Source organism: Columba livia, chromosome 10 (genome assembly GCF_036013475.1).
Source record: "Columba livia isolate bColLiv1 breed racing homer chromosome 10, bColLiv1.pat.W.v2, whole genome shotgun sequence".
Classification (NCBI taxonomy): domain Eukaryota; kingdom Metazoa; phylum Chordata; class Aves; order Columbiformes; family Columbidae; genus Columba; species Columba livia.
The window spans coordinates 20,592,162-20,663,111 of NC_088611.1; the positions used below are offsets into that span (position 1 = coordinate 20,592,162).

Sequence of the window (70,950 nt, forward strand, 5' to 3'; positions counted from 1 at the left end):
GGAAAGCGATGCTGTGAATAGAGCTATTATTGCCATTATCACATTGTTTAGACTGGTGGGCCGAGGCACAGGCACTTCATATTTATTTAACCGCTTCGCCGCGCTGTAGAATTGTCCTGTCCCTCGGGCCGTGGGCTGCCCATGGCGTCAAAAGGCGGACGGGCGCTTTCTGGGTGGTGGGGGGGGGGGGGGGGGGTGATGTGACAGCCCGAGGGGCCATTTGGGGTCGGACAGGAGAGATTTGGGCAGAACGGGGTGGATTTGGCGCTCCCTGCCCGGCAGTAGCCGCGCGGGGCCGATAGGGGGCAGCAGCCTCCTGCCTGCGGCGCGCGGGCAGCGCTTTTCCCGCCCAAAAAGGTTCCCCCCCCGCCTCGTCCCCTCACAGGGAACCGCGGTCCCGCTTCTCTGTCATTTTTCTGGGGACAAACCGCTGCAATAAGGGAGGTTTTTTTTTGGGGGGGGGTGTTTATTTTGATTTGCAGGTGTCGAGCGGGAAGGCTTCTGGTGCGGTTTCCTCAAGAACTTACCCCAAAATTTCAAGAAAAAGAACCCCAAAAGCTTCGAAACACTCTTGTGTCACTTGTGCAAAATACCCCGTGGAGAACCTCAGTAAACGTCTACTCAGCTCACACAGGTCCCTGTAAAAGCAGCTTTTTAGTTGTGCACGGGTGCGTATGAAACCTAAGACGATCTGTCGTGTTGTGCTTAGATCTTTGTTTGAAGATATCGCTCTGGGTGGATGACGTGACGGATCGTCTTTTAGTTGTTATTTCAGCACTTCTTACTCTCCAATTTTCAGCACACGCGCATTCAGTATGAGTAGCCCGTGATTATTACTTTTTCCAACTCTCTTTTCGCCTGTTAACGAGATCCTTTAAAGAAAAAACAAAGCAAAACAAGAATGAGCGAGCGGTTGCAAACAGGCGCTTGGTCCGCGATTTTCTGTTCATCTCGAGCACACTTTATTGCACCTTTTCCTGCTGTTCGCTCTGAGGACAGACACACTAATAACCCTGATCTGACACACAGGGATCCCCCTCCCGGCTCGCATTCTGGCATTCTGCTGCTCTGATTTGTTGACTTAAATATTTTTTAGTTATTATTCCCTATTAGCTCTTGTTGGAGTTGCCGGTGCAGCTCGACCGCAATCTGAGACTGAGGGACAGTTGCAATAACGTAACCTCTGCCTTTTTCATCGCTGTGTTTTCAGGGCTTGTGTGATTTCAGCAGAATATCTGTCTTGTCATTCCAACGGGGCTCAAACTGTGCGACAGCCGGGAATTCACAGTGAGGAATCCGTGAGAGGCTGTGTGTTAGGTACGGACAGGCTCTTTAATACACTGAAAACATTCTTTTCGATCGTTGGTGCTCAGGAAGCTTTCTGTGCTGTTTTTTGCTGATGGTTTGAACTATTCCCCAAACTCAAAGTAGTTGCTTTTCCCCTCTTTTGACAGCCCTTCCCTCTATTTAGAAAATCAAAGTATTAAATATGTGCTGGGTAGCAAGTGTGATTATTTTTGAAGTTGTTCTGTATGAAGTGTTAATGTTTTATATGTTAAAAACAACTCCTCATGACTACTGTGTTCGCTTTAAACAATGAAGTCTTTGCTCAGGAACGGTCCTGTGTTCATTAGGGAATAAGTGCAGCACTGGCCCAAATCAATAAATGAAGTTTGCTTGTGGCACGCCATTGTATAACAGTGGATCCCATGTAAGTATTTTGATGATTTTTCTGGGGTTTTTATTTGCTTATTTTCAGGCAAAATATTGGCATTGAAAGCAAGTAGTTAATTTTTTTTTTTCTTAAAAAAACATATATATACAACTGTGCAAATGATACTGAAAACTTAGCACTGAACCTTGATCTTATAGGATTAGCTCCCATCAACTTCACTGACTTGGTTCACAAGACTAAAGGCCACAGGAGAAATCTCACACAGGAAAACATATTATTTGCCCAGGAAACCTCGTTATCGTGTGTGATCCAGGTACAAACACTTGGTTCATTCCTCGTGCACGGAGGGTGAACTCCTGCCTTTCCCGCTCCAGCGGGGTTTTGCCAGGACACTTTTACTCCTGGTTTACACCTTCTGTAACCTCAGCGCGAGCAAAATTCAGCCCTGTAGCTCTAATGGGAGCCTATTTGATCTCATCCTTTATTGCCAAGCGGTATCGGGAAGGGAGCTGAGCACAGAAACATGACTACCACCGAGCTGCTATTTGTTGCACTGCATTATCTGTCGTATCCTGGTTATTCTAGAAACGTTTGGGTTTTTTTGTTTGGTTTTTTTTTTTCCTGCCTGGAACATTTTGCTGCAGCAAATGAAGAAGGGGAAAAAAAATTGAAGAGACCTTCATTTGGTGGCGTAGAAAATTTGCATAAAATATCGCTCTAAGCATTGAAGGATCTTATTACATAGGGTTTTGATGATAATCTTTGTTGAAATAATATTTAACACATGCTGCACTTTTAATTAAGTATCTGAATAATCTCAAATTAATACCAGAGGTTTAAAAATAAGTTTTCATTTTAGTGAACTGTAACATAATAGCAAGCTGCATGGCAACCCCCTCCTTTACCCTTTGATTTAATTAAATGCCCTTCTCTGAGCGGCTTCTCACTTCAGAAATGCATAGAAAAAAATCAGACCTGGACATTTCTCTTTGGATTTTGCCCCATTTTTATCCCCTATGTCTTTACCTGTTTGTTTGCCCTGCTTCCTCCAGGGCTTTGATTAAGATGTTTCTTGGAGGGAATCGGCTCATGTGGGGCTTTGCAAACCGGACCTGCATGTGTCAATGCTCCTGGAGTTCGATTGTAAGGTAAAAAGGGGCTTTAACAGCGTAATAGTTTCAGAGAAGAGCAATCAAACCATTGCAAATAAATTCATGTTTATTCTGTTTATTTTTTCAAATTAAAAAGGCCTGATCTGGCCAATTTGTTTGCCTTCCAGTTAGGCGTGTTTGACAATCACCGCTTCATTATTCCATCTTAAGAAATTCCATTAACCAAAGGAGGGGAAAATAAAAAAGACCTCGCGGAGATCCATGTCAGCGAAATTGTTTTGCCGAAGCCGGCTCACCCGGCGAGCGCCGGCGCGGGCTGGGGGGAGGCTGTTTATCGCCTTTATGAAAACATATTCACAATTTGGGAGCGCGAGGATGTGAAACAGGCTGGCTTTGAAGGCTTTCTGTTAGATTTCCCCCCTTTATCCCTTACCATCTATCATTGTAAAGGAGACATATATAACCGCCGCACTTTGTATATTAAGGGGAGCTGCCTGCTTTTTCCCTTTGCTGAGATAATGACGCTGAGGGTTGTTGACTGCTGTTATCTCTGATGACAGCCTTATCTGCATGGCTCTGATTCCTGCTCCCGGAGTCGGAGATATCCAGTCCTTCGGAGACTGACCACTGCTCACATTACGGCTGGGCAGGCTGGAAAGCAAATATTCAGGGGCAACAGAGTTCTTAACCACTTGTGCTGTTTGCTGTGTTCCCCATACTCCACCAATGCAAAGTACTGAAGGGAGTTCTGGGGATAAGGAGAAATGAGCGCCTCAAAATAAGGTCAGATAAAAGGCAAATGCCCCCAGCCCTCCCCAAACAGGTAGGGACGAAAAAAAGCAATAACCAGTTGTTGAATGGTGGTGGTGCATGGCTCACCTTCTCCGTGCCACAAGGGCCTCTTGCTAATGGACCTAGCAATGCTATTTACACAGCAGATAGACTGTTACACCCTCCTGGCTGCACCAAGTAAGAATCCGTGAGTCTATTTTAATAAAAGCAATAATCCGCAGTTAGTTGGCGAACATTCACCATGCCGCCAAGGTGCGCAGCGCTGCTGTGGTTTGGCATGCTGCGTTCCCGTCCTTTGGAGATCTCAAAGAGTGAATTTCAAATATTTATGAATCTGGCCTCTTAACGCTCTTTGGGAAACAGCCTTGTTTTCCTGCTGCAGTAAGTGAGATGCAGAGATAGTGTGTGCACTCGGATGGGATTCCCCTGCACCGGGAGAGAATTCCAGCTCTCCCAGTACCTCGCTGGGACCCTGTGCATCAAACCCATCCAGTTTGCCCAAGTTTTGGTCGTTATGATCCTTAAAAACAGGCAACTGAACGTATTTTTCCACAGCGTGGGTTTTTTGCTGTATTAAAAGCACCTCTCAGGGTGGGAAAACTCCCAGGTAATTCCAGCTTGAAGCGGCACGAAGCAGGAGCGAACCGCGGCAGAGGCAGGAGCTGCCCGCATCAGGCAGCCCTGCCCGCGTTCTGCCCCGTCCTCCCTGCCAGACCGTCTGCGCTTTCTCAAAATATAGGGCACTATTAGGAGCTTTTTTTTCCTCCTTGTCATATCTGATAACGTATGTTCCAATCTGAGCACTCAGACCAATTTTATTGATATATGATCCAGGCTGCATTTACCGAGTTGCAGCTCTTCTGTTGGTTCTCTGCAGGCCGGGCTTGTCTAAGCTGTGGTTCAAGGCTAGCAAGGTTAGCTACAAAGTGTTTTCCTGGAAACACGCATCACTGAAGTATGCTGATGCTCTTTTTCCCCATTTAAAAAATATGTTGTACTGGAAACGGCAGCAGTGGGGGGAGATACTGAGTTTGCCCTAGAACTTTAAAGGGCTGTGTGTTTTTCCAGTGCTTCATAAGAAGGAAAAAATAGACTTATTTTAGTTCTGAAGAACAACTATTGATTAAAAAATAGAATTTGTAGTAAAAAGATCACTCTGAATTTCATTTTTAATTTTTTTGTTGTTGTTGAAAAGGCAGCAATATATAACTGAAAAGTTTCTGTTTGAAAAGAGTTTTTGTTAGAAAAGCCATTTTTTTTCATGTAAGAAGCTTTTCCCCCATTCCTAGTAGGGGTTTGTGCAGTGTAATACGTGGCCACCAAGGGCTCCTTTGGCACTTTTTTTCTGGCCAACTTGTGGGTCTGTTTTCCTGAGACATGTAAACAGTACTGATCTGCTATGAATGTTTAATTAGAATGGTAGGAAATCTGCTTGGGATATTATTAAATCATCAGAAAATTCAGTTGCAGGCCACAGTGTGGAATATTTTTACACACACTGTTTGAAGAGGAGTTTGGGTATTAATAACTCATCTGATTTCTCCCCTCCAGTGCTGGTCTAGTAAAAGTTAATACCTGTGGATCTTGCTTTGTCATCCCTGGAGGGCTGGACAGACGGAGATTGGGTTCTCAGGGACATGGGTCAGTGCCGGGGTGGGTTATGGTTGGACTCGATGATCTTGAGGGTCTCTTCCAACCAAAATGATTCTGTGATTCTATAATGCTTATTTTCCAAAGCGCTGAAGGACTGAAAGGGGTTAGGATGGGATGCATTGCCCTGTCTTGCTGTGGCAAAACTTGAGATTACAAGCTCAGATATAACATTTCCTTTTGTCTGGGTCTGTCTAGTCCACCAGGGTCTGGGCTGTTGTCTCCTTGCTCATGTCACCACCGGTGCATCCTTCCCCATGGGAGTCCCATCAGGTGTGCCCACGTCACCCAGAGCTCAGCTACCCTGTGCGTAGCACAAAACCCCGTGCTAAAGCGAGACACCCTCTCTGCTGGGATTTTAACCCAAGCTCACAGACAGAACAGCAATTTGATCGTTCAAGCGCGCCGTTACGCAGCCCTGGTGTTGATAAGGGTGGATCAATTCCGGCATTTGCAGGATGGAAACTTTTTCCCTGATGGTTTCTCTGCTGTGATTCCCCCACCCAGCACACACCATCCTCAACCGTGAGTGTGGTTGTTTTTCTGTATTGTTTTCAGCCCCAGAGCCTGGCACCATTGTGACACCACGGGCTCCTTTTCCATGCCGCAGAGATGGGAGGACGTTTCCCTGTGTGTTCAGGATGATGGTGGGAGCAGGTTTTGTATGTTGGTGAGACTTGGGACGAGAGCAAACGGCCTCAAGTTGCACCAGAGGTGGTTTAGATTGGATATTAGGAACCATTTCGTGCTGTAAAGGGCTGTGGGGCATTGGAACAGGCTGCCCAGGGCAATAGTGGAGTCACCATCCCTGGAGGGGTTGAACAAATGTGGAGATGAGGTTCTCAGGGGCATGGGTTAGTGCCAGGAGTGGGGGAACGATTGGACTTGGTTATCTTGAGGGTCTCTTCCAACCAAAATGATTCTATGACTTATCTGCGGCTGTGGGAACGTGTTCTGCCAGGAGCCCATAACTCCCCAGCATTAGTTACACAGCCCTGTGGGTTCCTCAGCTCCCAGCTGTAAAACGGAGATACCCTTTGTAACTCCTGCCGCAGCTTTAATTCACCACAGCTCATCAAGTGCTGCTGGATCCACAGATGGGAGGCACTGCAGAAGTGACAAAGATGATTAATAAGGAGGTTATTAACAAGTGCCACAGGTCACATTCTGCACCGGTTCCCAAGTTAGCGCTTGACATGGGGGTCAGTGTCAGGAACAACTTCCCATGTGGCCGGGAGCTGGATTTGACTCTCGGATGTGAAGCCAGGACAGGCAAAAATTAGGTTAAACAGATTTGACCTCCACCTGTTAAGAATGTTTCTGAGAGAATGAGGTGTTTTCTGCAGTATTACAAAAGTATCAAACTCACCGCAGGTGAGTTATACGTGGTCCCACAGACCAGTGTCTGTAGTTGTTTTGCAAGCTGGTTTGTCTAAACTTCTGTGATTTAAGGGGCTGTTGACGCACTTGAACAAGATCTTGGAATCTCTGATGGCCTTGGACAAGCAGCAAAGTGTGTACTTGCCGTGAGGGAAAAGCACCGCTCTCCTGGAGCATGGTTTCCATTTAAACTTTCGGAGGGCTCCTCGCTCTGGCCTGCCTGTGTTTATCTCTGCCGAGTGTGAATGGGAATTGGAAAAGAGGGAAGAGAGAATGGCTGCTCTTTAAAAAGCTAATTTAAAAGCAGGCGCAGTCTTCTGTGAAGATGATTCTGATTGTCCAGAGCTCTTTTAAAGGGACAAGGTTAAATGCGTTTTTATTGAGAATGTGGGATTAGACACATGCACAAAATGAACAACATCTTCTTTATTTATTTCATACTTAAATGGCCAAGAGTGTAAGTCAGTCCATTCCTGATGATTTGGGCATGCAAGGGGATTTTCTGTATTGTTTTTTTTTTTTATTTTGTAAAGCTCTTTATCTCTGGCTTTCTATACCAGCTATTTCTGCACTGCCACCAACCTTCGTCTGACCAGTATCCTTGTCTAACCAAAGGGGGAAGATATGTGTCAGCTGTAAATGGCACAATCATTTGGAAGCTACAGGTAAAATACTTGTGAGCCTATTCCCATGTGCCCCGGTTTAACAGTGTAAACTGCCTCGCATGGGAAAGGCTGATATTCATACTTCTATTCCATGCAAGATGCGAAATGACCGAGGGTTTAAAACAACTCTATGAAGCTGAGAATCACAGTATTATTTACAAAGTGCTGATGCTTTGGCAAAAAACATGAACATACCCAGTTCAAATTGATTACAATCTACGGTCAGTGCTGTGTCTGGAGCAGGACTGCCTTTTCTTGTATATTTTTACTGTGTGATTTTAATCTTTGCTGTGTCTGTTTATTGCCATTGTAAAAGGAAGAAATCATAATAATTTGAAGAAAAAGCCTGGTGCAGTGGAAGTTTCTTTTCTTTATTATTTCTTTTTTTTGTCAGCTTTATAGCCGGGGAAACTGAGGCACAGAGAGGTCCTGGAAGTTCATGGCTGAAGAAAGCTGGTGAAGGAGTTGGGGAAAGAGCCCAGGAATTTACACTGAGATGCCAGTAGATGTTCCTGTGCACAATTATCACTGGAGAGCAGCCCAAAGGATCTTCAGCCGACAAAGTTTGCACACACACTTTTTGCTCGTGGAGGGCTGGAAGAACACAGTGTGCATCCTGAGTTCAGATTTGGTAGCTTGGTCTCTGGTGGAGCAGGATGCTCCAGACTCTTCGTTTCTCAGAAGAAAAACAGACTGGCTGGAAGCAACTCAGCCTAAAACTCCCTTTGGATGGGCACAGCCAGAAATTTCAAGGGCTCTCCATGTGGGCTCTGCAAAAGTGAACTCTGGTCTGAAACTGCACACCAGTGTCTATAAAGGTATTTCCCATCAGTGAGGTCTCTCCTTTAGGAAAAAAAAAATATATATATATATATATATGTATAAAATCTAGATTGCCACAGACTGTCTGCCTTGTCTCAGCTGTCTGGCTTTACCCTCACACCCTTATTTTGGTAGTGTCATCTCTCTAGATACTATCTTTTCTGGAGCAAACACAGTCTCTCGCTGATGTAGATGGGGCCAGGATCTCTGCTGCAGGAAAGCAGCGTGTGAGTTAAATGAGCTGTGTTGAGTCACGCCAGCTGAGGATCCCGCTGGTTAGATTTATTGCTGAGAAAAGACCAAAAGTGAATACCCAGCACAAGGGAGGCTCTGTCTTATGTGCCCCATAGGCTTAATTAGCACACAGATTTTTTGTTCACTGCTATTTCTTAAAACCAAAACCACTAACAAGCAAATGATGTAAAAGAGAAGGGCAGAAATGCTGTGTTCATGGCTTATTACTGTTCATATAACACCAAAGTTGGGTAAGAAATTGTGAAGGCATTTAACAGGCATGATAGCATGAAATACAGAACATAATTAAGCCAGATAAAGCTTTAGTGTTAATTTTAGGGGTGTCAGGATTGTCCTTTCCCAAGAAGTTCTTGTTTAAAGGGCAGTTCTGGACTGGAACAGAGGTTCAGCAGGATGGGTTTGGATCTGCTGGGCAAGGTCTTGGCCTGGAGGAGCCCCAAATGGTGAGAATGAGCCCTGAACGCTGAGAGCTGTGCTGCCTGGGGATGTCTCTGTTTACTGAGGGCACATCCCAATGGACCTATGACTAATCAGACATACTGGTTAAACTCTTGGTATTCATACTGTTGGAAATATCCTTGCAAAAATAGCCTCCTACAACCAGAACCTAAATTTTCTGTACATTCCTACTTATTTCTTTGTTCCGGGTTTAATCTCAGCAGTGAATATTCCAGGACTCCTGTTCAGAAGAGAGTGGACTGTGCTTGCTCCAAATCCTTGAGTTGAGTCACGAAAAATGTGGTATTTCCTTGCTGTAGCATTGTCCAAGGTTTAGAGGTCACAGTCCAACGCGTCAGTCAAAACAATGACCTTGGCTTGCAAGCAAGGAGGTTTTTTGAAGGGTTGTTTGAATTGTTGGAGGATTTTGCCTGTTTTCTGTGTTTTAAACCATAAAGATACTAAAACTTACATTTTCAGGCTTTCTCCAAAGCTATGAAGGCCAGATACTTATTTTTCCAGTTGAAGATTTTGGGACTACTTGTGCTACTTACCTTAAGACAACTGTCTGAGCTATCTGAGAGGTGAAGCTCCTCTTCCTAGTTTGTCTGTGCTCCTCTGGAAGGGCATTTGGAGACGAACCTTCCCAAGTTAGGCACCCAGGTCACAGTTTATGTGACCCTCGTCTCCCATTTCATCTCATTGATTGCTTCTGGGAGCAAAGACTGAAGCTGTAAGAAAAACCTTGTATATTATAAGCTTCATGACAGCAACACAAGAGCTGGCAGCACTGCAACCTTGCGCTCTCAAGCCAGCTGCGAAAACCTAGGTGTGGGAGAGAAGGTCCAGCAGAGCTGTTTCCCAGAACATGGAAAATACTGCAGCAAGCGTTCTAGGACTGCAAATTCGAATTTTACTTCAGCCCCTTAGGCTGCGTTCTTGCCCTTGTTTCAGTTCCATGTCTATTTGTGCTGAGTAGAGTTGACATGAGTGCCTATTCACCCCTTTCCCTAGAATGGAGAGGGAGTTCTGCTTGTCCAGTGAAGAAGCCACTTCACGTGTTGTCCCTGGTCACAACTGAGCAGTACAGCAAAGCCACAGTAGGAGTGAGAATAGGAAATAGTGCTAAATCTGAAGGAATCACAGTTCAACCATAGATACTGCGTAGCCAGAAAGGTTGGTGAGAGCTGTTGCATCAGTTGCTCTGCCCAAGCTATTCAATCTACTCTTCTACTTCATGACCACAATGAACCTACCCACTGGCTTCTGAGGCTGCAGGTCATAGAATGGTTTGGGTTGGAAGGCACCTTAAAGATCATATAGTTCCAACACCTTCCACTAGACCAGGTTGCTCAAACCCCTGTCCAGCCTGGGCTTGGACACCTGCAACGATGGGACATCCAACCTGATACCATAGGCCGCTGCCTTCTGCACTTGTGTGACTGGGTGCTGCAGATCAAATGAACTCTTGAAGTGGGATCTGGATCCAAATCCAGAGTGGCCACAGAACACCAGAGCAAAATGACATCATTGCCAACAGGACCAGCAGGTTGGCAGAGATGTTTCTCTTTTCACAAAGCTGTTTGTCTAAAGACTCTGGTTTACATGAAAGGAGGATGTAGCGAGGTGGGGCTCAGTCTCTTTTCCTATTAATAAGTGGCAGGACTAGAGGAAATGGCCTCAAGTTACGCCAGGGAAGGTTTAAGTTGTATATTAGGAAAAATTTCTTTACCTGAAAGGGTTACCAAGCATTGGAATAGGCTGCCCAGGGAAGTGGTGGAGTCACCATCCCTGGAGGGGTTTAAAAGACAAGTAGATGTGGCGCTTAAGGATGTAGTTTGGTGGTGGAGTTGGTCTTTTCTAGCCTAAATGATTCTGTGGTCTGTCTCTCATGTACTTCACTTGAGCTGTCCTCTTGCGTCTGTGGGTTTTTCTGCTGGAGTCCCATCTTATGCTCAGCAAGAGCTGCCAAGTGCGATTGGGAAGGACCCGATGGCGAAGGGTTTACAGTGCCCAAATCCCTTCTACATTGTTTTAACATCTTTGTAACATTTCTTTCTGCTTTTCCCTTCCAGAAATGTGAAGTTGTTTGATAGAGCGCAGTGACCTGCCCTGGAGAGCTCCCTCTGGCCTGTGGTTTCATGCTCCGCAATCTCATCCAAGACAACTGCGTTTGACGTTTCCCTTCCAGCTGTCTCCCACAGAACGTTTCAGAGCAGGTTTGTTTCTGTAGTGCAAGACTGAGCATGAGGAGCACAGCAGAGCACGTGTGGAAAGGTGTCCTGTGCAACAGATCGCCCTTACGCACTGCTCCCCAGCCCCATGCTGGCAGTTCTTCATGTGCTGTATTTGCATAACATACATAAATTGAAACAGGTCTTTAACAATTACATTGGCATTACTGTGTCTTTCTCCCCAGCCAAGCAGCAAAGGCACCATGTCTCCTGTTACGGAGCATGCCAACACTTTAAATATGCTCCTGCCAACATCCTACGTAAATCATCCCTTTTCCAGCCTCCGTTGTCCTTCTGGAGGTTGCAGTCCTGGAATCCCATCTTGTTCTTCAGTTATCCAGGGAGTTCATTATTTGCTTTCACGTACAGTTGACATACTAAGACAGGACATGTCACATAGACTTTCTGCTTTGAGGACTCCTTCATTGCAAATGATACACCATCAGTCTGTGCTTCCTTAGAGCATCGTGTAGTGGACAGAGCAACGCATTTGATCTCACTGTGTGTTTTTATGGTAAGCCACTGTCTGAGATTGTAAGATCTGCTCTCCTTTCCACTGTGAGTATACCTGAGTGAGTGGTGGGGTGAATCTTGGCAGAGACCACCCTGCCTTCAGCACCAGGTGCCTGCTGTTCAACTTGCTGAACAACAGAGAACGTTTTAGCCCACTAAGCATTGGGGCTTGAAGAACAGATATTCTTCTGAGGAACAGCTGTGTGGGAGGTAAAGCTGCAAGGTGGCTGGGGCTCTGGTGAACCTCTCTTCTGTCTCTAGGACTTCGGTAAGGGAACTTGACCAAATCTCCTTGCCTTTTCAGGGAAGAAGGTTTGTAGTTACCCAACTAAGTTAATTTTGTTGAGGGTCTTCTATACACTATCTAATCATTGTTTCTTTTTACTTTTTTTGAATCAGCAAGGTATGTACATAACGTAGAGGAGGGGGAAATGATATTTTGATGAATTTGGAGTGTCTGCATGGGGCTTAGAACATATTTCACAAAGCTGGTTTCCAAAATACTGAAATTAAGTGGAAGGGGACAGGTTTTCATGTGAACGTTAGGAAAATCATTAGGAAATTGTTTGGGTGTGAGATGCAGTTGGGATTCATGACCACTCCAAGGAGTGAGTTGGTGGCACTGCCTTGTTTTGGTGGTGCAAGTACAAACTCCATCCCAGCTGGGCCAAGCAGACCAGGCAGGTATTATACAAGTCAAGGAAATAAGGGCAATTATCCTGTGTGCAAGGACACTGAGGGCTGGGGCTGTGCTCCTGCCACTGTCCTTGTGTGGGGGCATCTCTGTCCACTGCAGCAAGGGGGTCAGCATCACGGTGAATTGCAGTGTGTGGAAAAGCTTCTAAATTCTGCTGGGTAGCTTGAGGATTGGCTGGAGGGCTTTGGGAGAAGACTTTTTGCCTCTCAATGGGCTTTCACTTCCCAGCAGGGAGACAGCAGAGCAGCGGGACATTAACCGAGGGGGCTGAGAGGATTGGGAAGGACCTGAAAGGGCGAGGATTTGGTGGTGGTTCCTCTGGGCATGGGGAACGCAGGCGTTCAATGCTTGCACTCTCCTCATTGTATTGGGAGGATAAAGCGGGGCGGCCAGAGAGACTTGGGGCTGGGGGGTCTGCTCGGTGCCTGCACGGAGGGAGCCCTGTCCCAGCGGGAGCCCCAGCAGCCTCAATAGCCAGCCCGGTGCCTTGCAGGCCCCCCGAACACACAGCCCTCCTCACTTTGAAGCCCCCGGTGCTGCGAGAGGGGTGCTCGCTCTGGCTCTTGTTTGCTGATGATCCCTAAATTAAGAAATGCAAATATATTCTGGGCAGATTCCTTTTCCAAAGGCAACTTGCCTCACTTGCTAATTCCCCACGTGGCTTCTATACAGACCCCGCGCAAACACCTGCAGCTTATATTTTATTTTTTTTTCCCTCTCCCCCTTTTTCTAGCGAGGGGGTGGCTATGGGGAGTTTATTGAAAATCTTTGTTTTCTCTGGTGCGATGAAACTTGCTTTGCTCTTTTGCCTCCTTTCTTTCCTCTTTTCACAGAATAAATACAGCTGATCCATCTCCAGCCCCTCTGCACGTGCCAGAAGAATAAATTGTCCGCCTTGCCCCCAGCCCCCTCCTTTAATTCTTTCCCCTGCTGCTGTGTTTGCTTATTCTCACTGCAGCTGTAGTGCTGGTCACAAGCGTGAGTTTGACCTATTGCTGGTTTGTTTGGCTCTGGCTCTGCAGAGCCACCCCCCCTAAAAAAAAAAAAAGACTTTGAAATCAGCTGTTAGAGCCCTCACTAGTTTTGGGTTTTTTTTGCTTTACTGTTCCTTCTTATTATCATAGCACTTGCCTTTTGTTGCCAGTGCAAATACAAACGCACGCGTGCGAGCGCACAGAGCCGAGCTGAGGGGAGCGCAGCCCCTGAAATATTGCACTGTCCAAAGTCCATGGGTTAAAACAAACATCAACACTGCGTCAAATAGTTTGCCCGTAAGAGTCTTTTGTTATGAAGATAAGCTTGTTATCTCTTTCATTCAGATTTTAATCTGACAGGTCATTTGCATACTGCCAGCCGACTTCAGGGTGTGCATTAGATCCACTTTGCATTTAAATCCTCTGTCACTCAGGCAAATAAAAAAGGGAGGGGAGGTGGGGGGGCAGCAAAGAACCTCTTTCAGATCCTCTCAGTTATTGCTGTTACTTTTTGTGTTGGTGGAATTGATGGCAGAAAAGTTGTCCTGGCTATTGGGGCTCTGCTTTTTGGGGCAGCTGGGATGCTCCCAGGCCAGGAGCTGCAGGGCCACTGGGACCCCTGGGCCCCTTTGCTACCCAAATCCCACTTCAAACTCTGCTTGTGCAGACTCTTTTTACCCAACTGACCTCTGTTGCTAGCTAAAACCCAGACCTGCTCCTTGCTTAGTCCTGCCCTCAGTCAAGTTAAGCCTGCCCTGGGTTTGCATGAGAAGGGATCAAGCCCTTGGTGATAATAGGACAAGGGACAATGAATGTCCTGGCCACAATGCAGCTAACAAGTCACCTATTTAGCAACTTCTGTGTAAACATGTCTCTTCCCTTAGTTATTCCACTTGTCTTATATGTCTCTATATATCTTCTCCACCTGAAGCCTGATCACGCACCCTTACCCCTTTGTCACACTTGCTGGATGGATTCCAGGGACGAGGCTGCTCATACAGGTAGCAGAGAGACATTGAGTGAGGGTGAAGGACAGGAGCTGCAGGACACAAGTCACCTGTGATGCAAATGCAGGTTGGTGGGGTTGTGTTGCACTGTGGGCACAGAGAGCTACACCAGTTTCTGGTGTCTTTACGGTACTGTAGGCACAAAAACCAATCAACCAACCCAAAACCCACTTGGTGAAGGTGTTACCAAAATGCATGGATACTGTGGATCTGTGGTTCTCATTGCCATCCTGCCGCCTTTCCAACCAAAGCTGCCCTTTCCAACCCCATTGTAGGGCAGGAGAAGGAGGGGACCTGGCCAGCGATGGTCATAGACTACTGAAAGCACGATTTGGGATCCTGGCTCCCTGCAGGGACATCATGTTAGTCTGTGAGAGCATAAAATTGGGGATTTCAATTTCTGGATTTGCTTCCTCCTACATCATCTGGACTTAGACGTATTGCCCATGCTCACTTTTCCTGAGAGCAGCACAAATGACATCAAGACTCCTGTGTTTCTTGGAGCACTGAGGCCAGGCTCAGCCTGCCCTGATTTTGGGAGACCTTTCTCCCGGCTGTCCCCACCGGCCACAGGGTGCTGGGTCCTGCCTGCTCCTGCCAGCACCTCCCTCCACTCACAGGGTTTGCTGCGCCTCCCCTGAGATGCCAAAACAATGAACTGGGGACAAGATTAAACCTGGTGCAATTCTTCTCCTGTGCACGGAGGTGTAACCGCGGCTCCGCTGAAGACCGCAGGAATTACCTCAAGGTAAGTGAAAGGTAAAAAGCTCTTGAGTATCCTTCCTGAAATACAATGGAGAGCTGTGAGATAAGGCCATGGTCCCCCTACAGAGAGAGGGATTGAGTCCCAAGCCACAGCAAGTGGAGATACAGTAGAACTTTTCCTTCAACCTCAGTGGGGTTAAAGATCAGATCTGGTGCAATTAGTGTATCCAAAAGCAGGGCAGTGAATAGTTGCAGGGCATTTATTCAGCTCTAATGTGACAAGTTCAATTCTTCTGTTCAGAGCCAGTGATTTTCTTACATATATTAATTATTTGAAATAATTCTCTGAATAACATCTAGAAATAATTCAGGCAATATATCTTGATAATGAAACCGTTGCTACTGAATGGTTGAAATCTCAGCTGCGCTGGTGACTTTGGCTTGGGCGAGTGTTCACACGGCATTGTTTCTTCTCTTAAATACTACTACGTGACTTTCAGAACCAGATTCTGGTCTGAATTGCCGTGTTTATGAGCTCTCTATTATTTGTCATTTCTGTAAATGTTCGTGACAGTAAATGCCTTTGTTAGAATATTATTGGTAAAGCAAACACAAAAAGTGTGTGAATGAAGGCAGGCCAAATTTGAGCCATTCATTTGAATGGATGGTTGGAGGGGTGAAGTTTCTGAGATACATAACCACCTCCAAGACTTCAGTGAAGCTGCAGTGCCTAGTTGCAAACCTTAATAAGCAAATTCCCACCTAATGCCACAGTATTGTAAAAGAAGCAACGTTCCCAGTCCTCTCATGCTCTGTGATATGCTGCTTTTGCTTTGCAGAGTTTGCAGCAGGGCAGCAGTGTCCCCAGCAGAGTGCATGGTCCGGGCAGAAGAGGAGTGTGCTTCTTGCATTGGAGATGACTGGGACAAGGTGATTGAGATGTTTGATATGTGCTGGGGCTCTCACACCAGTGCATGCTTTCAGTTATTTATCATTCAGTTGCAGTGTCAGTGTTATTGAGACTAAGGCAGCCCAGAGCAACTTCGTGCGCCGTCTGGCTGACCAAGGGCTGTGCCTTGCTGATGCTTTCCTGCAACAAGGAGCTGCAGCGGAGCCGTCACCAGCCGGCAGTGATGGGAGCTGCCTGGGTGCTGTGGGGATGACCCACCGCCCGCTCGCTGCCCCAAACTTGAGAGCACTGAGGTTTGGAGAGATTTTCTGTCCGAAATCCAGACTGTTGGCCAAGGACGGAGCGGAAGGAAAAGGCAGAGACACCCATGTGCAAATAAGGAATTGCTCCTTTTGCTCACTCATGCCCTAAAACTGGCAACACTTAAGACCCCTGAACCAAGGGCAATGAATGCAAAATGAGAGCTCTGCAAAATCCCTTGGTTCCAGGCCAGCTCTCTTGCTTTGCTTTGCTGCTCCTTGGCATCAGTCTTTCAGCCAAGTGAGCAAGTCAACGACTAGCTGTATTGCCAAAAATTCTTCCTAGCTGCTTTCCGTATAGCTAATGAGAATGCAAATGTGCTGCATTTCTAGGCTTGCTTGCAACTGCCACTTCTTCCTTTCTGTGGATGGGACCCAAGTGCCCTTTTTCTTGCCATGAGATCTAAACACATCACGCTGGCTGGTGTGGTTGTCCTCACATTGTCAATGAGAAATGAAGTGTCTTGGGTGGAACTCCAAAGGAGGAACCGGTGTCTCTCAGACACCTGCACTGCGCTATCCTTGCATGTGTTGTCCATGGAGCTTTGAAGAAAGACCAGTTTAGAATTAGAGAAGCAGGCAAGAAGCAGGTCTTTCTTTAGAAGTTAAACACCATGTCAAAACCAAAGCCGCACATCATTCCCACTGTGGTTGGGCAGTGTAGGGCTTCTTTGCTGGGCTCTTGTTGGGAGTTTCCATTCTTCTCACCAGCACTCATGGCTCTTCTCACCCAGACTTACAGCAATAGCGTTGGTTTTTTTAATCCCTCATAAAAAGGGTTTTATCATCAAGCTTGCATTATGATTTTGCTTACAGCTTTGATCCCTGCAGAAATGGAGCAGTAACTCTGTTTCTACCTTTTGGCTGTGCTTCTCTATTGAAGAGCAGAACCTCTCTTGACCAAAGCTGCTGGTCACAGCTCTGCCTGTGTTCTTCCTTGGGTACAGTGTCACAGGCCATTATAAAACCAGCCCTGGGTGCTTTCCAGCTAGCTGAGCCTGGACAGAGTCCGTCAGTGTCCCCAGCCCTGGCTCTCAGGGACATACTCCTTGCCTGACTCCCTTTCTGGGGCTGTTGGATCAGAGATGAGAGCTCAGCAGCTCACGGGCATTGTCACATACTCTGTCCTGATGGGCACTCTGGACTCTTTGGGGACCATGGGGACAATCCAATAAAGAGACACAGCGTCTGCATAGGAATTTTTTCCACACAGACACACGCACTTGGTCCCTAGACAATGCCCGAGCGCTGCAGAGCGAGGCGAAGCCACCGCCTCCGGAGTGTTGCCCTTTTCTTGGGCTCTCCCGTCTGGTGTATGTTTCTAGATTTGCCTCTAGTCTCTAAGGCAGCCCAGGTTTTCTCCGGTTGAGCCTTCCCACCCTGCCCACCAAAGGGCTTCCTTTGCCTCAAGAACACGTCCCTTTTAAAAGCAGCCTGACATCTTTCCTTTGTTCCTGGCTCTCCACTAGTATTTTCCATGATGCAATCCCGTATGGGGTTACTGGCAAGAGCTGTTACAAGTCAGTAGCTGCGCCTGGAGCAAACCCATTGTTCTGCCAGCGCTGAGCCCTTCAATGCCACTGACTCCTGCGCGGCCCCGCTCCTGCTCCCCAGGCACCGCTGGCGAGGGCGACAGGGACGTCCGGAGCCACACGGAGGGACGCGGCCATAAACACAAGGCACAGCACGGAGAGCGATGCGTGATTAGATGCAGACACTGTCCCCTCGGACCGTGACACCAACCGGGAGCACCAGGCTGGGCCGTGGTTGGGGACTGGGCTGTGACTCACCAGCTACATCTCGCTTTTCCTGAGGAAGCTCGCAGGCTGCTGCTCTGGCGGAGAAGGGTTATTTTAGAGTGGAAAGTGAGAAGCTGTAGCTTTTATCCTTTTGGAGGAGCAATTTGCAAGGAAAACAATGCAGGATTCTCTGGAATAAGGAGTATTAGCTGCATCATCTTTTAAAAATAATTTAGTCAAGTGAATGTTGGCCAGGGATTAGCACCCTTGCAGGCACTTGGATGGCAATAAGGGGATGTTTGCTGAGATTTATTGATGTTGAGAGTTGTTGCAAATGCATAGGTGACATCTAATGCCAAAGCAGCTCTCTGGCTCACTAATGAGATAAGTCAAAGGCTCTGCAAAGTTTTCAGCAGCGTAGCCGTTAACCCCGAGATTACAATATCCTTTGTGTTTTTCCAGCGTGTTCTGCCAAGTTTTCGCCTTAAGCAGAGAGAGGATGAAAAATGCAGGGCCAGAGAGTCTCTCACAGCTGAAAACCACTGTCTGCTGTGTTGCTCCCCAGGACAGAGAAGAGCCTGTGTATGATCAGCACCGAGCAGCAAAACATCTCTACTGTCCAGCACAGTCATTTTCTTTGGTGTTGGACAAGTGGGAAAAAGAAGAGAAAGGAAAGAAAAATCACAGAGAATGGTCCTGTCTGGGGAGATGCAGTGTTATGTCCCCCACCCTTCTCTGCTTCTGATGTACAGGATTGCCAAACTCAGACTTCACAAGGGCTTTCTAGGTGTTTACATTGGATGCTTCTATTGCACCCGAGCATGTCTTGTTCTGGGAATTATTTTTGGTGGTATTAATGAGGTTTTCATCTCTTAACTAAAGATTGCACACCTGAAATGAGACAGGCTGCTGGTGAATTCCAGTCCAGGACTGAGACTGCAAAAATCCCTCAGTTAAAACGTTTGTAGGAAATAAACAAATGCAGTTTTAGTGATGCTAAAATATTTAGTGACTTCATCTTGGTGTGTCTGGGCTATTGCGTTGAAAGGACCTCAGCTTATATTTTATGTCCTTCTCCCACAAAACATTAAACATTTTTTCTCCTAGAAATTTCCTTCAGTTTTATTTAAATCATCATCAGAAAAAAAAGTACCTCTCTTAAAAAATAGTCTTGAGTTGAACAAAACCTTTTATTCTGCTTCAGATTTTTGAAAAATACCAACTACATCAAAATGAAAACTAATATGTTTTGGATGTTTGAAGAACAATTCTTATTTCATTTTTTATTTCCATAGTTCTTTGGTGAAGAATGAATGACTTCCACTTGGGACACTCCGACAATTATTTGCAGATTTAAAAAAACAAAATAATAAATAATAAAAAAGAACTTGTGATTATAGACGTTTCAGTATCGGGGTCGGTGCTGTGGGACTCTCTAAGCTTCACTTGGAGAGCTGAAAGAACCAAGGCATTGACTCAGGCATAGCTAATGAATTACTTCCAACCTTCAAGGAACAAACCCAAATATCTATGATAGCAAGATAACATCCACTGTGTTATTGCTAGAAGCATGCTTCAGTCTCATCTACACGCCGAATAAACAGCTCTGGCCTCTTTGCAATGTTACAAACATTTTGTGTCACTCATTCTGCCATGGAAAAGACTCTCCTGACCATGTCTAAGTTTTCTCTTGGGGAGGTGATTTCAGTGTGGATCTCAGCGCTGTCTCAGATACTGGTGATGACCGATTTCCTTGTCTCCCAGAGCCAGTTTTCACATCCTTGCTTTAGCATCTGAGACAGGAGCAGCTCACCTGCCCTTCCAGCCCTCTGGCAGAGGCAAAGCTCAGCAAGATCATGATTGTTTCCCTGGTCCACGTATTCTGCCAGCGTAGCTCGTGCCCAGCTCCAGCTTTGGGTTTTACAGGATCGCTGTTCTCAAAATACACACACTCTGTGGCCAAGGATGAGTCAGAGGGATGCTGTCAGTGGTGTGCTGGGTGGTACCGGTTAGTCCTTGTTTGTGGGAGTCCGTGAGCAATTAAAGAAAGAAAAATGTAATTAATGCCAATCCGCATGAGTTCATGGAAAATAGAATGTGATGTCTCCCTTTTATTTAGTTGATAGAAGTGATAGTGGTGTACAAGACGGTGTGCAAGTGAGACATTTGACTGGAGACCACGTGGCATTTTGATTAAGGATCTAGAGCAGTATAAAATGAAGAGGGTGTGCATTAAATGGATTAAAACCTGGCTCCCTGACAGGTCTCCAAATATAACTGTAAATCATCTGCCAGCTGTGTTTGTAGCAAAGTCCCTCCAGTATTCTGACATTTAATATCTTCATCAATGACATGGGAGAAGATGTAAAATCACCGATGATGTGGTCTGCTGATGATCAGGGAAGTGGTAAATAACGAAGAGGGGAGGTCACTGATAAGGAGGAATAGGAGAGCGCTTGGGGAACCAGGATCAAGCGAAGCACAAATATGGTGATGCAGGTGAATGCAAGAACAAAGAATAAGAGCTACATTTGTAGGACAGTGCACTCTAGCAAGCAGAATGATGAAGCAGCTACTTCAGTGGCAAAAGTCAGCTGAATGGATGTCCCAGCGCTGGGCCGTGAATGAGCAGGAGGATACCTGGAGGCAGAAATAGCCGAACAGAGTCTCTCATTCATTTGCTGCTGATGGAAGTGTTGCTGTAGTGAGTAAAAATATCAATATATTGGAGAAGGTTCAGGGAAGAGCCAGGAAAGCTTTGGAAGGGTGGCAAAGCCCTGAGTGACCCCGTGTGTTGAGCCACCAGAGCTAAGCTGAGCATAGAGTTGGTCCCAGTTTGCAGATGTGGGGAGTGAAGTAGATATTAGGTTGTGGGGTTTTTTTTTGTCTTGCAGACCCTGTGCAGCAACTGGAAGCTGAGTGTGGAGGCATAAAAATGGAGAGAAAGGCTTCAGCTTTTAGCTTCAAGGAGCGTGCTCCGTCAGGAGTTAACTTGTGTCATCTGGGAGCTTTGACCAGGCTCAGTAACTCCCGTCATACCTGCTTGCAGAGAATCAGCATCTCGGAAGGATGGAACCACCATTGCTATGCTGGCATAGCCAGGCTGGTGACTGACATCTACATGTAAGTAAGAACTGAAGTCCTGCTCGTATTGAGGTCGGTATCAAAAGTGCCGATAGTTTGGGGGAGGTAGAACTACTTTTATCCTAGTCTGTATGCAAAGGTGAAAAAACCCCAAAGTTATTTTTAAACCAATATAGTACAACTTTGGGGATGAACTTCTCAAAATTAATTTAAAACTGCTATAGGTGCTGTTGGTTGTAACTCCAAAGCTTTAGATAGATGTTCACTATACAAGCAGCTGTGCTAGCTGAAATATTACATTACCCATAGCCTTGCCAGCCAAGTGATTCTTGTCCATCTTGGTTTGAAAATATTGTATCCATCAGCAGGGTTGTGAGGTGGCAGCTTCTCCAGAGAGGAGACAATGAGTGTCTTGTGGTCATCAGCTAGACCTGGAGGACATGGATGTCCACCACAACCTGTATTCATAGCATGAATCAACCTTTAGGACTGATTTAAGCGCAGTTGCACTGGTGTTTCTATGTGTTTAAGTTGCTTGTTGAACAAGATCTAAAGCAATTCCAGTTTTGTGGAGAACAGGCTATTGCCCGGGATGGCTTTACTGCAGCTTCTAACACATTTTATTTTGCAGGATCAGGCTAGGAGGATGCATTGACAAGTGACAGATCAGTCACTGCCAACTGTTTATGGGTGGTGAGCAGGGGAACACCTCAGGCAGATTCATTTGGGTGTTTTTGTGCCAATACGATGAAGTCCAAGGGAGTCTGCAGCTGACATAATTTACACACTATAGAGTCAGAAGACATTGGATGGTGTATCCAAGAAGGATCTATTTTAATTTACATTTGTTTACAAGGCTTTTAGGAACAAATTCACGTTTTGGCTAACCCATCTACCTAGGCACTTCATCCCGAAGGGTCAGCGTGGCTTTTCCCCTTCCTACCCCTCTTGTGTTGGATGAAGTGACCACTCAACCAGTCGAGGAGCTGGATTTGCTTGGTGCTCGGGCACCCTCTGTTTTGGAGAGCTGGTTTCTGCTTGGACCACTGAACCAACATAACTTTCACAGTGGCTGCCCAGTAACTACAGTCCAAGAGGGTGGGCAGGATTTTCCTGGAAGCCATCAGTTGGAAGAGATGGAGCTTTTCATAACGTTGGGGTCTTGGTTGCTTTTCTTACTTGGACTGTTTGTGGTAGGCATTACATTATCTTAAATCCCTCTACATTTCAGCAAAGCAGTTGAGTAGCATGTTCTAATGAGATGAATTATACAAGAAAGCTGTGTGTCAGTATGATGGCCAGGTTAAATAGGAGCAGGGTCAGCAGGCTGAGCAAAGAAGGTAAGTCTAAGCTGAAATAACATGTGGTGCTGCTCAGGGCAGAAAGTCACTGTAAGATGCACGGCTGCAATTCACCTGTCTGTATGGTGACACTGGAAGAGCCATTGTTTGCCTCTTCCGTGATCTGTCACCCATCACTGCTGCCTGGAGCATGGGAAGTTTAATTCCTGTGAATCACAGTATTGTTTATGAAGTTTAATCCTACATCTTTCTGAGCCTCTATTGATAAAGTAGTTAAGTCCATCTTGATATTTCTGCCTGCCTGATGTTGTTGGAAGTTGTCTTCTGGCTGACGGTGTCTCCATCAGCTTCAGGGTCACCTGCAGGCTGGGCTGCTGTGGCATCCCAGGTTGGTGGAATGGAGATGTTGGTGGAAGAGTTGCTTGAGTTAAAGGCAAGCGTCTGATGTCAGGGGACTCCTGCCAGTCATTGTTCTGCTGCCTGTGTGGAAACAGGCTGAACTCTGTGGTTTTGCTATGTAACATTCTTATGTAGCCGGCTGAGTCGCCAACATGATAAATGCAATTATTTTTTCCAATTGTTATTTCTGCCCAAAGCATGCAATTGACACTGAAGTCTGCTGGGCAGAAGGGGAATGTAGCGGTTGCTCACATCCCCGCAGCGGCACAACGATGTGAAGGCATGAATTGCGATGCTGGGAAGCAAACGCTGCCCCGTGGCGTATGTCGGGGGCCGGCACCCGTCTGTGCGTCTGTCGGTCCCGCCCTCGGGTGCCAGCAGTTGGGAGGCAACCTGCTTTCTTGGTGCCATCAAAGGGGGAAGGATAGAGGGGTTTGGGCAGTTGTAAATGTGATTTTTGCTGGAAAGGTGGGCGGGAGCAGGGTTTGGTTATGCAATGTAGCTGAGGAGCTGTATTGCACCACCTGGGAAGGGAGCGATGGCGCCGGAGCTGCCGCCCCCTCCCCTACACCCACAAAGGCCTGCAGCCTGCTCGGCTCCCTACAGGACAAAAGAAGGGTTTGAGGCCCTTCCCCAAGGAAGGCGAGTCTTAACTGGACCTGTGCTTGGATGGAGGCACAGCTCTTTTGTAACGATGGGCATGAGGTTGCCTTTGCAGATGGGAGATGATGTGCTGGGCTCTTTTGGGCCATCTGCACCCCATGGGAACCCGGCACGACGGGGTGACCACTGCTGCGGGCTCCCTGTGCCACCGTTTATTCAGCCAAGTAAAAGGACAGGCCAGTTGGGCTCCCACTGTGGTGGTTAAAGTTTGTTTTAGCCGCCTTATCTAATCTCTCTCCTAACTTTTGCTGGGGGAAAGCGTTTATTGCTTATATCGTGTTACTCCATGAGTACTTGCAGCCAGCAAGTGGCTGTTTGCGTGTGTATATGTAGATGTGAAGCCAGATAACTTCAGGCTTTGCAGTTTTATGGGTCAGTCAATCCAAACTGCTTCCACTGGCAGATGTGGGGATGTGCTGCATTCGTTACCTGTGGGCCATGCGCTATCAGGGTGTAAATCAGCAAAACAGGGCTCTGTTTATACACATAAATTGCCCCAATCTGACAGCTTAATACCCTTTTGACTTTTTACCCTCTGTGGGGGAGAGCCTCAAATGTCTTATGGCACTGCTCACCCCAGGGATGACGGCAACGCGGGGAAACCAGCCCCGCTATAAAAGGAGGGAGAACGCTTTGCTCCTGCGCGTCTTCAGGCTTGGCTGCGTAGCCACCAGCTCCCCGGAGGGGAAAGGCCCTTCCAACAGACCAGTCCAACAGGAAATTATCTGCTTACCCTTTGCTAAATTACTAGCTGGACAGCCAGTCACAGGGTCCCAAAAATGCCAACTCCATCTGTTCGCCCACGGACATGATTCCCAGGCACGCAAGATCCTGGCTTGGTCACCAGGAGGGCAAACCCACCGGTCCGTCCCTCGCCTGCAGCGCCTTGCGCAAGTCTTGATTTCATCTCTTTTTGTGGGACGCGAAGGTCACACGGGTGAATTTTCCCCGAGCGATCGCAGGATAAAACCAGCCGGGTTTCCTTTGGCTCTGGCTGAGGGGTTTTGTTACTGGAGGAGATGCTTTATTTTTTGTAGCAGATGAGAGGGCGTTTCCAGTGAAATAGTAGGGGGCTGATGAGAGGGAAGAGGAAGTGCCAGGACATCACAGCGAAAGGGATTGTTGTGATATTTAGAGGAGCTTCCCAAATTTAAATGTTGTGGGAACAGGCGTAAGACGGTTGAAACCAAGATTCCTCATTTGATACGTCCTTTTGTCTTCCCCCTCTGCTGCCACCTTTACTGGCTTGGAGAGCAGGAGCTCATGGCTGCATTCAAACCTTTGGGAGCTCCCATGGCTTGTTTCCTTCATTTAGCGCATCCTTAATATGGCTACACTGAAACATCCTAAATGCAGAGAAAGAGAGACTCTCTTAATCAGAATTTTTGCTTGCGCTGGCACCGAGCAGCCCTGGTGGGGCTGTTAATTCACCCTGTTGTGCCCTCCAAGCCCTCCTCCCCACCGGTACCTGAGCTCTGTAGGAGCATCCCCGTGCCCTTACATGAGAAAGTCGTGTCTGCAGCAGGCCTTTCCTGACCTGCTTTTAAAGTGTGAGTGGAGGCTGAAAATTGATGCTACAGAAGACTGACCTGGTGGGAGCATCCTTCCCTCTGACTGATCCCAGGTCAAATGCTCTCAGTTTACAAGTTGCCAACTCTCACATCCCCATCTGAGCATCAGGAAAGATCCCACAGCCAGGACATTGCATGAAGAAGGTGACGCCAGCAGAAAGTGATATCAGCCCTGTTCCTGGTCTTCTGTCCCTTCAGTACCCAAGAGGTGTCTTTGGTGCAGGAAGAGCCGAGGTTCCACTTAAATTTGAGAAAAAACTACTTCTCAGTAAGGGTGACAGAGCACTGGAACAGGCTGCCCAGGGAAGTTGTGGAGTCTCCTTCTCTGGAGACATTCAAAACCCGCCTGGACATGTTCCTGTGTAACCTCATCTGGGTGTTCCTGCTCCAGCAGGGGGATTGGACTAGATGATCTTTTGAGGTCCCTTCCAATCCCAAACATACTGTGATACTGTGACCAGCTTGGGTGGCTGGAGACCTGGTACAACCCTGTGACTGCAGACACTTAATTTTACCTGGCTGAGACCACTTCCCTTGCTGACCCCGCTCTATTTCTTGGCATTTCTCAGAGCGTCAGTCACCATGATTTTAAATTCTCAGCACAGAGCAGCAGGATGCTGCTGTTCCTGCAGCCTGCTTAGTCGAGGTGATTCGGTGAAACGTGGCTTCCTTGAAGAGAAATACAGGAGGCAGCTCAAGGTTGGATGCTCTGGTGTTCAGCATCAAGTGAGAGCATGCCACAGCCGTTCTCTCAGCATGAGCTCAGCTTTCTCTTGTCTACCCAGCCCCGGGAAGACTTGTAAGCAGTTAGTTTCTCCTTTGAGGACTCTGCCCTTCTGGCAAAGTTGGTTGAAACTGGCCAGTGAGTTCAGAAGTTTTATTAGGGAGAGAGAGACAGGCACACCCATGGCGCGATCACAAAAGAGTTGTTTCTCTAGGAAACTAGGCTGGAAAAAAAAAAAATGGTTGTTTAAGTAAGCAAATACGTTTCTTGGAGACACTAGAACAGGGGAGGTAGTATGGGAAATGTGTGTTTACATAGCTGTTGACCCAACCTCCTCTAAAGCATTATTTTCTTGTTTTAAATCTCTTTATGCCCATTTTTATCATGTTAGTTATTAGTACTACTGGTTCCAGCCTCCATCTCAGCAACCTCCCGTTTTGCTGCAGGACTCCACAGACCACTTTGCTGAGATCAGCCCTTCCAAATAACTTTACGCATATAAACAATGAACCCAGCAAGGGAGAGGCATTGGCAGGGCCCTGTGAAGGCAAGGCATGGATGGGAGCAAAATTAATTGGTGGCTCAAGCTCTCCTATAAAGCTCCCATTTCAGGATTTGCAAACTGGCTTCCTCTATCGCCTCCAAAGCATCAGAGCTGTTAATCCCAGGGCAGTAAAGGCCCTTTTGGTCTGAGCTGTCAGCCAAAAATTCAAGTGCCTGTGAGTCGTTCTAGTTTTGCTGAAAATGGGTGCAGCGGTCAGGTGTCCCTTTGATGAGCTCCTGTTTATTTACAAAGAGCCTGAAAGGTCCTGTTCCCCCCGAAGGTGGCAGGAAACAGGCAGGGACAGAATTTGGTACCTTGTTCTTCCTGTTAGGGCTGATCTCGCATGTGAGTAAACAGCGGGTGCGTGGGGAGCTGCAGCGATGGCTTCACTGCCTGAGTAGCCACCAGTCCTCCCCTTTTCCACCCCTGGATGCCTGTGCTGGTCTCCCTTTCACTTTCCTCCCGCTGGCTCAGTGCAGGAAATCAGGCTGATTAAAAACCAAAGGGAAAAAAAAAAAAGATGAAAAATGTGTTTCTTTGAAAACAGAAGAAAAAAAAAATTAAAGATCATTTTAATTAGGTTTGAAAAATCCGCAACGCAGTTGACAGGCGGGCTGACAGGGCTCCCTTTCACTGGATCGCCCGGCTCAGGGCTTTTCATCTTGCGTGCAGAATATTTTGACATTTGCGATTTCTTGGCTCCATTTGTAGAGCCCAGTGGAACCTGCAGCCTAATTAAATGTAACAATTCCTGAAAATGAGAGTTGTTATTTTTTTTCCTTAGGATAATAATAGAGGTTTTATTTAAAAAAGAGCTAATCTATTTACTCTAGACTGCCTGCTTCCTGACCTGGCCTCAGCACCTGAGGGGACAGGAACAGAATGAATTAGACAGGGGCTTAGTCACTGGAAAAGATGAGGGTGTTAATGTGTATGTGTGTGTGCACATGTGTCCCGCATGCTCCACTTGAAGAGTTGAGAGGTAGAAGGTTAGGAGGCTCAGATTTTCCCTGGCAGCTGACATTTTTTTTCCCCTTACTTTTGCGGTTCGGTGCTGGTTTTTAGCCAGCGCCAGACCCAGCGGGCTCTGAAGGGGTTGAAAGCAGCAGCTGCTGGGCTGCAGGGTCCCTCTGCTCCTCCACCTCAGTCAGCAGCTGATGGCTTTGCAAACTGCTGGGTAAGGACAGAGCCTTTGCTTTGAGAGCTGCATTAAACAAGGAGGCAAAGGAGAAGGAAAACGCAGGTCAGTATTGTTGAAAACTGAATGTGCCCAATGATACACCAGCATCTTGGTGTCCAGAGCTTTCTTTCCAGGGCTTTCACCCACGCTGTTTCGTGTTGACCATGGTTTAACTCCTCGTCCCTTGAGCGTATCACTTCAACCTCGTGACCAAAAAAGCATGGTCAAACTCCAGGAGAAAGTCATCAGAGTCACCCGCTGGTGCCTCTGGCTGTGCATTCCCGGTGCTGCTGTGTCTCAGGTCTGGCAGCTGCCGTTGCTGCACCCAGGGCTGCGCTGCTCAGGCATCGCTGGCGCTGGCTTCCCGTGGGCTGCATGGCACTGAGAGCAGCTCCAGCCTGAGGGCAGCAAGTTCCTCTTTCATCTCAATGTGTGATGTGGTCTCCCAGGCTGACACAGAGGCTGAGGAACGCTCCCTACCAACCCATGCATGGTGGATGATGGCTTCCCTGTGCCGCTCCCTTCAGCACAGCTCATCAAATCAACTCAAAACCTCCCATCAGCTGATGTGCTCATTACTCAGCCAAAAGCAATGTGGTAGGACACAAACAGTGCAAACCACTTGTAGACTTTCCCTCTCCCTGTTTGCTCCTGCAGCTCCATGGAGACCCCCTCGAGCACCAGGAGTGCTGTGTCCAGCTCTGTGTATTCCACACAGACGTGGAGCTGCTGGAGAGGGGCCAGAGGAGCCACAGAAATGATCCAAGGCTGGAACAGCTCTGCTGGGAGGACAGGGTGGGAGAGCTGGGGTGTTCAGCCTGGAGAAGAGAAGCTCTGGGGAGACCTTATTGCACCTTTCAGTGCTTAAAAGAGGCCAATAAGAAAGATGGGGACAGACCTTTTAGCAGGGCCTGTTGCAATAGGACAAGTGGTGATGGTTTTAAACTCAAGGAGAGGAGGTTTAGACTACATGGAAGGAAGAAATAGTTGCCCCTGAGGGTGGTGAGAGCCTGGCCCAGGTTGGCCAGAGAGGTGGTGGATGAACCATCCCTGGAGACATCCCAGGCCAGGCTGGACGGGGCTCTGAGCAACCTGAGCTGGTGAAGATGTCCCTGCTCATGGCAGGGGGGGCACTGGGGGAGGTTTGGAGGTCCCTTCCAACCCAAACTGTTCTATGATTCTGTGAAAGCTTCGGGGCCACTTGCCCCCGGCTGACAGTGGCTGGTTCCTTTCCCAGCCGGCAGCCTGATGGCAGCAATGAATCAGCAGCCGGTGGCCTTGTCAAAGACATTCCTCCACTTTAATCCTATTGACAGGGACTACTGCCTGGAACAGGAACTGCGGGGTGAGCCATGTCAACAGCAGATTCTTATTACAGATAATATTGATGGGGCCTTTACTTGAATAATGAAGGGAAGAGCCCTCTGCTTTGACGTTTGTCTCCAAAACCTAGAATTACTAAGAGTTTAACCATCGGAGGGGAGCTTAAGATAGTTGCATCTTAAAGGATCTGCTTTCTTGTCGCATTGAAGGCTGGGGAAAGGAGTTTAGCCCATACGCTGGGAGCTCCGCGCTGACCTTTTCACTGCTCTTAATAAATGTTACAGTTAAATAAAGTCGGATGGATTTTTTTATCTACTGTAGTGTGTTATCCACTTTCCGGGGAGGGGGGAAAAGAAGTAAAAAAAGGCCAAATCCCTGTTTAATATCACTGTTACTCATTATCTTTGCTAGCTGCAGGGTGGAAGGCAAGGAGGAAGGGCCAGGGCAGACCCGTTCAGGCTGTATTATCAGGGGAATTCCTACCATCGCACATGATTATGTGTGTCTCTGTACATGGGTGAATCAGGGCTGTTTAAAATTGGTTGTGATCTTATGGCTAAAGCTCAAATCAGAATCAACAGCTCTGGAAATGTCTGGGGAAAGTTTTTTTATTGTTTGGTTTTAATTTACTTTTTTAAAAATCTTCTGTTCTTCAAAAAGGGGCTGGGAAGGAAAACACCAACAACCTGTTGGATCTGTTTCGGCTGGTTCCCTACCAGAGTGGAGACACCGGAGCTGCAGGGAAGAGGCTGCCTGGGAAGTCAGATGAGGGCAGAAAGCATCAGTTGTTCCAGGAAAGAACCCGTCCTTGCACATTTCCTCGTGTTTGGGCTTCAGTGTTGGACTGCAAGCTCTGCGATGAGGAAAGGTAAGGAAGATGGGGCTAGACGGCTGCATCTCCATTCTTAGATTTTAAACGTAACCAGAAGCTCAAAGGTGTCTCCCTGAAACCTTAATCTAGAGGAATTTCTGAAGAGGGTTTGGATCTCTAGCTCCTGTTGGGACAGATGAGGAAGGGAGCAGGCAACGTTGGCTTTCAACCACGTTTATACCTCCCAGATCCTAGAGCTGGCCCAGCACTGAACCGGCAGGTGGTTTAAGTTAGAGCAGCCCCGTGGCTCCTCTAACTTAAGCCAGCTGGAATCTCTTCTGGGGCCAGTTCTACCAGCCAAGGTTTGCTGGATTATAGCAGGGCCCTGAAAGCCTCCCGGCCACCCCTGCATGGCCTACACAAGAGGACCAGGGAGCAAATGACATGAAAATGTCAGGCCAGTTACCAGCTGGTGCTTTAGGACAGCCTTAATTCCTTCACACTGCTGCAGAAAATTAGTATCTGGTCCAAGGGAGCCTGTTCTCGTGGTATTTTTAGTCTGATTTTGGAGACCCTAGGAGTCTTCAGAAACTTAAGGGCAATCCAATTTTGGGCTTTCTGACTTGAACTGTTAAATATTTTCCGTACATAAATAGCAGTCACAAAATTTCAGGTTGGATGACTTGTGTTTTAGATTTTTTTTAAAATGTCAAAACAAGACAAGTAAAGTAAAATCTCCAATTGCTCCAAAGCTACTCTCCTCGTCTGAGTGTGTTCCCTGCCTCTGAGACAGGGATGACATGGCCTCTCTTGGCACATTTCTTAAAATGTGAAGGAAAGACCCAGTAAGCACATCCTTGAGGTCAGTAAACGATCCACCAACACTTGATGGAATGCATGAGGAGACAGCCCGTGGTCTCTGTGTGCACCCCACATCTCCAGGTGTTATTTGGTACAACCATTGATGGTACCTATGGATTAGCAGACCCTTCACATAACCCCTCAAGTGTCCAAAAATCAGTTCGGTCCTTCAGGTCATGAAGGGGTTTTGTTTTTATTTAATCACTTCTTTAAAAAAAAAAAAAAAACCTAAAAAGTGATATTGTTTTCCCCATGCTTTGCTTTTTGGAGTTTGAGGGCTGCTTTAGGGTGCACAGAGCTTGTGTGTCTCAGCTTTTCTCTAAAACCTAGAGGCCCATGAACTGCTTGTTCTTTTTTCTTCTCTTTTGAAAATGAAATCTGAGATTTTTGCATAATACATTGGAGCAAGAAGCTGGGGAGGGGGGTAAAGAAAAACATCAAGTACTGTGGAACTAAAATTGCAAGAGTTGGCACCACTGGTATTTTCTTGTTTTTCTTTCCTTTTTCCAGAGAAAAAGAAAACACCCCCCATCTTGCTGAGCCCCAGCAGGGTGAGCAAAGGGAAAAGGTGCTTCAGGGCAGGAAGAAACTGTGAAGAAATAGGTTTGCAAACTCATATTGAATTGTTTGGAAAATTGTCCTGAGAGCTGCCTTTTGGGGACAGCTGTCCAGCTCTGAAGAGGGAGCATAGAAGGGCATGTGTGGGGGGAAGCTGTCTGGGGCTCTGGGGCTGGGACAGGATTCAGGTTGTTGTCATCTCTGGCGGCACTTTGGGTCTCGGCAGTGCCATTTTTCCAGGGAGGGTGAGGAGAGACCAGGTGGGCAGAGGAAAGGCTCCAAGAAATCCTCCTTCCCCATAGGAGCAACATCTCCAATGATGGGACCCAAAGGAATGGTAGGAAAATGTGCCAGGGCAGGGTCAGTTGTACATGAGGAAAAGGTTCTTCACCCAGAGGTGCTGGACGCTGGAACAGGCTCCCCAGGGAGGTGTCACAGCCGCAAGCCTGACAGCGTTCAAGAAGAGACTGGACAACGTACTCAGACACATGGTGTGACCTGTGGGGTTGTCTTGTGCAGGGACAGGAGTTGGACTCGATGATCCTTGTGGGTCCTTCCAACCCAGGACATTCTGTGATCTCCTTCTGCAACAGGAGAGGTCCCAGTTGCCAGAACCAGTCCAGGCAGGCAGCAGGGTGGAAAAGGATGGACAATTGGTGTTGTCACCTCTGGGCCCCCTCCCTGCGGGTAATCTGGAGGTCATGGCGGTGCTACAATGCCCCTGTGCTCAAGGAAAATGTGTAGAAGGACCCGAGTCTGCGCTTGGAGATGTGCATGGGATGGTGGTACCCAACCTCAGCTCTGATGCTTGTGAGACTCCCGAGCCACTGGTGGCTGCAGGAATCAATAAACGGAGGCTCGGCGAAGAAGGATGTTGCCCTTAATGTCCCAAGGGATATTGCCCGTGGGTGTAAGGATGCTGGTGTGGCTCTCCACTGGTGGAACCACAGCCAATATCTACTCTGGGCTGTTTAACAGCAGAAACAAATGCGTCTATCTCGCCTTGGCTGCACGTGGCATGCACAGGGGGACTGTTCCTTATTAGCGCTCGCAGTCGTTGGCAAGAACCGCTGGAACGGAGATGGAGCTCCAACTGCTATTCCTGCCTGTCCTCCTCCACTTGTGCTCACATCTTTCTCAGACTCTTTCCTTTTGGGTTGAAATTTTCCATGTTTCGTGTCCACCCGGTGACAGTTTTTTGCTGAAGGTATCGACTGTGCTGGTTGGAGTCCTCTCTGTGGAGCTCCTTGCTGATCACTGCCCCATGGTGGATGTCCGTCTTTCATGTCTGAGGAGATGTCAAGCTGAAGAAAATCTTTAGAGGGTGGAGTCTGATTTATTTACTTGTTTATTTGTTTGGAAAAGTGACTTGAAAGTTTACATTTCAGTCAACTGGAACTTAAAAGGAAATCCTTTATTTAGATCTCCCCCAGTGGAAAACCAAACAGCCCTGGCAAAATTGAAGTTTTTCCATGGAACATTCAGATTTTGTGAAAACTACACATTCTGTTGAAAAAAATATTTTGATCTCTAGTTTTTGCTCTGCTCTACTTTTTTAAGGAAGATTCAAAAACATAAAGGTGAAAATCTTCTACTTCCTACATCTATTAGATGAACTATTTTTTTTTTAGCATGACTTCAATTCCATCTCCTTAGCGAGGAGGCCAGAAAAAATATTCAGCTTAAGGAAAAGCATTTTATCAGTTATGAAACTGTGAAAGTTTAAAATTAGTATCTTAGTGCAAGTATTGGATTTGCCGCCTGCCTTTCTGCCTATCTGGGTCGAGGACGCCCGACTTAGAAACCTGGTGTTAACTTAGTTAAGAGTATCTCTGGTAGGAGACATTTGTTTTCTTGGTTTTGTGTTTGTGTTTTGGGGTTTTTTTAAGGACAGTTGAAATACAGAAAAATCTGTTTAGGGCTAAAAATTACCCCTGGGAACAGGGAGATTTCCATTCATGGTGATTCTGTAACAGTGATTCCAGGGTTGAATTTACAGGACTATTGTGGTTTAATACATGCTTTTCCTCTGGATTTTTGAACTTAAAGACTGTTTTCCTTAGACAGCCTCATTTTTCTTAGAAAGTGACGATAACCAAATACGAAGCTTGACTAGTCAAATCTTCAAAGGTTAGCAAGTTCCAGTCCAAGGATTAGTGGCATTAGAAAACTGATACAAGGTCATGGTGCAAATGCGGAATTTTCCCCTGTTCCCTTCTCTCCCTCGTTGTGGTGGGGCAACTACTTGAATATTCAGAAATTGTCCCCACGAGTAGATATTAATTTGGTACTTTCAGACATGCACATACATGTACGAAATCGGTGTAGTCTATGCCCTGAAGAGATGAAATAGTTCCTTGAATGCGCAATGCATTCAAAATGGCTAATTTGCAAAATACCCAGAATGCATTGTGGTGGATGACTTGATTTGAAATGTTAGAATAGGTGATAAGAAAGTCATGCTATGGAATCATTTATATCTATTTCAAACGACTCCCACTTAAAGGGGAAAAAAAATTCTTTATAATTAACATGACAGATAAGAGCAACTGTAACACTTTAAATAAATGCAATGTATTTGATTTTGAAGTACAGTTTAAGATTCTAGGGATGTGTTCAAGAGAGAAAAGAATATGTGCTCAGAGTTGAAAATGAAGAGATACTATAGATCATCTTTAAAAACTGAGCAACCTCACAGAACCCCCTTGTTCTTAATGGCCTTCAAGGCAGAGCCTCCTAGGAAATGGGAGTGGGCTCACTGGGAGAGCTGACAGAAGGGAGGCCCTACAAGGGGAGGTTTAACTGGGACTTCTTTGCTATGCCAATAGCCGTGCAAGGAGGAGACATCCAAAGATCTAACCGTAGTGGAAGGAACTCTTGAGGAATGCCTGCTTCCTTTCAGATTTTAAAATAAATTGCAGGGCCAATGATGGCTTAGATAGAATGGATTATAGAATCACAGAACAGTTTGGGTTGAAGGCACCTCCAAATCTCATCCAGCGCCACCCCTGCCATGAGCAGGGACATCTTCACCAGCTCAGGGTGCTCAGAGCCCCGTCCAGCCTGGCCTGGGATGTCTCCAGGGATGGTTCATCCACCACCTCTCTGGCCAACCTGGGCCAGGCTCTCACCACCCTCAGGGCCAACAATTTCTTCCTCATGTCCAGCCTGAATCTCCCTCCTTTAGTTTAAAACCATCACCCCTTGTCCTGTCACAACAGGTTCTGCTCAAGAGTCTGTCCCCATCTTTTTTATTGGCCCCTTTTAAGCACTGAAAGGTGCGATAAGGTCTCCCTGGATCTTCTCTTCTCCAGGCTGAACACCCCAACTCTCTCAGCCTTTTCTGCTATGTTGGTCATTGGATGGAGACTTGCTAGCCAGTTCAGTGAGCAGTTTTGTTTAGTTTTTAGATGTGCGATGCCAGGTCCTGTGTTGGGCTTAGTTCCTGTGGTTTCTCCAAAGATACGCAGGTGAGAGCTGAAGGTGGATGGTTTTACAGCAAAAAGGGGAATGGGTGTTTCCAGCCAGCACTCTTATCTGCAGAGCCCATCACTGGGATGAATTAAAAAATACTGACTTCCACCATGCTCTCTTCTCATTTCTTAGTTGTTTCTCAGGCAAAGCTGTTATTAATTCAGGAGGAGTCTGCCGGAGCAAAATCTCTCCGGAGTCCAAAATATTTTTCAGAGAGTAAATATAAAAATTATTCACCTACCACAGAAGAGCATCAGCCTCTGGGTGGAATGCAGGAGCTGTTTAACAGTGTGCAGGAACATTTCCCCGCAGGTTTGGACAGGAGTTTTGAAGGCTTGTGTATGCCCAACTGAAACTACAACTGAAAGCAGGAAGCAATAAGCTGGGCCCCCTCCTTTGCCTTGGTCCGGGTTGGGCTTGAAAGGGGCAGCACCACCTACCCAAGCACCACACCGCTTCTCTAGGATGCTGGGAGATGTTTCTGGAGCTTGCCCATCTGACCCAGTCCTCCACATGAGATCTGGCAAGATAATTGCTCCAAGTGTCTGGGTAAGTACTGTAAAATGCTTCAAATAAATGAATAGAAATCATCTGCTTCATAAATGCCAAGGGCTTTCAACATGTCGTTTCTTGGTAAACAAAGAATTTCAGCACGACAATATCTTAGGATGTTATTGGCCATATTTGTTCCCTCGTGCATATTGAAGCGAATGTGAGCAGCCATCCTTTACGTTCTCCTGATGTTCTCCTTCAGCTCAGAGATTTTGTCCCTGCTGCGGTGGAGATGAGGGGGCTGCTCTGGCTACCCCCACACAGACTTATCTGCCCCTAGTCCCCAGAACTCTTATTTCTGTGATGGTGAAAGGCAGGTGGAAGTTCTGCTTGTGGTGTTTTGTTGTGCACAAAGTGCCTTATACTATGATTAGAAAAAAACCCAAACAAAAATGTCTTTTTTTGTGTGTGTGTGGACATTAGAATGCAATAAAAATGTGTGTGCTTCCCCCTTCACCCCCCAGCTAAATTGATTACATCTGGTGGCATGAAGAAAAATAGCCAAAATGTCAGACTGAGTCACACAGCCCCCTTGGGTGGTTATATTTATTTCAGAGCTGGAGCACTCATCAAAACAATTTATCCTTGGCTCTCCCTGTCAGCCTTCCCATCTCTGTGCTTACAAACTCTTCTCTGTTCCCTAACGCTTATATTCAGCCCTAAGCCCCCTCCTTCCTCCGGTTTTTCCTTTCTCCGTCTTTTCCCTCTTGGTGTCCCCTGCCCTGGCTCCGTCCCCCTCCTTGCCCTTTGCTACGTCAACCCCAGCAAACCCCGTCGCTGCAGTTCTCCGCTGGGGATAGCAGGGGAAGCTGGAGTCCAGACAAGTCTTGATGTTTCTGATGCTGCGTTGCCTATTTAGTGTCTTGTTTCGTGTTGCTTGGGGTGAAGGGACATGGTAAAATGTGTGAGTAAGCTCCCTACTGTGTTTTCCATCATCGCTGTGACCAGTGGGGCAGCTGGGGTGGGACCGAGCCTGCTGGGATGGCCGTGACTGCATCTCCAGCCTTGCCTGCTCTCCCTTGGCTGCCCTGATGCACTCCAGGGCTGGAGGTGGATCTGCTGGCTTAGTTATTTTTTGGGCTTGGTTCACCTGTGTCCTGTGTTTTCTCTCTGGCAGGGAGCAGCACCAGAAGCAACTGCAGGGTGAGGATGCTCTGTGAGTTTGAGGACCTCATCTCCAAGAATACAAAAGCTCCTTCTCTCTTCCCAAATCACAGGGAGAATGACCATCTCGTACCTCCAGCCCTGGGAACACCCTGTGCGTCTCGGTCCATACATCCTGTCGCAATCTGATACCAGGTTGTATCTGCTCTCATGCCTTTATGCCAACCACAGCTGCAGAAGATCAAGTGCTCTAGAATCCTCATGGATGGAAATGGCTGCAGAAATGCGTTTCTGTGCTTTTTCTCCATGAGGATGAAAGGTCCTGGTCTGGCAGGAGCAAGGAATGAAGCTCTTGGTTGCTCATTCTATTGGGCTCTGTGCAGAAAGACACAACCTCCCCCTGCCTTGCTTTCTTCACTGCTCCTAAAAGGATCAAGGACAGATGAGAAATAGAGGGTTACCCTCCACTGTCTTGGTTGGGAGGGGACTTGAGAAGCTCCTGGCACCACCACCTCTGAACTTAATGCTCTCTGCCTCATCTGCCATCCGTTGTGCATCCCGCTCCCAGCCCGGGCAGCGGGCTCCTGTTATACAGCACGCCACATTTTTCTGCTGTGGTAAATCAGAGCCCCCTGGGATCTGGCATTGTGCTTTTTTTTTCCCCAGGTATTTTTGTCTGTGAACCACAGAAAACTGAATAGCAGGAAATGAAGTGCAGATTGAGAACATGGTTGAGTGCACTTGCTAAAATAAAACATTGGGGGGGAGGGAAAGATTCTTTTATAAATAGAAAATGAATTATGTTTACTTTTTATTGATGAAGTATTTAATTGTGCTGAAAGTTAGAGAGATGCTCTTAGCAGCATCTCAGACTGTGCGTTGACTAGAAATGCCAATTGGTATTTGGTACTAATACCTCACTAGGTCAAACTCACCTGTTTTGTGGCTGAGAAGGGCAAAGGGATGTCAGGATTTTTTGGCGATATCTGACATGCCACAGTTGTGCCAGGAGGGCCAGAGAACTCCACTGATCTCTTCTTCATCACGTTGTGTCACGGAGCTGTGCCATGGAGCCTTGGAGCCTGTTTGCACTCTGTTGTGCCTCTGCCTTTTTTTCTTAAGCAAGGCAAGCAGTACAAGCGAGTGCAGGGTGTGGAGATAAGGCTGTGACCTTTTAGATTATTCTGTTGCTCTGCTACAAATGCTGGATGGGCCCAGGCAGGCAGCTGGGTGCTTTTGTGAGGTTAAATTAATCTCATTAATTCAGATGTCTAAAAGTAGAAACCTTTAGTCGTCAGTGACTGGGACTGCTTTCTTGTGGGGGGTAGATCTCTTAGAGTCCATCTCACGCCTCTGGAGCTGTCCTGTTCTCCCTGTGTTTCTGAATCACTATCTGAAAGACTGTATTTTTGTATTTGTTTTGATCCAGCGAAGGATTATGAGGCTTTAAAAGCAGAGGAGACTAAGATGCTTGGAGTCTCCATGATAGATCTGTGCACCTTTACAAGAAGCATGGGTGCGACCAAGAGGTGTGCTCATAATGAATGAAATTGGAGCTGCTTTTGTTGGGGCATTTGGTTGGTTTTAGCTGTGTAAAGTGTCCGGGGAAGCTTTTAAGCACATGCCAGAGTCAGTGCGAGCTATAACCACCTGTATGAAATCTTGCTCCAATCAGACCTTAAATGTATAGAAATCGAACACACTGGTTGCTTTTCAAAGGGACCAATTATTGATCATCCAAATGTCTATGGAGCAAAACTGTCACAAAGGAAACCCAGGTGAGCAGCCCCATCTCAACCATCCTTCACCCTTTTCCAGCTGTGCTGGCACAGGGAAAGCTGTCGTTTGGCCATGAGAGCTGGTGGTGCCACCTTTGCTTCCAGGCCAGATGGGAGCTGGGGATCTGCTGGAAACGTTCTGGCTCTTCCACCTGTCCCTAAGGCCATGGAATAGAGCATGTAGAGATGATCCAGGCCTCTCTGTCTCATCCATCTTACCTATTTACACCAAGTTGCCCTTTCCGAAAGTCACATCTTGACAATGCCTTAGCAGAGGAACATGCCCAGTTACACAGCCTCCAGATGAAACAGCCACCAGCCTGACAGAGGAGAGAGACCTCATCTGCAAGGGAATGGCAAATTCATTTGCCTTCCTTGGGGATAAAAGCCCCTTGGCAGCTTGTTACGAGCTCCCATGAGAAGACACGAATCTTGCTGATGGGAGTGGGCAGTCCCTGTGCCGGCCAGCGTGCCAGTGGGAAGTGGAATTGGGATTCAGGCAGAGGAGAAATTCTAGAGGGGAGAATAGATGCAAGAAATTCCTAGGAATGTTACAGAAATCAACATCCCCCCCTCTGCTCCTTCCAAACCAACCCACCTAAAAAATGCCGTTTTGTGGGCTATTTTGGAAAGGAGTCCATGCCTGGGGAATTTTTGGCTGATGCTTATGGCTTTTAGAAGTTTCTGGGAGATCAGACGAATAGAAACAGGAACCAGATGGGACTTCTAGCTGCTGGAAAGAAAAGAAGAAAAAAAGGGGGAAAAAAAAAAACATCCATCCCTTGTTTAAAATGTGAAGAGCACTTGTTCACTTTTGGGGAGTTTCCCCTCCACCTTGGGTTTCTTATTTTAAAGTAATTTACCCCAGTTCCATGATATTCTCATAGGACATCTGTCTCTTTTGTTGTTATTGCTAGGAACTTTTCTTTCTTTTGCAATACAAAACAGTTTGTTCTTAGGAGAATTTAAGCCTTTCACTTATTAGATAAAAAGAAAGTCAGTGATTGGTTTTGTTCTTGCAGCAGCCTCAACATCCCTTGGCCATTTACTCACTGAGTTTATCTCTGTGAGGCTGAAAAAGATGAAAAAAAGGCAGTGGTAATGAAGAGTAGAGCAAAATTGGAGACAGGTTGAAAACTAAGCACATGTAGGTCTTATTTGAGGTAAATGGCCATCAAAGGGAGAGTTGCACCATACTGGAACGCACATGAATCACAGGTGTGTGGTGCCTGCAGTCACCCGACTTGTTGAGCGTAGTGTTGGATTTGTAGTGTCTTGGGTGTTGGGTTTTGGGGTTGTGGATCTGAAAAACAGGCCTGGTCCAGTCCCAGGCTTCATTTTTTTCAGACCTTGGCCCTGGAGCTGGTTGATTTCTGGAAAACATCCCAGATGCTGAATAGAGGCCAAGGAGCATTTTCCAGGTTCTGGGTCCAAGCGGGACTCTGGGGCGGGAGTCGCGGTCCAGCCACGATCTGATGCTGTGCTGGGACTGGGCTCAGTTGTGCTTCATCCTTGCAGCCTTTTCTTTCCAGGTTGGTGGGCAATGGGATGGTGAAACAGGGTATGTTATGTAGTTTCCCTGCTCTGCTCGGGAGAACTGTGAAATCTTATTCTCCAGCTAGTACGAAGGAAGCAAAGTAGATACCGCCTCATAGATGAAGATGATAAATGGAGATTATGATACTTGTAAGCTTTGCCACTAATCTTCTTTTAAGGGTTCTGCTTTTAAGGAATTCTTTAAATGATTCATTAGGGTCGGTTGGTTGCGCTGGTGTTGTTTTGGTTTGGTTGATTTGATTTTGTTTTTGTTTTTTCCCCTTCCAGTTTTCCAGATATTTACTGCTTCCTGGGGAAAAAAAATGCACTCTTCCCAGGTTTCTATCTTGTTTTATAGCCTTCCTTTTCTTGATAATAATTTCATGTTATTTCTGCAGCCATTCCCAAGATAGGGTCATCAGTACAAGGCAGTGACCCTTGATAAACCTTCACCCGTGGTTTGTAAGTCGGCATGAGAGGAAATCCGTCCCTGGGACTTAATAACGTGTAAACCCTATTTCTAGGGAACTGATTGGGGGCTCCACAAACAACGTTAGGACTCTACTCTGTGCTCTGATAGTTATTAGTGGCAATGCACAGAGACAACTGTAGATATTTTAAGACACAATAGTTGATCTTTTGTGTACGTTTTCAAATATGCATGTGTTTGAACACGTGGCTTTGGTTTCAAGGTTTGTCACAGATGGACCTAACTAAACCAGCTGCTTGAACCCCCTAGTATGGTGACCAATTGATTAGATTAGTTTAAATTAAAAAAAAGTGCCCCAAAACATAAGGCTTTGGGTTTGAGTGTCCAATTTGAGTTCTGACATTTGTGGCTTTCTTTTTTCCTTTGGCTCGGGCTGGTCCGGCAGGATGTCCCATATTGGAATGCTGCTCAGTTGTTGTTGTTCTTTGTGGTTCCAGCGGGCTGTTTTTTTCAGAAATGTCTGGAAGGAAAGAGGCATAGGGGACTTGGTTCACAGGATTTGTACAAAAGCTTTTATTTTCTCTTTTTTCCCCCCTTCTTTTTGCTTCTCATGGCTCTGATGTGCAAGTGCTCTTGGGAGTGACACGCTGAGATTTGTAGAGCAAAGTGCTTATCGCATGACTCAGGTGATTGCTGTCGCGGTCAAAACAGTGTCATCCTAGGAATTTTGTTTTAATTTAGCTTCCAGCTCAAACAAAAGTCATCTGAGTAGGCAAGCTTTTACTGGTTTCACTTTGGCTTCCCACGTCGGTTTAATTTGGCCCATGTTTGCTCAAAATGTCTCCAGCTGTCTAGAAACTTGTTCCTAGCTTGCTGGAACATTCACAGCCCTTTTGGCCAGTGTGACCTTAGTTATAAAGGCTGGCTGTTGGTTTTTTTTCAGATCATTTTTATTAGCTCTATTTATATATAAGTCAGCCCACATAATTGAAAGAGACAAATGTGTTGGTCGTTGTCCTTGCAGGTTATAAGTTACTGCTGTCCACAATGCTCAAGCATGAGATCTGCCAGGGAACACCACCTCATTTTGTTCCATGGGAGTTTTTGCTAATATTTTGTTTTATATTATCACTCTTTTTGTTTCTCTGTTGGAAAGTTTCCATGTGTTTCACACTGAGGACCAAAGTCTCAGAAGATTAAAGGACTGTCTTTCTGCCCAAATAATAGGAATTGGATGCTGAACTGTGCACTACTCAGAAAATGAAATGCCTTCTAAAGAAGAAAGAAGTGGCTGGAAGGAGGCAGTGAAAATCCATCAGATTTGCATGACTAATTAGCTTATCCATTAGTTATCCTTGTGTTTACTTGTAATGAGAATCTTCAAAGATTATTCTGTATTTGACATGGAGCTTATTTTTTGCTTATGCAATTTTTTCTTTCCCAATACACTACTGGGATGTGTGCTGTACCTTGACATACATAATTCTCTCTTAGCCCAAGTGTGCATCCTCTGGACTAAGTGCCTACACAGACCAGGCTGCGCATGAGACGTTTTCTCTTTCCCCTGAAACTGGGTCTGATTTTGCAGAACTTCTCGGCAACCAGAGCCCGGCCTCGTTTCATGAGATGCGAGTGTTTCTCCATGTCAAGTCCTGTTTTTCAGTTATTCACCTTGAGTTATTGACCTCCTCAGTTCTGAAACAACTGCTCCTTTTGTGGAAGTCAGTAATGCACTGTAAGGAGAAATTTCCTCTGTGTGCCTTTCTGATAGTTTCCTCAGTGTATGATATGATTTCGTAAGAGAAATGTGACTTCTGTAGTTGTTATTTTCAGATCTTCCTTGCTCATAAAATTTGAGAAGATAAGTGTTGTCATCTTTCAAAAATTAAAGGCCATCTTTAAATAGCTCCACAAGCTTCTGCATATCCTACAAATATTTTTTTTAATTATTTTGTGACCGTGGGTTATGAATGTTCATATGCCCAAAGCAGGACACAGGAAGCATGTTGCCTTTGGATTTTGAAACACTAGGAATTTGGAGGAGTTTTTGTTTCATTTTTGTTTTGAAGTCTCTGTTATGTCATTCTTTTAGAAGGGTTAGTGGAACTGCAAAAGAAGATGGATATAAGAAGCCTGCCTTTTGACAGATCTTCCCAAAGGACTGGCTTTGGTATTGTTCTCTGCCTGCTCAACTCAACCAGGCAGGTTTGTACCATTTTCTGTTTTCTGGCATTCACAGACTTCCACTAGACATATAAAACTTAACTACAAAAAGTCACCTTTTTAAAAAAAATTGAGCCTGATGAGACCTTTATCTCTACAAGGAAACAAAATCTGCATTTGTGACCTAACTTGTCAGCTTTAAGATAACTTACATCTGAGCCTGCTGTTATTGTGGAGGCTGATTTTGCCAGCTCCGTGATATTTTTTCCTTCGCCAAGAACCTGCAGGGGTGTACTGAATGTATTTTGCCCAGAATCAAAGTTCCTGATGTATTCGGGACTTTTATCATCACCTACTTCAGACTGAATGAGAGGTGAACACTACTGTCCTCTCCAAGCACTTGTCCATCATTTCTGTAAGTCTGCTATGAAGCTTATAGAAAATATTATCTCTGTGTTGCCTGGAGCACATTCAGAGTGTTTGCTGCCTGCATGGTTAAAGCAGTGACACTATTTCCTTTGAATTGTGTCTAAATGTCTGTGGTGCTCTCCATGCCTTGGTTCTTGCAGGTTCCCTGAGCTGCACCTCCACAACAAGGATGTTCTTGGGATGAGCCTGCTCCATGGGGTGCATCCCCCAAAGGGAGACGGAGAGGAGAAGTGCTGAAGATGACAAGGAGTCCGGCTCTGCTCCAAGAAAGCCTGAATGGCCCCGATTCAGCGAAGTCCACCCATCGTTCACCTCCAAGCGCCCGAACCGCCCTGGGAGGAGACGCGTCCCTACGGCTGTGGTTAAGTGCTTTGCTGAACGGGGGCCAAGGTCCAGCGTGGAGCCACCCAGCTCCCGCCGGCTCCCTCTTTGGCGCCGCACCGTGGAGTCGGCCCTGGGCTCGGGTTGGAGGACGTTTCGAAATCCTGGCCCTGACAGAGAGCAGATGCATTATTGGGAAGCCCTCGGGTCATGACAGGGCTAATAGTCACATTCCTGGCTGGGATGGCGAAAGATTTACGCCGGGCGCTCGCTCGCCTCGCCCTGCACCAGGCCGGCTCCCTACTTCACCAGCCCCCTCGGCTTTAATTGTTGTGTTAATGGCCCTTTTATTTGAAGCAGATCCCCCGGCTTACAGAGGAGAATGTCATTATGTCGTATTTTAGATGTATTTACATTCTCCTTGCCACAGGGATAACGTTCTAATTATTTTCTATAGCTGACAGCACCAGCGTCTCTGGTATTAGAGACCCCTTAGACCTGATTACATGGTCTGTTTTTCTTCAAATCACCCACAAATGACAGTGAGGAGCAGGTTTATTATCAATTGACGTACCTTTGCTTAACGCAACTCGCTCCTGAAACAAATGTCCTGGAAAGATAATACATGTTTAGAGCATGTGTCTTCCCTTGCGTGAAGGCAGATGGGCTTAGGAGGTCAAGCCAACAGTTGACCTCTCCTGAGTCCTCAGCCTTCACCGCACGCCCCCAGCACAGACACAGCACGGTGCTGCATAGCGTTCCCCTTGCAAACCATCCCCAAAGGCCATCGAAAAGGGCCGCTGTACATTTTACAGCTGCCGTGTCAAATGGTGGTGGTTGACAGCATGGGAAGGGGATGGAGGTGCAGCAGGGAAGGAAGGAGAAGTGGAGGATGTTGGCTTAGTTTTTAATGAAGTGTGAAGAGGTACCAGAGTCTGGTCTAGATGGTGGGGTTGTTCCCATGTGAGAAGTTGTTTTCAAGGGCTCCTCACTGGAGAGAGCTGTGAGACACATGGTGGACTTGATGGACAGGGTGGTGAGAGGAGACAGCAGGGTGCACAGGGCTGGTGGACGGAGGTTGGGGACCACATGGAGAACAGAGTTGTGATAGAAGATGAGACAGGAGAGCCCTGACAGCTTGATGAGAGGAGGTGGGATGGGGACAAGAGCAGAGATGGTGCCTTCAGATCAATGGGCCGTGACGGGGAGTTGGCTGGGGAGGTGCGGGAGCACACAGAAGTAGGGACAGCAATTGAGATAAGGAGAGCGAGAGACACAGTTATTAGAACAGAATGATTTGATTTATCCCGAGTCATTTATTCACCAATTTTTCCCCCTGAGATCTCAAACAGACTGAAGTGGTTTCAAATGTTGTCATTATTTAGAACAATTCAACAAAATGTTTGTTGCTTTGAAAAAATGGGAGGGGTGAGAGACCTAGAAAAGAAAGAAAGGAAAAATAAAAGCCTGGATGGTCTGGTTTGCCACATTTGAATTTTATTGCTGAACTGGGATGGGTGAAGAAAAATCTCTTTTTCTGTTCTCTGAGCGGGAGTTTCACTTACAAAGCCACTTCTGATGCGAATGCTTGCCCAAGCTCAGAGGCTGTCTCCGTGTGTATTCCAACATGAAACAGCAAAAAGCAAGTATTTGTGGGAGTGAAACCCTGTCGAGGAAATGTTTGTGCACCAGGACATCTCAACACAGAGACAATTTCATTACAAAATTCAGGCGTGTCTTCATGGAGACTTCTCCTTGCAGCTCTAGAGATTATTTTATACTTGGAGCTGCAGGGCACACAAGGCATTTTAAAAGCAAATAGGCAAAGTCGCTGCCCCAAGGGAGTTACAATTGAAGTTGGACCAAAGCAGAGTGAAAATGCTGGCTGCATGGTCTTAAAAACCAGAAGGTGGGCATTTCTATTTGGAAAGCCAAGGATTCCATTAAGTTATGTGGTTTTTAGCCTTGGCCTAAAAGAAATGGGTCTCGCTCCTTACCCTCATGACATTGGAGCCGATCTGCAGGGTTCAGTGAAAGGTGACAGCAGGGTAGAGGTCTCAAAGGTACTGTGTTCCTGGTTTGTTTTGTGAAAATAAAAAGCCAGGTGGAAGAGAGGCAACCAAACCATCATTTCAACTGAAAGAAAAGCTTCTGCATATCCAGAAGCAGTATAACTACTCTTCAAAAACTCAGAGAGGAAAAGGAAGATGCAGCTGTTTTGCAGCCATTATGGCTGCAGCTGTTGGAGAAGTTTCCATCACAGCAGGAACGTGAGACTTGCACCCTTTAAGACCCAGGAAAGTTCAACCATGGGAACATGAAGTCCAGGAAAACAGGATTTTTATTTCCACCTCTCTTGAAGTTACCTTTTGTTTTCAGTTTACTCGTGTTCATTTGTGGATGGAGGTTTGGGGAAGCTTCTTTTGGCTCAAAGAACCGTGAGTGAGCAGAGCATCTCCTGCCTCTGCTGGAGAGCGTTTTGGGGGTGGAGGTGCTGATGGATCATCAACCAGTTGGCCACAGTGTAAACAGGAGTTAGAGAAGGATTAGTTACAATGTTCTTACCACTGTTTTGATGTTGAACTGACTAATATAACTGAGTGTCTGCTGCCCTGTTTGGCCAATTTGATCAATCTGTTGGCCTCAGTATGGGATGAAGAATGGCAAAGTGTAGAGCTGGTTCTGTACCAATGTCTGCGGAGTTTGACTTGAATATTCAAATACATGTGTCCTGTGCAGATTTGCTGCCCTGTGAACGTCTGAGCTGTAATAAGGTGAGTGCTACTAGAAAGCAAAGGTTTAATTAGCTCTGCTATTTCAATGCTTTCCTGAAGTGCATTTCAAATCATACACTTAGTTGTGAAACCTGTCGTCGATGCTGCGTTTGATGGTTACAGAAGTTGTGTGGTTTTTCCTTATCATTTTTTCCCGAGGAGCCAGCCCTGATCAGATTTCTTAATTTTCAGAATGCAGCACAAAAGAGTGAATTGCAAGTACTCTGTGAGTTATTAGAGGAGAATATTACGAGTAACTTAAAAGAGGAAATACATGCTAGAATTTTGTGTCATGGTGGCTAATTGTCCAGTAGCAGAAGGGAAAAGAAAGGACTAAATCGATTAGTCGAGCTTGTTCATTGAATGGTTTTTGCTGATAAGTTTTGTGTAGTTGTGCTTGGCAGACCAAATGTTAGTCCAAAGAGCATACCAGAGATTTGGGAGTTTCTTTTATTTTGTAAAATAAAAACAATTGGATCACAGCAACGATTGCAAGAGAGGCAACGTAATATGCTTCTGTAGGGCTTTTCTGTGAGTGAGTCACAAACTGTACTGATACAGCGCTTTTCTGAAGGGGTCGATACGTGGTGCAACAGAAAGATAAGAGGAGCCATAGTTTTGCCAGAAGCACCGCGAGGCTGTGGACACGCACACCAAGACATGCAGGAGCAAAACTCTAGAAAAGTTTAGGATCCTTAAATCACTTGTGGTGGAGCCCAGAAGTGGAAGCACCAGAAGGAGCCATTGTGTGGGCAGATTCGGGGCGCTACACCACAGAATGAAGCCCCTTCTACGCTGGAGACACCGTCATCGTTATCTCAGCTCCAGTGGGGTCTTGGCGGGTGGAGCCTCACAAGTCACAGTCCTGCATGGAGCTCACTTTATCTTCATCAGGAGGTTGGAGGCTGAGTCAGCCCTGCTGGGATTTGCACCAGTGGTTCCAGGAAGTCTGGGTATTTCAAACCTTAGGCTTAGACCTCTAATCATCCCCTTATCTAAACTGCCTAACATCTGAGTCTGCAAAATTGGGTTGGAAATCTCACACAAACACACTTTCCCCAGCGGCATTTCTGCATTTGTTTGCCAGTGGAACCCAGGACTACAGAAGGGCACAGAAGATTCAGCTTTGAAACCAAAGGTCTAATCAAAGTGTTGGGTGAAGTCCTGGTCCTTTCTTGATTGATGGTCTTGCTTACCGCTTGCTGACAGCCAGAGAGGTTCACCCTTTGGGGCAGAAACCACAGAGTTAACACTCAGAGAGGCAAGTGTTGACCCTCTTGGGCCATAAGTTTAGAGGAATCTAGTTCTTTTAAATTGATGCATCTGATGGGGATGGAAGAAAGGGATTGATTGCTTTCTTGTTACTTAAATAGTCTCATCCTAAGACCCCAACTGCAATAAACATAGAAATTGTTTAAATTATCCAGGGTATTTTTTTTCAACCCAAGAATTCAGAGATAAATGATGTGAGGTCCTACATCAAGCCAGCATCTCTGAATCTATCCCCAGGTGCCTTCTCCAACCTCACTTTGCCACAAAGCCTAAAGAACTCAGAGAGATGAAATTCTTACAGGTTTTTTGAGAATAGCTAGTTGAATGGGGAGGACAAGCTAAATTAGTTCCCCTATTAGGAGGCGGTTGCGGTATTAATTCACCCCTTATCATGCAGCAGAGGCTGCGTCAAGGGGAGGCAAAGGACTTTCTGATGTCCCCCAGTTGTAGAAAAGCTCCAGAGAAAGTTCTTGCTTTATCACCCATCTTGTTGTGCAGTGGCACCTTCAAGAATAAACAAGCCGCCTTTATTTGTTCCTCATCTCTTATGCTTGTTTATATGGCATTTTCATTGGTAACCTGTGTCCATGTGGAAGTTGTTCTTTCTTCACCTGAGCCCTGTCACTGAAGGAAAGGAATATCCCAGGACTCGATGCTACATTGAGTGGGGTGATGCACCAGAAAGGGAAGTTTCCAGTTTTGACCTCTAGTCAAGAAAGAGGACTGGTATAAATAATTCCTCACAAATCCGTGCTTTGATATGTTTGGCTTCTTTCAGAGTATCTGTGGGCAGATGCATGATAAATTTCTCATTTTAACCAATGTTACAAATCTCTGGAGAAAGCGACTGCTGTTTGCTGCCCATCTAGAGTAGCTAAGCCAGATTCCTCTGTTCTGATTTGTCAGATAGGGTGACTGATGATGTTTGTAAATGTAAATTTTAAGTTTCCTCAAATTCTAGTGTGTAAAGCTTCAAAATAGTCATTTTCTATAAACATTGTTCCTTGAAAAAGTTCTGCCACTTGAATATCTGGTGGAGATGAATGCACACTGCATGCGGAGTTGGCAAAGAGGCACCCATCTATAAACATACAGTTACTATTCATGGAGATGTCTTTTATCCTCTTTCCAGTTGTACAAACACACCACCACCACCACCCCCGGCAATATTGCATTGTAAATTACCTTCCCTTTAAAAGCCCTCTCCCCTTAGTGCTTTTCATTCAGGAGATGGGAGACAGCCCTGGGCTTGTTGTCTTCAGATCAAATACGAGCTGCAGGCTCCGTGTATTCACCTGAATTATACGAACCGCAGTGCCGTAGCTATTTACTTGTTGTGATACATTTCCTTTTCTCGATTAACCAGGCTCTGAAAAGACACATCTGTTTCAGCATTGCCCCCTCAAGGCAGCCCATCAGCTTTCTTTTTTCCCTCACCTTTTCCTCGCCTTACCCTCTGTGGTCTGCTGCATTATGTTGTCTTGTGTTTGTGATTGGCATTAGATTCCTGGTGCAGGGACTGTGCCATAGTGAAAAGTCACCTATGGGCAGTGGATATGAGAACTATTCAGGGAGATGCAAGTGCTGCAGCCTGTTTTGTGGCTAAAGCCCCAAAGGCTGGGCTAGTGGCTGTTTCTAATGAGTTACATAGAGCCTACCTATAACTTCTTATAATGTTCCAAGGTCTGGGTACCCTCATTTTCTTATTAACTTCACTGGTGTTCAGGACCAGGCAGGTCTGGTCCCCAATACTGAACTAATGCACTGGCATCCTTTAGCATTTTAAATGTACGCACTGAGTGCTACTTTTAAAAGAAACTGAACAGGACCGTGATTTGCAGTTAAAATAAATACAAGATAATTTACTAGAATACACGATAGGAGTCACAACCTCCACAGTGTATTTCTGTTATACGGCCTGAGTACTGGAGGAGTTTATTGCATGGTTCACCATGTGGCATCCAAAAACGTTCTGGAAACAGCTGTTGATTTGCAGCTAGGAATTGTTTTAGGGAGAAAGGAGAGCAGGAGCCCTTGGCCAATTTGATGATGTGGAACACTGTGTTTTCCCCCAAACCCCTGTGCCAGAGCTGGGGTGGCTGTGCTGCAGGGCTGCCCTCCCCATGGCCATGCCCCACGCTCCTCTCCGCAGCAAAAGCAGCAGTGCTGCTGCTGTCCATCCTTGTATTCTGCTCTCAGGCCTCTCTTGCCCTTTGAAGATTCCCCATTGTTTGGGCTATTAACATACTTTTGGGGTGGATGTTTATCTTCTTTTTTAAACTTTTACGGCAGGCATGTTGTTAAAGAAAACCCCGAGAAGCTCTTTGCAAGAAAGCGCCACCGGAGCCCTTTGGTGAGCGTAATGCAACTCTGAGCAGCCCTTCCCTTTATTTGATCAGCTTCTAATACCTAACAGTTCTGTAAGTAAACATTTATAGATCAAATCAGAAGCTCGCAAAAGGAAGCACTCTTGATAGATTAGAAGCTAAACTGATCTAAATTAGAAGAGATGCAGAGATAACCTTGCCTGGCTAAAAAGCATATACTATCGGTTGCATGCAGATAATTAAATGAACGAGCCCTTTTCTATTGAACAACTGATGTGCAATTGATAAACTTAATTAATAATTAACTTTTTAATTAAATATCAATTTAAAACAAGTGTGGTAATATGCCACTCGCATTTAATTTTGCTGCCTTTTCTTCATTAAAGAACCATCATTAGGGTTACAGGTATCTGTTTAAGATGCCTCTGTGCACTGCGCAGGGAATAAATGTGTCCACTGGGCACCCGCCAGCGAGGAGATGGTGATAAACAGCAGTGACTGGAGACAAAGCCGGTGAGCAACCTCAGAGAGGCAGAAGGAGCCAGAGATAAAGGGCACATCCCTGGCCACGGCTTTCTTAGCAGCAGAAGGCCTACGTGGGTTATGTTTGCTATTAAAAGAGGCTGCGGTGGATATAGAAGAGCTGAGCCCTCCTTGTAACCACTCTTTGGGAAGAAGGTCCTTCCCAGCGTTATGAATGAAGTGGCTGGATGAAGCTAAGACTGAACATCTAAACCCTGACCTGTGTGAGGGGAGAGAGATCCATCAGTTATTGCCTTGTTTCAGCAAAACAATCCCACGCAAGTGAGGGAAAGCTGCAATCTTTTTCCATGTGTCTTCTCACATGATGCCTTAGTGCAATTCCTATTAGTGCTAATGGGGTAATTGGCTCCCCTCAATGTGAACTCCCTATAATGCATCCACATAACTCGATTTGAGAGTGTAAATCCCATTAGCCTGAATGGCGATCTTTTCTGCCTCTAATTTACCCATTTGATCCTGCAAGCACTAACAGCCGATCTCGTCTCCCTTTGAAAGCGATAAATAGGCATCTGACTTCCGCTAAATGATGTTTGCGAAGGTGCACGACGGGCATCCCACCTCCAGGCTGGTGCCCCTCTCCGTGCCTCCTCCCCATCAGTCTGCCCTTGCAAACATCTTACAAGAAGGGATGTTGCTGCGGGGCTGCTGGAGAATTCCTGCTTTTCATCTGGCCCCCCGGGGCCTCCCCAGCTCTCAGACACATGTGGCGGCTGCAGCCGCGCAGCACGGGACGGCAACAGGTGCGTGGGGCTCCCCAGAGATTCGGGCGCTTTCTGGGTGTCCGTGCAATCAGTTGCTGTGGTGCTGGAGTCACAGCAGCTCCTTGATCCACCGTCCGCCACTCTTGTTGGATTCCTGACATTTTGAATTTATGAATAAACGCACCACATCAAATGAGAATAATCGAGGAGCTGACGGCTTCTTTGCTGCAGATTCTCCCATCCGCCATCTGCCAAGTCCATGCCTCGTCCTAACTATGCTCCTTTGTTTTTCATAGAATCACAGAATCATTTTGCTTGGAAAAGACCCCCAAGATCATCGAGTCCAACCATTAACACCGGTGCTAAACCACATCCCTGAGAATCTCATCTATGCATCTTTGCCCCTCTGTTTGAAAAATTACCGAGAGTGCTCAGCTGTAATTCACATACCTGAATACAACAGATGCTGCTTGAAGCAAACAGCTTCTGCGCAGCCTTGGCATTTGGGATGGTTCCTTCCACCTACCTAATAAGCACTTACAAGGGGCAAAAGCATATGCATAAGGCAGGAAATTTGGCTTCAGACTGGGGAAAAAAAAAAGGTGAAAGGCTGCAATGGACATTTCCACCAGCCCTGTGCCTGCTAGCAACAAGGAAGAATACTTGAGCACCTCACTGAGGATGTAAGAAAAGATTATGGGTTGCCTTTTTTAATATCTTGATTTGTTTCCAACTGAAATGAGTAGGGTAGAGGAGAAGCCAATGGGCTCTTGACTGTCCTTCTGCAATGTGGGGCTTGAAGCCAACTGGAAACGACTCCTCTGAAGGTACCATCTTGGCCACAGCACCAGACACCTATCCGGTTGGAATACACCGCTGATGAAAGGATGATTTCTTTTCCTGCCCTGCCTCATCAGAGGATATTCTCGCTTCTCCACATATGAAGGGAAGATGGGTCCCTCCCGTGGGGAATGTCACTGCTGGCCACCGCTTCCTTTCTGAAAGCCCCGTTTGAAAAGGAGGAAATAGTTGGTGGAGGAAGTTCCTGTAAAGGAATCTTTCAAATCCTTATTTTTGCCTTTTTTTTTTTTTTTTCAGGGGACACCCAATAGGATGGAAATAATTGGTGTGGCTGCCTCAAGTGATGGAAAAATTGCAGAAAACTGCAAAGGGTGTGACAGCAAGAAAACCGGCTTATTCTCCATTTATTGTACAATATTTATCATCAACCCGTTTTGTATATTTTGCTTTCTTTTGTGTAATCTTATCATCACTGGAGTTGAAAACGATGTAATTTTTGCTCCTTTGAGTAGTTGCCAAAAAAGCACTTACGTCGGAGTATTAGTGTATCATTTGGCTAGCACATCACATAATGGTTTTTTTACAGCAAGTATTTAACCATGTTTTCATCCTGTGGGAAAGAATGATGGGTCTGTTTTGTAAAAATAAGACCTTGTGGCAATGTGGACATGCAAGAGATAGAAACATAATGCAACAAATTAGTTTCAACACACAGAAATGAAGTAGTCCAGGCTCCATACATTCAGCAGTGCTGGTTTTTCTCTCTCCCTTTTGTCTCTCCCTTTTTTCTCTTATTCTGAAATGTATTGTTGGATTTTATGGGAAAACTTTGCAAGCAGAAACTCTTAGAATTCAACAAGCCACCTACTTGGTTTGGGCACCCAAGAGGATGTTGTACTTGCGTACACACATATGTTTGTGTATATGTGTGCACACACATAGCTAAAAATAGTGTAAGTGCATGTGCAAAAGAGAGAGTAGCTGTGGGTACCAAGCAGATATGATCAAATTCATCCATTTTGTGTGACTTAGTGCAAGTTCATGGTGTTATGGAGAGAACCAAATTAGCTTTATTATAGACTGAAAAGATACTTTGGTTTTTAGCAACAGAAGGAGTATTGTGAAGCAGGAGAAATCTGATCGTTCCAATTTTTTTCTTCAGGTGCTTCAGAAATAATCAAGCAGTTAATTAGTACAATTTGAGGTGTATTAATCCTTCCCAAATAGCGATTAAGTGAATCTCTGTTATAACCTGAAATCCACTATTAACTTAAAAACCGTTGATGCCACGATCCACGTCTTTCCAATCTGTGTGTTTTACAACCTGCCCCCAGGAACGGTCACTCTCACCTCTGCCACGGTTGCTGTTTTAAAGTTCTCCCATTTCTAAACTTTATTCTTTTTATTAAAATGCCCCAATGCATTGCGACTAACATTTCTTTTTCTTTGTATGTAAAATTCACCAGGATCTCTCTCAGCTTTTCCCAAGTAACTGTGTAATCTGTTTGATGTCCTTCTTTCCAGCAGCCACTTACGCGTTTGTGCAGTCACAGGCACATTTGTGTTTTGTCATGTCTGGAAATGCCAAGTACGTGCCTAACTTTACTTAGGCGAGGAGTGGAGTTGAGCATATGGCTACATGGTTCCTAAGTAAAATAAAAAATGCCATTCAGCAAATTTATTAGGGCTTTATAGTGAGTTATCATCAGTAGTTGCACTAAAATACAACTCAGAAAAACAGACTCTGTAGCAGAGACTTTATGATGGAATAGGCTTTTTGTGTGTCTTGTCTTTGCTTGCTAATTTACAGCATTCCAGAACTTCCAAAAACATCTATGAATTGTTCTCTGAAAGCCTTTCATCCTGAATGGTGCTGGGAAACCACACCGCTCGCTGGTGTTGTGAGTCAGGGTGCTCAAGTCCTGCCCTTTGGGTGCCCAGGTTGTTCCTTTGAATCAAGGGCTTTTATCAGACCAAAAACTGCCTTAAGTAGGGTTTCTCCAGACTGCATTAGTACTTCAGGACTGTTCTGCTTTGAAAAACTGGAAAGCCCCCGTTGCACTGCCTTAAACGAGTCATTAGCACAGTGAGGTGGAAGGGAGGATGAAGACTCTCCATCACGTTCCCATTCCTGCCAAGGGGATGAGTAGCTATGGCTTGCAGGAGGATGTGTCCAACGCTTTCCTAACCAGTTTGCTTTCCTAACCCCTCTTGCTGTAGGTGTGAGCAGAGCTTCACCTTTCCTGTGCTGTAAGAAGAGTGATTAAAAGCCAACAAGCGAAGGTGAGTCAACGATGACTAAAGACTGTGCATAAATTCCTAACAAATGGCTGGCGGGGGTTAAAAATAGCAGAAACGTGAAGCAGCCTGATTTTCCTTTGAGTAACACTTTATCTTCACGGAGACGTCACCGTTGTGTTATATCATTTCCTCTCCAGATATGGCCGTGGAAGAGCAAGACCTTCCCATAACAGGACAGCAAGAGCAATTGGGCTGTTTCTCATGCTGCCTTGGGAGCATCAACTGCAACAGAGCGGACACTTGGGGCAAGAGCTGTAACGCAGGGAGAAGAGCTAATGAATGACCTTTGCGAGAGCACGATTGAGTCAAGCCCACCAAAGAATGATAGGTGAGGTAAGAGTTTGCTCAGGAGCTGTGTCCTGCCCGCAGGGTGTAACTGGGCGGTCATGTCAGAAGCAAACTTGCAACGCTGGATTTTTTTGCAGGGCTTGTGTTATCCTTGATAAAAATCTTGTTGGTATTTGGGGCAGAATGGCTCTGCTGGACACTTAGCTTGCCTCTTCCTGTGCCCTTCCATTCCTGCTTTGCCAAAATTCTGGTGTTTAGTTATGCTTGCTCCAAATAAAATATTCTGGACTGGCTATGTTTCCTGAACTTTAAGGCATTTCTTTGCAATGTACATGCAGAAGTGAGACTGCTCATCGCTGAGCATCTTCAGGGTCCTTGTCCTGTGCTGCAGTGACCATCACCACAGGGCTGTGCACATCTCTAACCTGCCTTGGAAAAGTCTCTGGAACAGATGTCTTGTGCAGAAATAAATAGAAATAAAACTTAAGCTGCTAGAAAAATATCTATTTTGATTTCTGCTGGAGAAACACATCCCACCATGGCTGCCCCCCCTCAATGAATTCACACTGATTTTTTAAGAAATATGCTATATTGCAGGATCTTGCAAGATGCCAGGAGATGAAGGACTCTGCGGAGCCTTGTGTTACAGTCAGAGTCCAAAAAGATGACTTCCCCCAAGAGGGAAAAATTTGTTTTCTTGTTTAATGCTGTCTCTTGTTTAGACTTGGTGATTTTAATGGCCCATTTATTTTTTATTTTTATTTCTAAGTATGCGTATCTTCATGCCCAAAATACTTTGTGAACTCTGCTTTTTTTTAATCCCTGTAAAGTGTATCTTTCAGGTAAGTTCTTGTTTCTTGCATTTTTTGTCTATAATTGCAGAGATGTAAGGGAAAGAACATACAGTTTTATAAAGCAGTCATCTGACATGAAGTTATGGAGAACATACTTGCTCTGCCTGTTCCCTCTTAATATTCTGGCATACACACACATATATATGAGTATGACTGGCAACAGATAAAGTAGGTTAATGGTAGAGAATGTTGAAGGGTAGGCGCCAGTTCTGAACTATTTTTATGTGTTTTTCTAAACTTTTTATCACCTAAGCGGGTATAAGGAAGCACGTGGCAGGTATGTTCACTCAGAGCCAGCTGAAGGACGAACATTTCAGTTTTCAGATGACAAATGCTGCAATGAGTGATGCAAGTGACGAAAATTGGTTGCAGAAAATTTTGAAAATGTATCCAAAAGCATTGCAAGCTCTTTGCTTGCTGTTTGCAGGGAGAAAGCGAAATTCATTAAATAAATAATTTGATCCAAATGACTTTTCTAGTTGCTGAAGGAGCTAACAGGGTGTCTGGACTTGCGTACTGGTTTGGTTACAACTGTAGTGATGAAGAGCTCAGTGCAGAAAAGCTGGGGTTTGGTTATTTTTTTAGGAGGAAGCACAAGCAATTCTCAAGATGCTGGATTCTTCCCTTGAAATTTCCAAATGAGCGTTGACAAACGTGGGGGATGACGGACTTGGTGGAGAGCAAACGAGGCTGGTCAACGCAATGGGGCAAATGTGCTGGAACGCGGCATCGGGGCTGCACGAGGGTGTCGGGAGAGCTGCTCCTGGTCCTCTCTGCTGTGATACGGCAAATGGCTTGGATGCTTTTCCACCGTGAGAGGGGAAGGGGATGGTGGAAAGTGCTTGGAGGGCTGTGGGTGCTGCCCCTTTGGGGATGGCCGTGTGGCTGCTGGTGCTCTGTGTGCTCCAGCCTCACCACCTGTGTCAGTAAGAAAAGGCTTTTCCAGTCTAAAAATAAGCAGCTGCTGTCTGGAGTCTGCTCCTGGGAGTGTTGTCTGATATGTAATTTGAACTTGATTGCAAGGGCCTTGTAACCTCTCCTGGAGCCGGTGCTGCCACCCTGGAGCCAGCTCCCCTGTGCCCCAGGTGACCAGGCTGTTGGCAAAGCTGGGCTCTGCTGTGCCCCAGACTGGGTCCAGGTACACTCCAGACTCCCATATGTCATGGCACATTATCCTGTTTTAACTCCTCTCTCACTGCTTTGCGTTAAGCTACTGAAACCCATTTATTTGGTAACCGCCGAAACTTGACACTGACGAGGATGAGCAAGGGAAGGGAGAGACCTGTTGTTTCCAAGGATGAATCTGAACTGCAAAAGCTGAATGTTTGCACCAGAGCCATTTGGGAAAGCTGCCGGTGTCTTGGGATGCTGCTGTTGTGAATGGGGCCAACTTGGAAATTATTTTCTTGATCTTATCTTCCTTGCTTGGATCTGCAGTGCTTGACCAGAAAACCACAAGGAGTTTTTCCTTGTAGGCTGCTTGTGTCTGCTGGATGGGACCTTTCCTGGTCCAAAATTTTAATGCTGTCATTGAGTTAGAAGACAAGTGGTACTAACAGGGAGATGGGCCGATGTGTTAGGGCATTGATGCCATTGCCAAAGTGCTGATGCACAAGCCAGGCTGTGTAACCCCACTCATGGGAATGGCTGAGGAGGGTTTCCTTGCAGCTTAGATAAACTATATTCATCTTGGTCCTATTTTACAGCATGGAAATCGGAGTGGTTTTGGAATGCGTAGTTGGAAAACCAGGTGCAGGATCGATCCAATTTCCATTTTATCCAGATAACCAGATATCAGAGAGAGGGAGTCTAACGGAAACAGGTTTGGCAGGCAGCGAGAAGAGGACAAGTCAAACTTCTCCAGTACCAATACAACCCCCTGGCCTTCCATCGAGTTCAGATCCATCTCTCCAACTCAGGGACCCCCTTGGCTATGGGTTTTCTGTGTCACAAAGGCTGGCTCTGACAAACATTTTTAGAATCACCATCTGTCAGCTTTTCCTTCAGGGATCCCCATTTACAATAGCTTGTATCCAGGCCATGTGCAAATCCCACTGGGCTGAGACTTGGCCCTGCGTGAGGTTGGCCTGGATGCAATTAACAAACACAAAATTTATTCAATTTAGTTTGGCCAAAAATATAAGATTCTTTTGTTTGCAGATGCTGAAGTTTAGATGCCTTTCCAAACTTATCAAGGACAAGGGAACCACTTTGGAGAAAATAACAGCCAACACTAAAGTCATCCTAGAATCAAATTGAACCAGAAACCTACACACCAAGTGGTTTGTGAAGCTTAGAAACAGAGTCTATTTTTTCTGTTTAATTTTTGCTGCTGTCTCTGAACTTGTTGTTCTAGCTGGGCCCTGGACAGAAATACTGAAACATCAGAAGAAAAACAGAGTTTGTGGCATCTAGGGGAGCCCAGAAGGAAGCATCAGATATCTCCCAGGAGTTTTTCAGTTCCAGGAGATCTGGAGAAATGTCCAAATCCCAGGGTCTGGAGGTTAGGACTGACACAGGAGTGTGTCTAAGTTGCTTTGGTCTGGAGATCTGGCTGGAAATCTTGTAAGATGGGGATCTATCTCTCTTGATTGGCCATTGAAACCCTCGGTTTTTTTAGGTCTTATCTGCCAGACTCAAGCACGTTAAACCTCATGGTGCATAATTTATCTCTCAGAAAGGTGAAGGGCTGAGTCTGTCCCTTTGCATTCACATCTTTGTTTCCCAGTTCACGTAAAAGCCCCAGACCACTTAATTTATTCCCATCATCCATGCAGGTACTCTATGATTATAAAACAAAAGTTCGTATCAAGGGTGTGTGCTTCCTTAAAGCACTTTTAGCTCCTGCCTACTCCAGTGACCCCTGGTCCAGGGAGGTTGCAATACTTTGGAGGGGCACAGAAATGATCCGAGGCTGGAACAGCTCTGCTGGGAGGACAGGCTGAGAGAGCTGGGGTGTTCAGCTGGAGAAGAGAAGCTCCGGGGAGGCCTTATTGCACCTTTCAGTGCTTAAAAGGGACTGATAAGAAAGACAGGGACAGACCTTTTAGCAGGGCCTGTTGAGATAGGACAAGGGGTGATGGTTTTAAACTAAAGGAAGGGAGGTTTAGACTAGATACAAGGAAGAAATTGTTGCCTTGAGGGTGGTGAGAGCCTGGCCCAGGTTGGCCAGAGAGGTGGTGGATGAACCATCCCTGGAGACATCCCAGGCCAGGCTGGACGGGGCTCTGAGCAACCTGAGCTGGTGAAGATGTCCCTGCTCATGGCAGGGGGGGCACTGGATGGGGTGGGAAGGTCCCTTCAACCCAAACCATATTATGATTCTGTTTGTGAGTGGGATGAGGAGCCAAAGGACAGGTCCTCAGCACACACCCAGCAGCAAGCAGACCTGGGACAAACAGCCAGTGCAGTGCAGCAAGGATCAGTGTGGCATTAAATACTTTATATAAGCATCCCCCAGATTGCGTTACTCACAATGAAGTAATGCTGGAGCGTTTCATAAAGATGATTTTTATTAGCTAAAAAGAAGCTGCCCCAGCTATCTCTGGTGAAGCAAACACCTGGAGGTGCTGGGGATGTATGGCCACCCTTCCTCTGTACCTCCCACACCTCCCTGTCGTTAGAGGAGGGGGAGCAGATCGGTGTGATAAACCACCCAGGCCGTGGCTGTCAGTGTAGTTAGTATGCCAGGACTGTGCGGTTCCTCTGCCATCTTCATTCACCTTAGAAATGTGGAGTTTGAATGGTTTATCTCTATTAATCACCAGCTCAAAAAGCTTTGTGCACCAAGGGCCACAGATAATTAACTTCACTATACTGCTTGTCTTATCAGTATCAACCTCTTGTCCTCCTGTGAAATAGTTAAAACCATCAGCCCCTTTTTTACTTTTCCATTTAACTCTAATGCTTTAACACTGATGTTCTAAATGGCCCCGCGATTCATACTTATTAGACAAACCTTTCTTTCCGCATCTCTTATTATATTTTTTGATAATTGGCCATGTACGTTTCTAAGGGGCTCAACAGCTTTTTATGCTACTATACTAATAATTAAAGGTTTCTCACAGCCTTTTAGATTTCTCTTTACCTTCTTTTCTTTGATAAGTATAATTTGCTGTTTAATTGGGGAAGGGGGGAGAAAAGTAGTAGTAGCAATAGGCTGACTGTATTGGAAAAGATTTTGTTTAACAAAATTCTCTAATTTTAAACAAATCTTCATTGTTCCCCTATTTTGTCCCGTCTTTTGCTGGAGCTCCTCTCCTTCGCACACTCAGAAATGTTGTAACAGTCCGGCAAGAGGAAAGGGGGAGGCAGGATGGGGAATTGAGACGTGGTGGAGGTAAAGACGGTGATGGGGTCTCCGTTCTTTGCAATGCTCCTTGCTTTGGCACTTTGCTTTGCTAATGTATCATCCCCATTTCTCCAGTTCCCACATCAATGTCTTCTCTCTCCCGTCTTTAGGTCTGTTCATTCTCAACTTATTTCTTCCATCCTCCCTGTGCAGGGACCCTGTCAGGGGGGTGACACAGCTGGGGGACATCCTTGGCCCAACTGCTAGAGCTGTCCTGTATGGAGAGCAGCCCAAAGGACTCCCTGGGGCCACATTCTGCATCTGCAGAAGATGAAGAGGTGTCAGACAACCCGCTGCACCTTTTCTCAGCTCCAGCCATGGGTGAGTCCCACCATGTCAACAGAGGGAAGACGGTGGCTCTGGAGGAGCCTCATTAGTGCCGTGGACATCTCCGCTTCCCTGGATGTTGCCTGGCTTGGGACAGGTGTTTTGGGGGTCTTGGAGGCGTAAGGGTATTGGGAGAGGATGGGATTTGGAGTACAGAACTCTGCTGCTCTGACAGCCTATCTGGCTCTGTTCATACAGGCGAGACCATGTGAGTTCAGAGGACCTAGTGCCTTTGGTCTTCACTGAAGCTGTTCTCAAAAGTACTACTCAATAGCTCCCATTCTAATTTTTAAATTAATTTGCCTCAACCACCAATCTCTTTCCATGTATATAGGTTCAACTGACCTTAATGCTATTGTGGGACATATGCTATTTTACACTTCTAAAGGAGTTGTGTGGTGGGAGGCACTTTAGCTTTCCTTCTAAACAGAACATTAATGCAGTTGAGCAGAGAAGGATGGAAATGTGACCCCAGTGCTCTGAAATGATTATACTGAGAAAAACATCCAACGCCGTGCTGTAAGACTTGTGATTTTTACAGCACCTTTTGGTGTGGGGTGGAGGTGGGAGCAAAGGGAAGCGAGAAGAGCTGATTCAAAGTTTTTGACTGTTGGATATGGGCAACGTGGTGTTGCGCTTCTCCAGTCAACGCACAGCGACTATTTCTTATCAGTGCTGGTATTGAATTGCAAAACAAGTTAATGCAGAAGTCATTCACTTATTTTTTTGAGTGAAGAATTCACACAACGTGGGATTTATTCTGTGATTATTCTCCAGCAGGGGAGAGGAAGAAAAAGGCTGGTGGTGCCTCTGTTGTGAATAATTCACCCATCCTACGAGTGTGGGTGCGAGGTGACCCCTTTGCTTGGCTCCCGCTGGAGCTGGGGAGGGGTACAGGATGCCTCCCATATCTCTGTGAGCTGCTCTGGGGTTAATAGGGGCACTCAACACACACATGCACACTCTAAGCAGGGTCAGGGGGCAGCCAGCACATTGTGACCTAAAATTTGACAGCTTTTACTCATTTCACATTAAGTGACCCCATTTCTCTTTGGCCAACAGCCTTGCCCGGTGCCCATGGCTGGGGTGCATGGGAGAGTGGGCAGACCCCTCTGAGCTCTGGGGACAGCAATGACCTCCTGCACAGATGCACTTTTTCCCCTTATATTCCCTATCCCAAATTGCCACCCAGTGTCACACGGGGGAACAAAAAGCAGCAGCGGGTGTTGAACAACTGGTGCCTGGCCCTCTGCCACCTCAAACAGGACAGCTTGAAGATGCTTATTTCCAAATAATTTGTATTTTAACGCACAGGTGCCAGTTCTCTGCTGCAGCATGACAAACCCTTCCAGTTCACCATGGGGCAGCATCCGGGCTGCTGGAGCACCAGCGACTTGACCCTGGTCATCCGCGCATGTCACCGCCTGTCCCATCCAGGGATTTATTTCTGGTAACTGCGATGCAAATAGTGGTAAGATCTCTTTTTGAGCTCCGACCAGCATCCCTGGGAATTCTCACCAATGCTTCAGTTTTCTCCCCTTCCCCCGAGAAAAGGCTTTGAGGGCAATTGTCTTATCTCTGCTTGGTTTGTTTGGGTATTTTATGCAGCAGAGTGTCTTGAGGTGTCTCTCCTCTTTCCTACTTTCCAGTTGTCTGTTTCTCTCCATCACTTTGTCAGCTGTTTGTTAGTCTCTCTGATTTCCTCCTCCTTCTCCCTAGTTGGCCCATTCATCATTTTTTCCTCAGTAGTCCGTGCTCCTTTCTCTCGCACTTCTTCTGTCTCTTGTTTCTCCTTCGATTCTCTCTTTCGTTTTTCCCCCCTAGTGTCGGAACTTCTTTCTTTGATTCCCCCCCACTCCACCTCCCACCCTTTATAGTGCTGTTATCTGTGATTTTGGCAAAGAGCACATTTATTGGGGAGGAATATCCCCATGGCAACGCAGCAGATGGTGACTTTTGATTAGCTTGGCTTTTTTTTCTTTTCCCCCCACTGACTGCCAAATCACAATCCGTCTTTGAAATTAAATCAGGCTGTGATAGCATCAGTTGTTCTGGAGAGGGGACGAGAGAGAAACAAGACTGAAGTATTACAGCGGGAGCCAGGATGTAATGCAAATTCATGTTTTTTAACCCCAGCAATAAAAACCCCTGTTTGCTCTGGGAGCAGGAGGAACCACAAGAGAGGGAATAATAAAATAATCAAAAAAATAAGATTAAAAAAAATGTTATCACCCTACACGGGCTCCTCACTATAACCATGTTGGAGTGTGTCTCTGTAACACCAGCGTCACTCCTTGCCAAGTCACCTGATGCTGCTGGGCCTCATTCTGCGTCTGTTTAAACACTATTTAGGGTTTTCCTCATGTCATGGGTGGTGGGGAGAGGCCAGGTCCTTAACACAGCAATTCCAGCAACTATTTCTTTCCAGGGATGCAGTGTCCAAAGTGGGAAGGAAAGTATGAGCAAGCAGCGGGAGGAAGGAAAGCAGCTCCTGGAAGGCATTGGAAGGGCGGCCAGAGGAATTCAGGGTAAAGTGAGCAAGTGGAGGAGCTGGGGAGGGTGAACAGCATCACCGAGCCAAGATGCTGAATGATCAAGGGCATGGGAAAGTGAGGAGCTGTCTGTAAGGGCACCAGGGAGGTCTGAGTCTGGGAAAGGAAGGGCACAAAGTTATGCCAGCCACCAAGAGAGAGTTACAGGGCATAGCCCCATGGAAGATGGGGAAGCAGATACTGAAGTCAAACAGTGGAGAACTTTCTTGAATGTTTCAGAAGTGGGTGGTACTTGAGTCCCATGAGCTCCTTTGCCTGGTGCTTTTTGGAGGGTGACCAAAGGTGAATGTAATTGAGTGCTAATCATAGCCAAAGATAAAGGAGGGCTTGAAAATGAAAGCTGCAGAGAGGAGATGACTAATGACCCAGCAATTTCATGGGAGCTGGCGCGTTGTCTCAGGCTGCCGAACTGCAACCTCCAGTTCCTAATGTTCCCCGTACAGGAGTTGAGAAAGCTGTTGTCTGGTCCCAGCGCTGGCTCCTTTGCATGCGGTGAGTTTAGTGATTATGGCCAAAGCTAAATAAAGGGTCACATTCAGCCTTGGTGAGGTTCAGCTGAGATGGTGGAGTTTCATTAGAAACAAAGCGCCCCAAGGGTTAATACTTTTTCCTGTCTGGGGTTGTAGTTTATGTATTTTCTGGTACTGTGGAGAGCAAACACACATTCTGTGATTCTATGAGCACTTGGCGTGCTTCATATGAGCCTTGACATGCTCAAACTGTCACTAGGCTTTCTTTTGCCTTTGCAAAGAGGATCCGCCCATAACATAGCCTGCAAAAGATGTGTCCATTGGAGGATCTCTGTTCTCAATGTAGGATCCATGTAGGATCCAAACCTGCACCCTTCTGCAAAATCTTTAAATATATGGGATTGTCTTGTCCCTTAAGTTAGGAGGAAAAAAGAAAGATAAGTTCCCACTACACTTTGTGAAAAGCAATCCGTGTTCTCCTGATCGCCAGGAGCTGTGGGCCACCACCATGTCTCTCCCACGGCTTTTTCAGTCAAACCAGTGCTTTTCCCTGTTCTGCTGCAGGGGACTTTGTGGGATGTCTTAAGTTCTTCCAGCATAAACTCTCCAGCCAATAGATAAAATTTTGCTGCAGTTGTTGTTACTTCTGTTGGAGATCTCAGTTTAGGAGTGTTTTGTGTATGCCGTGTGTTAGGTCTGCTGTTCTTTGAGGAGGAGATAAGATTTGGGTGCAGGAGATAAATCAAGCAGGGACACCACTGGAGCTTAATTGCCCAGAGATATCTCAGGGCCTGATTCTTCCCTGTGAGACACAGGCCCAAGGGAGAGCTCTGGTCTGTGGGGGTTCACACGTTGGTGGAAAGCACCAGAGAAGTGTTCTATGAGCACAGCGGTATCTAAACCCTTGTTTGAATCTCAGATGTCTGGTCAGGCTGGGTCTTAGTCTGTGGTTCTTTCTGTTTAGACAGTAATCCTGGTTGAGACAAGAATTTCTATCTGCTGGGTGCTGTTTTGGTCAGATTGCTGCTTCGATTTTCTTGCCCCAGGCACCTTGCCAGTGTCTGTCTGCCCTAAATCTCTCTCTCTCTCTTGCATCTTCCCTTGCCCTGCACAACCACCTTGCAGCCGTGCTCTTCTCTTCCCTCCCATGCAGCCCCTGGGGACTGGTGGGCACCCAAAACTCCGCACATCTCTGTGTCTGTTCTGGTACCCTCGTGCCCCGGCTGGTCACCTCCGATGCGGTGCGGGAGCTGCCGATGGATGAAAGCCAGACCTGCGCCGTGTCCTGCCCCTGCAGCTCATCCTCTTAGCACAGCAGACGCGTCCCCAGCGTGGCGAGCGTGGCATCTGCAGGGCTGCGATCCAGCCCGTAGAGCTCGCACAAAACAAACGGGCTGTGACACCGCGGCAGAGCGCTCGAGCTTCTCCAGCTTGACACCACATCGTTATATATTGATGCCATGACACCAGCGCTCAAAATAGAATCAGGACAATTTGATTTCCTGCAGATCTCAGGATGGGGTCATAAAAAAGGAGACTGTTCTGGAGAAATGGGATAGGGTGGAAATGTTTGTAGTGACATCACAGTCACTTCCATGCCAATGGCCTCCTACTGCTGCAAACATGTGATTGTGATTTTGCTGCACGCTCCATCAGAAAAGAGCCAGGCTGGCCAGGGAGGGAGGAGAAGGGACGGAAATATTCTGTTCTTGTATCTCAATTCAAATATCTGACAATAGCTTTGCAGCCCAGGGTGCTGAGTGATCGGGAGTGGGACCATGGAGCCAAGACTGCTGCCAGATCAGCAGAGCTCAGGGCGTTGCAGCAACATAACTGGGGCTGAAAAAGGACCTTTGATTTTATTATGAAGGATCCTGGTCTGCACTGGGGGGCTTCACTGGAGAGTTGGGTGGTCTTATCCTCACTGGTCCTATTTACTTCTAACATCTCTTTTCTTGGCAAGAAAAACCTACAGGTCTGAAATACGACTGCAAAAGCCACTGCATAGCTGCTGCCTTTTAGGCATTCCCATTATGGAGAGGAACAGATCTTGGTGTTGGAGTTTCACCCATGAAGCAAGGAGCAGTGGGGAGGGATTTAAGTAGCCGGGGGTAGAGGAGGAAAGAAGGGTGAAAAGAGAGGAAAAACGGTGATCAGTTAACCAAGAAAACAAAACTAGTTTGTGTCTGAGGACATCACAGGAGGAAACCTCATGTGGGTTGCCCCATGAAAGGCACCGGTGGCTGCAAAACCCGTTTTGGTAGCAAGGTCCTTCCCAAGAAACAGCCTGTGGAGATCAGCTCTGGCTGCGTCCAGCACGTGTAACATTGGAGGGCTGTGGAGGGGAGTGGGACAGCGAGGGGATCCAGCTAATGCTGCCATCTATTAGATTAGGCTGTCAAAAAACCCAACCGCTTCCATCACTGTCCGAGGAGACTCTCGCTCCCCGCTTAATGGGCTGGTGGTCCTGTTGTTGCCACTCCAGGGAGAGGGGCCGCGGCCACCGCCGCGTGCAGCAGGCTGCGAGTTTAAAATCCTATTAGGCAGAGACTAACAGTTGCAAAAAGAAAGCAGGTATCCCCTAGTGGGGATTTAAAGATGTTTAGACGTAATTGGATTTTCCAAGCAGATGTCATTATTGTTAAACAGTTGCCCACTTGATATGTTCAAGTTGTTGGCTGTAATTGCTAAAATTAGCAGGTCTGCATAGAGCAAAGGTCAGTCGGTTAATATTGTGATTTAGTATTTTATGAAGTAATTCCAAATGCTTTTATGTATGTTTTTGTTTTTGCAGCCTAAGCCCACATTAAAGTGGTTGCGAGGCCTGCTAATAAAATAATGACTCAGCCTCTCGGCGCAGGCTGCCGGCCCGGCGCAGCGGCAATGATGCTCCAACGCCTTTGCTCCCGGCTCCTCCCGGTGCCCAGCGCTTGGGTTTGGTGCTGCAGTCGAACAGGAGGCCTCGAAACTCCCAGACATGATGTGTTCAAGCAGAGGTGGTGCTTGAAATTAGCCCATCATGTCCAACGGTGGCTGGAAGGATGAGAGGCTGGTTTGCATCAGCAGCTGAGCAAAAGGATCTGCCGCTGGTACCTGTGGTCCTTGTGGGTGGATCGACTGCACATGCAAGTGTGTGCAAGTGCCTTCAGTCACGAACACACCTGAAAGACGCACCACTGGCCAGGCAAGGGCCCAAAACCCAGCCTTTGAGAGGGAAGATGCATTTCTGGAAGAGGAACAGAGAGCTGGAACTGGGCGAGGCAAAGGCTCCCGGGTTGTGCTTTACTGGACATCTGGTGCTGCCTCCTCCAGCTCTGCAGCTGCTAAATGGCATGAGAAAAAGCTTTAAAAAACTCCTTGAAGGTGTAAGTGTTTCGCTGGCGGGCTCAGTGTCAGTCTGATCCCACGTCCTGGGACAGGCAAGGGTTTTCTTCCAAGGCTATGTTGGCAAGATTTGCTGAGGTTCATTTATTAATATTTTTCTCCATAGCACAGACACAGCCCGTTTCCATGGGTGGTTTGGGCACACCTGGCAGATTTCTTGCTATTGCAGGAATGCAGGACTTTGCTAACGCAGTCTGACCTGCTCTCTTACCATCAGACCTTTCTGGTTGTCTCCTTTTTTAATATCATCTATTTCTTTGCTTGCAGGAGGTGCTGTGAGATGTTTTGTGGCCTGGATTGCACGGGGAGATGTGGGAGAGGATCTGCAGGTCACCCTGGACTTAACACTTACTGGGTGAGCTGGGTCCCTTCGCGATTCATGTTCCCATATTCGTGCTGGTTGCAGGTTTTGGTGCCCCATTGCAAGCAGCAATGGAAACGTTCTGACCAAGGGACAGGCAAAGGAAGCATTTACTCTTAGATGCTGCCTTAAATACTAATACAAGAGAGGGAACTGCTGACCCAAGGCAGGACAGGGCTAAGACGTGTAGATCTTAATCTCAGATCAAGAAACACTGATGGACATGCAGCAAAAACATTACATTAGCAGTGAAACTGAAGTAAAATTTTAGCCCTAGCAAGCTGAAAAGGTGGAGGAGCTGGGAATTCAACTCTGGTCCAGATTTCAAAACATGTTATTTTGACCAAAGACGGTTTCAGTTTCTGTTTCTGATCCAAAATGAGCGGTTTGGCAGTTTGGGGGTTGGTTTGTTTTGGTGTTTTGAGTTGTTTTTTTTGTGAGTGTGTGTGTTTTGATTTGTTCTGTTTTATACCTTGGACTTCCTCTGAAGTAGCATAAGGTCAATCCAAGAGGCCATCTCACATGAGTATGGTGTTCACAGAGAGAGTATCGGTAGAAATATTTACTCTTGTTTGCCTTGACCAAAACAACCTTCTTTCTACACCAAGCCTCCCAATTCTTTGCAATCCCTGGAGTCCCAATGCCTCCAGGAACAGCCTGTGACTCCCAAAGCCCGGAGGAGCAGCAGATGTGGTTTGTTCCTGCACCGAGGTTGTCCCTGTTCCATCACCGCTGGCCAACTTCTGTGAACCCAGCGTGCACTTAGATTTCTACTTGCCTCCCAGTGCTGTGTCCTTTTCTTACTGGGAGAGGGACTCACTTAGCAGCCTTTAACATAACAAATACAGTTTGGGTCTGTTTTTCCAAACTGGGCATGGCATCAGTTGCTAAGGAAGGTGATTTAAGCTGCATTTTTATTTTCAGAAGTGTGAAAGGTTTTGATTAAGAGGTGGCTGATTTAACTCAGTTCTTAATGTTCAGAGTCCTTTATGAGTATCACTCCCTTGCAGTCTCCTTCAAAGCATGGGAGCCTGTTATTCCCATTTCACAGCAGAGGAAACAGATGCAAGGACCTGCCCAAATGCAGGCAGCAATTGCAATCTGAATTAGAGTGAAAATGTCCCTGAAAGCGAGTTCCAGTCTCCAGGGAGACATCAGTGGGCAAGGCAAGCTGGGAAATTCGAGGGGACGTAGCGTGGGACCGAAAATAAGAGGCGTGTAAGACTTTTAAACACCTAAGGTGATCTGGCCAAGCACAAAACAAGGCTCAGCAGTTCATGTCAGCACAGAGGGAGGGTGGAAACATGGGGAGCACGTTCCTTAGCTCAGTGGAAGACGAAAGCAGCCTGCTGGCAGGCTGGGCAAGAAATGCATTGTGAGCCGGCTCTTGCAGCTGTGAGCAAGACAATAAGGAGGGTAAAGCATCGTCTAAGTCCCCGCATCCAGCTTTGCACAAAGAGGGAGGTAAACTCAGCCTCTTGGAATCTGTTTGCTCATGGTTTGAATTTAGCTTTTTTCATTTGAACGACTCCAAGCGGAAAGGGACCCATAGGTTTTCCCAGTCCAAGAGCCAAATTCACCTTCTCCTGCTCACTTTCAGCCCCCGAGCTACACAGCGTTTCTGTCGGGGTCGCTGGTTGTAAAAAGCTCCCATTTTCTTCTACAGTTTGAGGAATGGCATTTTCTTTCTTCCCTTGTATTTCCTCTGCCAGTCCCACTCCTCTAGGCTCTGCATGACCCACTGAACATCCACCACCTTTCAGTCTGTGCACAAAAGGTTTTTCCGATGAATATGCATCTTCCCATACACTAAAGCTAGGATATTCTTCACACAACCTCAGGGTTGTGTATGAGGGCAACATAAGTCTCGATTGTTCCAGCTAGTAGCCTTTGAGATTGGCATTTCAAGGAGTGGGAAGAGGACCTGTAGCTTGTCATAGAACTCTCTTACCTGTCCATCAACCAGCCTGTCTCCTTTTGCTATATTAAACAATTTGGTCTCTTTGGCCAACCTGCAATGTTGCTCTCACATGTATCTACTGTGCCTATTTACTGAACAAGTGCTATCTATCACCTTACACAGGGTTAGTAGAGTCCTGCTCCTTAGTTTAGCATAACTCCGTATTTTTACCTGTGAAGTATTTGTCCCCAACCACTGGGATGTCTACGTCAGTTGTGTCATGAGGTCAGCATTTATTACTAGTGCTTGTAGTAGATCCTATCCATTGGGCTATGAGAGTGCATCCTACACCTTGCAGTTAATGCATGTGCTGGGGGACATTTTAATTTCCAAATAGCTTGTTTGTTGTCACAGACTTTAGCTGGCCATCTTCTTCTACTTCTGTTGTCTCCTGCCCATTCTCAATGATTTTCCGGGTGGTGATCTTCTTGCCATTGATCACTTCAGTGGTGGTGATCACTGTTCGGGCACCGCGGGGCTCAGCTCTGGCCTCAGTAAAGGAGGAGCTGGGCTCCTCAAAGGGGCTAAATGGATTCCATGACATAGATGACTCCATAAAGTCAGAAAACAGATTGGAGCTTCTTCCTCTTCCACCTGTCCTGTGCCAGATTTCACCGTTGTTTCGGATGTTGTAAAAGGGGTCCCAGAAAGCATGTATAAGGGGATGCATCCCTCCAAAGACTTCCCTAAAGATCTCATCGAGGTCCTGGGATGCGTAAGCAGGATCAAAGGAGCTGTTATAACACTGGGTGACATTTCTTCCTCTGTTGGATCTGCTCTCCCTAACAGACATGTCATAGAGAGATCGTTTCTTAGGGTCCGACAAAACACTGTATGCCTCAACGACTGCTTTGAATTTCTTTTCAGCTTCTTCCTTGTTGTTGGGATTCTTATCAGGATGCCACTTTAGTGCCAGTTTGTGGTAGGATTTCTTAATGTCATCCTGGGAGGCATTTTTTTGCAGTCCAAGGACTTTGTAATGATTCATCTCGAAGGAAAGGTGGGGCTGTTTGGACGGTGCCTGGTCCCTCTCCCCCACCGAGGATGTGAAGCCCAGGGATGAGCACCCTGCAGAGGCTCCTGGACACCTAATGCTGCTGCGCCTCTCAGAGGTGGGTGGATGCTCAGTTCATCCCTTGATCTGCTCTGTTATTTCACATCACGTTGTTGGACCATATCCTTTCTTTTTAAGCCTGTTGTTCACAAATTGCGAGATTGTGATGTCAGAGGGGGCTCAGCCAATCATTGCTCAACTGACCTCTCTTCATTCTATGGTGGATCTGGTTGTCATTGTCCTTATATTTTTAAGTGTAGATCGTACATGTGACGTTGCTGTTGCGCGATGTAGCTGTGGTCTCACAGCTGTGACGTATGACTTCATCAGCTTTTTTTTTTGCCTGTTGGAAGGTGGCATTAGCCAAATTTAAACTCCAAATATGTTGCACGTCCTTCATTATGAAGGTAATGGATCATTGGAACCTTCTCAAGTGGACATTTTTAAAACCAGAGTAGACCCTTTTCCTAAAATCATGATTAGATGACCGTTGTAATCTCTTCTGAATGTATAGCCAAACCTGACACTTCCAGAAGAGCTTATCTCTAATGTTGGTACCAAAATAAATGCCCAGAATAAAGCTCATTAACAACCTTAACCTCTTTTCTACATGCTTTTTTGGATATCTGTCCCAAGGTGTATGCATGTACAACAGGGATGCCCCATGAACTCAACACAGACAAGTTCAGCCTGAGGAGCTGAACTGGAGTTATCCTGCATCTGTTTCTGTTCCCTGCATTTGTCATTCCTGCGGGACATGCAACATCCTCACATGAAGGAGGTCTCCAAGGAAGTACTAGTAATGAGAACTCATCTGTCCGTAACACAGTGTCGTAAACACCTACTAATGGCAGCATGTGTTGCAGATCACTGCCCTCTTTCCGTTATCCTGCGCTTCAAGAAGGAGTCCAGACCCGGACAGCCCAAAGAGCATCTGTGCAGCGTATGAGCTGGCTGCTGTCCCGACACACATCGTACGTGTGGTGCCGAGAAGCCGAGGGGCAGCCGTGTCAGCCTGTAGACAGCAATGTGACGGAGAAGGAAGAGTGGCGATCGAGCTGATGTATGTTAGGGAAGGGCTTTGTTTTGCTGGTTTGCACACTGGTCAGTGATGGGGCAGTAGTATGGAAGCACTTGTATTCTGGTGGTAAAAGCTGCTGCAAGGCACCACAGGTCTGGCCTGCAGGAAACACAAAGCAGTGATGAAGTTCATGGTCCCACGGGCTCACCTTGTTGGGGAGATCTCAGCTTTTGCCTCCCTTTGCACAGATAAGCTCTTCTTAGCTACAGGGTGTTTGTGCCACAATAATTATTTTTATGCTGGATGTTATTTGTACTGTAGCAACGGTGAAAGTTAATTTGAACTTTTGGCATGCCCACAGCATCCCAAAGTGCTCCTGTACACTGAGTGGGGAGCTAAGGCTTCGTGGCTCACTGACACTGTAGTGCTTTGCTTGAAATCTTCACCAAGGGGACTCACTTATTTGTGCTAGTGTTTTTTTTAGGGTTGTCCATTGGTGATCCAAGCTTACCACCCACAAGCCACTGAAAGGTGCCAACAGCTCTGAGCTGCTGCCAGCGCGGTCCGTTTGCAGATGCTTGGCAGAAAATGCAAGAGCAATTGCTGTTCCTACTCTCTGTTTACCCAGAAGGGAAAATGGGACGTCAGGAAAGCCTGTTGGAGGGTCCCAGGCCAGTTATCTCCTGCGAGGAGTGGGGCTGTGCTCTGAAGGAGGTGACTCTGCCTTGTGCTGTCTCTTTGCAAAGCGTCTCCTTCCATCCATACTTGCTTTTGATGCTGAGTGCCCATCTCAGACAGGCTGGCACACTGGATTATCTGTCTTGGATGGAGTGCATCCCGCCCATCTGAAAAGTAGGGAGTGTATTTCTGCTGTCATCCCCGAACGGAGGAGGCTCGCTGCCTGTCTGTCTGCTGCCTGCAGCAGGCGTCAGAGAT

General features: G+C 46.4%; 1 protein-coding gene and 2 long non-coding RNA genes across 3 annotated transcripts; 2 read left to right on the forward strand and 1 right to left on the reverse strand.

Moving 5' to 3' along the window:
• Nucleotides 1–19,211: 19,211 nt before the first annotated feature.
• LOC135580478 (uncharacterized) lies at nucleotides 19,212–33,277 on the forward strand. The gene is made up of 3 exons (XR_010475165.1): nucleotides 19,212–20,990; nucleotides 29,317–29,524; nucleotides 30,839–33,277. It is a non-coding gene; the product is annotated as an uncharacterized LOC135580478 (long non-coding RNA).
• An 873-nt stretch (nucleotides 33,278–34,150) lies between these two features.
• Nucleotides 34,151–54,795, forward strand: LOC110362695 (uncharacterized). The gene is made up of 6 exons (XR_010475164.1): nucleotides 34,151–34,909; nucleotides 36,030–42,338; nucleotides 42,493–53,032; nucleotides 53,312–53,374; nucleotides 53,530–53,725; nucleotides 53,818–54,795. It is a non-coding gene; the product is annotated as an uncharacterized LOC110362695 (long non-coding RNA).
• Nucleotides 54,796–67,991: 13,196 nt separating this feature from the next.
• DNAJB8 (DnaJ heat shock protein family (Hsp40) member B8) lies at nucleotides 67,992–69,218 on the reverse strand. The gene has a single exon (XM_005507560.3). It carries the CDS (start codon nucleotides 68,925–68,927, stop codon nucleotides 68,262–68,264), a length of 666 nt encoding a protein of 221 aa, XP_005507617.1. The 5' UTR covers nucleotides 68,928–69,218; the 3' UTR covers nucleotides 67,992–68,261.
• Nucleotides 69,219–70,950: the final 1,732 nt, after the last annotated feature.

Excerpts from the sequence above, each read along its gene's own strand:
- DNAJB8 (XM_005507560.3), bottom strand. The coding sequence starts at position 68,927 with ATGAATCATTACAAAGTCCTTGGACTGCAAAAAAATGCCTCCCAGGAT.